Source organism: Amphiura filiformis, chromosome 20 (assembly GCF_039555335.1).
Source record: "Amphiura filiformis chromosome 20, Afil_fr2py, whole genome shotgun sequence".
NCBI classification, from domain to species: Eukaryota; Metazoa; Echinodermata; class Ophiuroidea; order Amphilepidida; family Amphiuridae; genus Amphiura; species Amphiura filiformis.
The window spans coordinates 41321016-41393104 of record NC_092647.1 but is presented as its reverse complement, the minus strand read 5'-3'; the positions used below and the strand labels follow the sequence as shown (position 1 = coordinate 41393104).

General features: G+C 37.4%; 1 protein-coding gene across 1 annotated transcript; it reads right to left on the bottom strand.

Annotated features, from left to right (window-relative positions):
- Nucleotides 1-13625: 13625 nt before the first annotated feature.
- On the bottom strand, nucleotides 13626-71453 carry LOC140143089 (macrophage mannose receptor 1-like). Its single transcript, XM_072165138.1, has 20 exons — nucleotides 71318-71453; nucleotides 52580-52887; nucleotides 48189-48337; nucleotides 45180-45292; nucleotides 35533-35672; nucleotides 33908-34125; nucleotides 32736-32833; nucleotides 30497-30606; nucleotides 29966-30095; nucleotides 28333-28415; nucleotides 27587-27706; nucleotides 25647-25718; nucleotides 25490-25522; nucleotides 23250-23411; nucleotides 22074-22161; nucleotides 20419-20566; nucleotides 18305-18346; nucleotides 16582-16767; nucleotides 15860-15976; nucleotides 13626-13715 (listed from the first exon to the last, which is right to left on the bottom strand). Exons 2-19 carry the CDS (start codon nucleotides 52620-52622, stop codon nucleotides 15881-15883), a joined length of 2031 nt encoding a protein of 676 aa, XP_072021239.1. The 5' UTR covers nucleotides 52623-52887; nucleotides 71318-71453; the 3' UTR covers nucleotides 13626-13715; nucleotides 15860-15880.
- Nucleotides 71454-72089: the final 636 nt, after the last annotated feature.

Below are 72089 nucleotides of genomic sequence, written 5' to 3'. Positions count from 1 at the left end.
GTAACTTTTTTTTAATCTTAAATATGGGCTACTTGGAGTCACGGCCTAGCAAGCTAATTCACCGTACCTTGACACCTAAAGTTTTGGCAACACTGGAATTCACTGGTAGCACAAATGTTACTCTCCCATTTATCTACAATGACACAAGATGCGGTCATTATACTTTTTCGATAACCCGCATATGTGACATGGTATATCGAAAGCAAACACTTTTGGGCAGGATCGTAAATGGAGAAATAGCAAAAAATCTGCCCAGGGGTGATTTTTTCACAATTTGGGATTGTTGCGAATTTGTGATGTTATTAATATTTAAAATATTGTCTGATAGTTTCAGACCGGAAAATAACTGGCATCTTGTATTTTTAGAGGCATTTTTCAAGGTAATTCCTATTCTCAACATTGTCAATAATATTTTTAAAGGCCGATATTCTCAATTTCCAATTTTATACTACCATAACTTACAAACTCAATATCTTCGCTTAGGAATGTCCAATTTCATTGGGGGAAATTGGCGTTGTGGAGCAAAATACCTCTATATTTAAGATATGTAAAAAGCTCAAAATTGATAACCTGCCCAAAAGTGTCTGTTTTTGACATGACACGTCACATATGCATCCGCGTATCTTTCAATTTATGATCTCTGATTGGATTTAACACATTTAGTATTTTCACAAGGTTATGGATTTCAACTAGAATAGCCCAGTAAATAATATTCTCAGAATCGTTAAGATTCAAAGCCAATGGCTGCCATGTCAATATCCAATGGCTGCCATGTGTTATAGTAAAAATTTCATTTGAATGAACACAGCTGCCAACAGCATGTTTGTGAATAAGTTACTCATCCTTTATTTAGGATTTTTTTAAATTATGAGATTTCTTTGTATTAAATCATCAATATTACTGTACTGACGCGAGTATAGTCCCACCTTCGAGTAAAGTCCCACCCCCAAATTTTCAAAAAATTTCAGAAATAAATTTTTTTTTTTTAAAGTTATTTATTTTTTCGGCTTTGGAGTGTCCCAGGACCTAGACCTAAATGCTAGGATCATTCATGGTTGACCTAAAAAAGAAAAAAATTCAAGATGTTTTGTATATTTAATATGAAAATTGATAATTTGTATTCATGTCATACTCTATTAATGATTTCAAAATGCATTCAAATTCAATGCATTTTGAAATTTTTTTATTTAGGTCAACCATGAATGAACCTAGCATTTAGGTCTAGGTCCAGGGACACTACAAATCCGAAAAAAAAATTGAGTATAGTCCCACCCCAATTTTGAAAAATGTTCACTCAAAACGGGTGGGACTATACTCAACGATCAGTCTGGTAATACAAAAAAAAGCAGGGATGGCATTGCTTTTTGCATCTGAACTCTTCGGTATTCATGTATAAACTTACTCTGCTTCATAACTGTCTCTGATGTATGTCTCCTCCTCTGGGCTATGGAAACTAGCCAGATCACCTCCCGCATCCATACAGAATGAACGAGCCGACTCCCATGTCCTTCTGTTGTTATCTCTATCTTCTTCATAAACCTTCAAATAAAAAAGTAGAACATATTTTTCGTTGCTAATTTTGTCTGTTCAAAAAAGGTTTGATCACCTCAAAGTTGAATTTATATTCCCTCGCTGAGCGACAAGCTAGTGGTTTTTAGCCAATGAGGTAGCACACTTTTTATAGCGTTGGGAAAAGCACACTACCTTATTGGTAAAATATCAATCGCTCGTCGCTTAGCGAAGGAGTATAAATTCAGCTCAAAGCTTAGAATAAATATATTCATGACTACTAAATAATGTTGCCATAAAGGGAGGATAAGAAAAGTACCATACTTCATTCTCAGCATCAAGTCATTGAATATTATGTGTATCATGTCTGCATTTGCACCCATCATGCTCAACACACATCATAATACCGGGTGTCCCAAAAGTCCCTTAACATTGTGAATTTGTCATAACTTGCGTTAGGTTAATAGTGTTGTTACAAAAATTGCACAGTATGTAGATAATTCTTTTAGAAATGTTATGATACCAAACATGCCTATGTGGTCATGACCTTTTGGCATGAAATTCATGGATATCTACCGTGCAGTAAAACCCACTTTTATAAGCGCAAAAATAAGTCTCGTCATTTGAGGCGTGAACACGATATTACGTGTTATCATTTTAAAATCTGTTTTTTTAATTTGGCTGTGTTTGTTTGATTGTTTGTTTGTTTGTTTTCAATGCGTAATCTTCATTTTCTCTTTTATCTGGGTTTTATATGGAATCTAATAAGATCTTTTCTGAGGATTCGATGAACAGTTGTACGCAGTACGTTGTTCTCCATTGAAAGTCGATGTACTGATCGCCTTGGGCTTTTCGCCACCGCTCTTCGTATGACATCAATGTTTGTAGGCGATCTTCCTGTTCTTCCACGCCCTGCCCGAAGTAGATCATGAACATATCCAGTTGAAAGGAATTTCAGCACTAGTTGCTGGGTTGTATTTCGGCTGGGTAGTGCATAATTTACATTAAACTGTTCCTTAAACATTGCTTCAGTGAGTTTGTCCGACTTTGTCTCGGCAAAGAACCATACGACCTGAATCCGTTGATCTATAGGAAATTCATCTTCACTTCAACTGTTTTAAAGTAAAGTTTAATATTGTCAATATATCCTAATTATAATCTTAAACAGCAGTCACGCTTACGCTAAGCCATGTAATCCATGAATGTTCATACCTAAATGTAGCATGCGCAGTGGTGAACCAACTCTATTGTTCAGGGAAGCACATCATCATTCATGTTCTTGAACAAAGAACACATGAGCTTGCTTTTGTGGGTTTGATACACACATATGTACAGTCGCACAGTAAGGTCAAAGGGTCATCAATAATGCTGTTTTGGGTATCAGAATAATTCTAAAAGATCAATCATATGAATATGTTCTCCATTTTGGTATGAAGTAGGAAATATTTGAGATATGGCCAATTCACAATGTTAAGTTACTTTTGGGACACGCTGTACTTGTAAAATAATTGATAATTTACAACAGAGTGCATTGTGGGTAATACCAAGGGTGGAAGATAAAGATCGTAGCTCAAAGAGTTTTCAATGGTGGTGAACTTGTGAACACTTTGTAAAAAATGCTTTGTTATTTTGTCTTACACATTTGTTTGGCCTCAAGGTTTGCATAGCACTTGCACATAACTTGCCAAGTATAGGGCGAGTCATGTTAGAATCACAATGGTATGTAAATTGCAAGTAAAATCACAGGAATTCCCAGCGAGTAACAGTTCATCACATGGCCCAAACATCCATAGTTGAGCCCTCTTTTTGCCCTATATGCTCTGGTCAGGGTGTAATTTCCCAAACCCAGGTTTTTGTCTGTTTGCCTTTTACTACACTTATTGGGCTATTCCATTTAAAATCCACACTACCCCTGTGGAAGATTTTGGAAATATCTGCCAAAGGGGGAGTATGAATTTCAAATGCAATGAGCACATTAGGCTGCTCCATTTGAATTTCATACACCCTCTGAGAAAGATTCAACCTGAACCTTCCCTTGTGTGAGAGTGAGTTTCAAATGGAGCTGCTAATGTGTTAATTTCATTTGAAATTCATACTCCCTCTGTGGAAGATATTTCCAAAATCTTCCACAGGGGAGTGTGGATTTTAAATGGAATAGCCCATTCAGTGGATGTGGTCTAGACTGCTGCTCTCATTCATCAACTGTCTAGGTTGACGACTGAGAAAACTATCTTGAAAACAATGACGGACATTTTTCAACCAGATTCTGGTTGCACTTGAACTTTGAACATGAACTGAAAACTCCAGAGCACGCTCACAGGCACCGCTATTCAGTCACACTATGGCGCACAACCAAAGTTGCGTGATAATATTTTCAAAAGTCTGATATGATATGAAGTGAAAGTTATTCAGTCATCACTACAAAGCATAACACAAGTACATGCGCAGTGTAGACGAGTAATGGAGTTAGTCTAGGCGTGGTCTAGCTTTCAAACACAAAATCCGATTGCACAACTGTATGATTTCAGGTGTCGGTAGATTTGAACAATCACATGATTATTGGGCTATTCCATTTAAAATCCACACTACCCCTGCGGAAGATTTAGCTAAAGTCTTCTACAGAGGGAGTATGAGTTTTGAATAGAATAGACAATTGGGTAACTTCCATTTGAAATACTCACTCCAGTTGTGGAAGATATAGGTAAAGCCACAATACAGGGGAGTATGGGTTTCAAAATGATTAACCCTGACCAATTACATTTGAAAAACATACTCCCCTGTGGAAGATATTTCCAAAATCTTCCACAGGGGTAGTCTGGATTTTAAATGGAATGGCCCATTGGAGTGGATAACAGCATACCCAAAATATTGGGCCTGCCTATCCTCTATCACACGTAAAAACAAAATTCCTGTGGTTTATTCTCTAAAATTAGGCTGGATAAACAAGCACACCTGAATAATTATTTAATATAATGATGTATATTCATACGTAGCGGTAAACGTAAATAGAAAGCAAATTTATACTTCTACGCTACTCAAATTTGGTACATCACTAGCAACAACAATCTTCAGAGCAATAACATCCGCTGAAGACGCCGGTTGACCCGGTGAAAGCGCTCCGGAGAGTATACCAAATTTGAGTAGCGTAGAAGTATAAATTTGCTTTCTAATTATTTAATAGTTTGACTGCTACAGATGAAGCTTTTGTAATGACATCTGTAAATCTCTAATATCTTAACTCTCTTCATGCGGGGGTCGACTGCAGACGATATGTACAAAATTTTTTTGAAAATTCAAAAATTTCAGAAATGTAAATTTTCATGACCATATTTGGAATCAGCATGAAAAAATGCATTAAAATGAGTACAAAAAGCCTAGTATTGGTTCAGTAGTTCAGATAGCTCTTGATATTTTGAGAAAATATTTCAAAACGAGAACTTTTTCCATTGAAGCGCATGGCTAGCACGCAGAGCATTAATCTAGGGTCATACACAAGTGATTTTTCTCATCAATTGTTCCTGTCATATTATAACATAAGTAACATGACCGCTCAAAATCATTGTCATACCAGGATCACTGATGTCATTTTCATGCTTTGATATAGTGCATGCAATCTTAAAGTGATAAAATTTGTCACTATGTGACTTTGACCTTACCCTGAAGCATTGACTTCCATAGCCAATCCACCCAGTAGCACATCCAATATTGGTAGGGTTAGTCTTGGAAGGAGGATTAGGTGATATGGTTGAATATCCATCACGTAATCTCTCGCATGTGTATTGGTTAACATCTTCACAATTAGAATCATACCAGTAGCCAGCATTAAGAACAGCAGATGAAGCTCCAACACACTTGCCCCTGGTGTCATCTGAAGGGATAAATAGTACAGTGTATTGTTAGTAGAGTGTAATCGATTTCAATCAGAGATTTGAGAATGCGGACTCTGCATTGTTTGCTTGTCACTCAGAGAGGGCAAAATTGTTAATTCAAGTGGCAAACTTGAAAAAATCACACAAATCAAATGTGTTGTTTAGGCAACGAAAAAAACACATCTTTTACGGGCCCGACCGACTCAGATGTTGCATTTTGGCAGAATTTTTTTTAGTTTTGCTCAAATCATGTAATATCAGCCATTTTTTTAAATAGAAATACAGCCCTGTGCAGTAAGAATTTGGTATGCTCAGGTTTCACAAAATGTTAAGATGATAATATGAGCCTGTATAGACAAACACACATCGGGTTCGACCTAGTGATCCCTATAAGCAGTGTTGGAAATAAGTAATAAGTCACAATTTAACCTTCTTGAATGAATATCTTACCTGGTTGTCCAACTCCCCAGTTTGTATACATCACAGGGGAGCCATCTACCCATTTATAAAATCCTGGTGTTTCAATATCACTTAGACCTATCCAATATCTTGGACCAGTAGTCTCCAGACCAAGCTGACCACTTACGAAAGCACTCTCATACCTAAACAAGGAATACAAAGGCAATGGTACATTTTCAATCCATAGTATTTATCCATTCAGAGATTTCGCAAGTATTCAGGTATTTTTTATAGCTGTAGTAAGTAGTAAAACATTGATTGTGTTATTATAACTTCCATGTATGTGTATATTTCTTTCTTTTTACCTATGGCCAAATATTGGGGTGGCGTACACCACCCTTGCCACTGACCCCGGGTTCCGCCACCCCTGTAATAGGTCAACATTGTTTGGCTTTATTCCGCACATACCTTAGTGGAGCTTGCATAATACGCTTTGTTGACTTACTTAGTAGGTCCCATGTCGCTAGTGAAAAATGGGAAATCGCCTAAAAAGTAAACTCACATGAAATCATCAAAATTGTGGTAAAACTGCCAAAAAATTCTAAACATCACCAATTTTTTTTTAGTTGTTACAAAAATTCTAAAATCGCCAAAAATTTGAAGAACTCAACCTCTTTTTAACATCACAGGAAATATTTCAAACTTTGCCAAAATATGACAAATTACAAAAATTAAAAATAAATTCATTTAATACAATGCAGAATTTATAAAAATTATAAAAAAAATATTTATATAACAAAAAAAAAAGTTTATGACTATTTCCCATTTTTTCCCAAGTGACATTGGGGCCTCTTGAGTTAAAAGGCCTATATAAAAGCAAGGGTGAACCTACAGTTTGATCAGCTCTTAATCGGCAGGAATTGTTAGGCTTTTATCTATGCCGAAAAGTAGACCCACATTAAAAGTGTCATAGCTGACCCGTCTAGTCTCTATTGTGCTTGTTAAAGAAAATAGACAATGTATCAGACTTGAATGCATAATTTGTGATGCTTCTGGCAAGATGTCACAAGACAATTCTCGAAATAAAATCATAGATATTAATCTGCCATGTTATAAGGCCCGCCAATTATGAGCTGATCAAAGTATATGTTATTATTTGTTAAGGACCTACTTGTCATTGATGACCACTAGATGTGCACCTATTGATGTACAATCTGCCTTAGCATCTGACCAAGTCTTCTCCACCTCACGTGAGAAAAAGTAACATGATGACATGTATGCCTTCCAACCCTAGAGGAAAAACAGAAACAAACATGCATTGTAGATGCTGCATGATTTGGTCTCAAAGGTATTTGAATGCATATTTGGAATATGTTAAAATCACAGCTGCATAGCCATGTGCATGACCATATACAAAGCCTTACATTTTTTTTTGCAATACGCATGCACAAGTCATCACAAGTGCGATTCTCATTATGTGCATATTCACAAGATGTAAAGGGGGGAGAGAGAAACTTAAATTGAACAATTTTGCGTATCTTCGTCTTCTTCTTCAATTTTTTACCAATCTAAAATATAAATCGAAATGAACACTAATTATGTGAAAAATAATTTAAAATAAAACAATCTAAGAGCAATACAAAATTTTTGTGATTTTGTGGTATTTTTGCCATAGTTATCCTGTAGTAACATTTTGGAAACACACCATATTTTGGCAATATTAGTGCATGGCCAACCCTAGCGGCAATTTGAACCACAATGATGTGACACTTTTGTTTGTTAGATATCACATTCTTTAAGTTGTCATTTCCTTTAATTTCTTTGGTTCTTGCCCGTGGTATATAAGCACAGCTGGGTGCATATTGATATGTACGGTTGTGTGTATTGTTTGCGCTGAGCATAACATGATATATGCGCAGTTATCTTGCGCATTGGTGCGGTGCAATAGTTTGCATCTGCGCGTGAAGGACTCCATGGATTGGCCAATGTTGTGGTGTAACTTGATTAAAGTTATGAGCAATTTATCAATGGCTGAAAACAATATAAAACAAAAGATTTTGAACACCGTTTTTGCCAATATCTCAAAAACAATATTAGCGACATATCATGTCACATTTACTTACTGCTTCACAGCCTAGTTCACTTGGAGGTTGCCCACTAGAATATCTCGTCCTCTTGCATATCGAGTTGTATTCATTGCCAGTACATGACAAATCATTCCATCTGCCCTGTAATGAGTTAAATAAATGGAGAAATTTATATCTTATTACGAGGTACATCCATAGTGTAGTCAAATAACATGTATCGTCGTTGGGCAGGATAAACCTCCAATGTGCTTAGGGCCCCTGAACATGTTTAAAACAAAATTGCCAACAGGTTACATATGAGGTTTTGCTTTAAACATGTTCAGGGGCCAATGACACATAGGTTTTTCCTGCCCAACAACGATGTGGTTTCCATGGTTACCAAAAACTTTTGATAACAACAACGGTTTTATGATTTTCATAAATGAGGTTAATGACTGATATTGATGTGCAAATGAAAAAAGTCAACACACTTGCCCTTGATTTTTTTCTATCACAATGCATGACCACGATGCACTCCCCATTTGAGGTCGCGCATTGTTCTGGTGAATGAAGTAAAGGGCGTCTGCATCTTACTCCCTACAACACTACTGTAGGCAACTTATAGCCTTTGATACCAGATACCAATGATACAGACACCATTGTGTGTCTTACTTCAAGTTACTTGTTTCCCCACATAAAGTTGGTGTATCTTGCTCTTTTCAGGTGCATGCATTGATTTTTGTCATTTGCACTACAACAAAATTATATTCAGTCATTAACCTCTAATCAATCTACAATAGGCTCGCTTATATTTTCGAGTTAGATACAGTACACTGTAAAACTGTGAGATGGCTCATTATTCATGTATGACTTACCAGTATTTAGTCAAATAAACGCCCCGGGCGTTACATTTTCCCAAGGGGGGGGGCGTTTATTCAAGGTCAATTTTAGAACGATAATTTCCGTTAAAATCATTAGGTAAAGTAAAAACACACGCTAAAATGACGAACTATGAACTAGAAACACTGACTTCTGGCTCATTTCCGGGTTTCTGATCCAGATTTTCGCCAATTATTGACACTATTATTGACCATGTGCGCAACTTGGTAAGCTTACTACACAATATAGCATGGAAATATCGGCATTTTTGAAACATCTTGGTTGAAAAAAGTGGTGGGGCGTGTATTTGAGGGGGGGGCGACTATTTGACGAAATACGGTAACTTATAATTATGTTACTTACATCACTCTGATACATTTCCACACAGTCCTCACCACCAGCATTATTAGGCTCATAATAAGCCCAGTTTGTAAATGTCACCATGGTATTATCTGTCCATTCATAGAAGCGCTCTGTGGTCAAATCATTCAGACCAATCCAAGCTCTGCTCACTTGTGGGGCAACTGGCAAGTGATCAAAAACAAAATTGTGTTACAAGTATAAAGTGGCAATTTTTTGATAAAAAATGATTAAGGTTTCAAGATAAAAAATAATAATAATACTGTATTTCCTCGAATAGTCGCCTTTGGGAGCGTTGCATTTTCCAAAAGGGGGCGTTCATTAGAGGTCATTTTTAGAACAATAATTCCCGTTAAAATCATTAGGTAAGCTTAAAACTCATGTTGAAATGATGAACTATGAACTTAGGAACAATGACTTCCGGTTCTCTCCAGGGTTTACAATCAGATTTTCGACGCAATTGCCAACAATGTGTGCACCTTGGTAAGCTTACTACACAAGATAGCATGGAAATATCAGCATTTTTTAAACATCTTGGTTGAAAAAAGTGGTGGGGGCGTTTAATTGAAGGGGGCAACTATTTGAGCAAATAGGGTAATAATAATGGTAAAAGTGGTAAGATTTTTTTAAATTTCAATTTTAACTTTTTTTCGCCAAGGCTCTGGACCTATTGCCAAGCATGTATACAATGAAAACTTATTATTATAATTATGGTATTCTCTGATCAGCTCGTAATAGGCGGGCCTCATAACATTGTGGATTGATATAGAATGCCGTACATGCAGCTGGGCACAGCACCTGCGCGAACTGCACTTTGATTTTTGCATGAATGACGCGTGCTTTTGTGAATTTACACATGCGTAAGTTGGAACTTTATTGACTCGCGCAGTAACAAAAAGCGAATAATTCCCGTCTATTAAGAGCTGATCATAGTATAGTGATCAAAGTTTTTATGTCTACTACAATGTCCAAAATGTGGGTTTAGAAAGACAAAAGGACAAAATGACCAACATTTCAAGAGTTTAAAAAATCCCTTTTACAAGGTGAAAAACAAAATGTAACTGAATACAACGTGTCACTGGAATGAGCAAAGAGTTATCATTTATCATTTATTTATTTATCATTTATGTATCATTTATTTTCCTTCTTGGCTGCATACACCTTTTGAATCTATCTAAAGTCTGCACAAAAAGTAACTCAGCTGTTATAAATACGCCTATAGATTCAGAACTAATAATTGTTTTCACAATATTTCAACATAAAAAGAAGGATGATTTATTTACGCGCATGTTGATACCCCATTTGTCCAATTTTGTTCAATATTGACAATACAGCAGTGTTTTGAAAGAAAAATATCCCAATTTAAAAGTTGCAGTTATTTGTATTGATTTGAAGTATGCGCGAAGACAATGGCGGGCTTTACGTGTTTACATACTAGTGCTGGCATTATAACTGTTGATCGCTGTAAACTGCAACTTTTAAATTCAGGTATTTTTCTGTAAAAGCACTACTGTGTTGTTAATATTGAACGACATTTGATGAATGGGGTATCAAAATGCGTGTAAATAAATCATCCTTCTCGCTATGTTGAAATATTGTGAAAACAATTATTAGTTCTGAATCTATAGGCGTATTTAGTGCAGACTTTAGATACAGCCAATGTATCCCTGATGGTCAGTTGGTACTGTATAACTATATGAGAGTGGCAAGAAAAAACTCTTTTGTATATTGACTTTTTCTCATATAAGATCTTCTAGCAGCCACACATTATCTTTATTCAATCAAGAATTTGAAAGTGTACCCATCCATATACCAATTTTCCAAGCAATTTCGACCTGTCGCTCTACCAAAAGTCCAAATTTAATGCAAATTGCCTAAATTAATTTTATGCAAATTTTAAAACTTTTAAAACAAAATACTATCCATATACCAAAGTGACCTTGAAAAAGGGGTAATTGATTTGCAAAATGGTCATAAATGAGTGTTTGAGTACATCCCTGTTGGTCCTTTGTACCAAGTACCCCCCTGGGTGATTACGGTACTACATCAGCTATAAATTCTGGTTTATGCATTTCATGTGAAGAATATACTTATTTCAGAAGATAGCAAAAGTCAAATTTGGTCTTTTACTTCTCTAGTCTACTGTTTCTTAAACCGTTCAGAGGCTAGCAACATAACCCATTTTCATTATTAACACAGTGGCGTAGCGTCATAGAGGGCATGGGGGCACATGCCCCCCCCCAATCGATTGCAAAATTTAGAAAATTGCCAAAAAACGGCTTGTACCCCCAATCAGACCCGGTGCCCCCAATCAAGGTCGGTGTCCCCCAATATGATGACCCACGCTACGCCACTGTATTAACATACACTAACTTACCCTCATGCACATATCCCAATAGGAAATTGTTTTCATTTAGGTCTCTGATGGAGGCTAGGTCGGCACTCTGCATGGTACACAGCGTTCTGGAGTCTGCATATTCAGCTGTACCCAGATTGACATAATAGCAATTCTGACCCCATGTTTTCCATCCTGATGGGCAGCCAAATGATGGGGCAACAGTTGTGACTGGGTTCAAAGGTGGAGCTGCCAGATCTGTAGAGAGAAAAGAGATATTTGATGGTAAAGCGATACTGTGCAATCCATGGTATTACAGTTCTCTGCAAGATCCTTTTGCTTGCTTGCCCAGTTTATCATGTGAAAAGGACTGGGCCGATCATGGCAGGTCACAAGGTACTACAAGCTATATCAAAATGATTGATACACATCAATTTTCATTGATAATGGACAAATCTGACACAGTGTCTTAGCTAGTCACCCATCTGGCAGCCATTTTAGACACCGAGTTTGCTCCTGTGACGGGCAAAATTAATGCCTTTGACAGATGCTGCATTATAATTGTAGGTATTGACAAAGGCTGTTGACCTTTTTTTTTAGTAGACCAGCTTTGCAAAACCAGGCCATAGGAAGACATAAATGAACTCTTTTGAACCCCAAATGGGCTGTCAAATTAGGACAAGCATTATTATTAAAATGACAAGCAAACCTTGATTTCTAGTCAAGACCCTGGTCTGACACATCAAAATTCAACACAAGATCCAAATATTTTGTATAATCATTGTATAACAAGTCATAAACTATACATTCTGGACATTTTAAGAGTATCCAATGCTGCATATGAAAGAGGCAGACTTTTCGATAAACATCAAAATTGACAGATGCCAATCATTTTGATACAGTCTGTATGCAGCTTTTATTCAGCAAATGAGGTGTTGATATTTCATGATGCGATTCAATTAGCCAATCAGGAGCCCACTTACATATTTCCATACACACGTGCTATATCTGCGCAAGGTATGCAATAGCTCAAATAAAGTACAAATGGGTTCCTAAATATCATGTACAAATAGAGAGCTCCCGTCTCTGAAAATCCCAACAAGAATTAAAGGTCTGTGCCCTTATTTGCTGCTGGGATTTTTTACAAGAAAGCACTTCTAGTTTGTGCTTAAAATTCCAGTTATAAAGCGTAGCTCATGGGTGGCTTATGGGAGCACCCCGGCATACATTAATGTACTGTGATTTTAAGCTATACCCAAACTGGAATCAGATAAATTTTGATCACCCACCCTGACATCCACTTTTTACTATAACACTTACCAGTTTCAAAATGGTCATATGGATAACCATCCGTTGCTGGAATCAAGCCAACAGTGTCGGATGACACATCACTTAACATGCATGCACGGAGTGTACGATCATAATCAAAGGAACGGCATTGGAAGGCTTGTTCTAACATGCATATTTCTGCACATTCTTTAGGCCATATGTCTGTTACTGTAAGCTTATAGTATTGGTCGCCTTCAAATCTTCGTAGGCGGTGCGGGACGAAGTAGTGATGTAAAATAGCTGTGGATTATTAAGATGTAGCATCAATATAGATTACAACATGGTTGGAGGGGAAAATGTGAAAACTTTTCGTCACTGTTGTTATTATTGTTGTCCATCTTACCAAATTCTCATTGTTGTGTTGTACTATGTCTAGTACATTAAATTGCTTAGCAACTACAGTAACCTGAGATTCAGTAGTTCGATCAGATCAATTTGATAATTTATTTTGCACACAATAAATCCCAATAATTATACTTCTTTAGGCGACAAAAAGAACAACCCTGTTTTATAGGCCCGACTGACCCATATTTTGCATTTTGGGAGAATTTTTTTTAATTCTGCTAAAATCATGTAAAATCAGCTCTTTTGGGGCCAAAATTTGTTGGTGTTGATTGAAAATTTTTGAAAACAATTCAAAACATTTTCAAAATATGTTTGCAAAAAATCATCAAATATTTGCCAGATTTTTCAAGCTTATTTTTCAATGTCATTTTAGCTTCCAGAATTAAAAAAAAAATCCCAACTGACCGACCACATTTGAAATGCCTGTCTGCTCTTAAAACAAGCTATTTTTTCATCCTCTCATGGAAAGAAATAGAAACACCTAACTGGTGGAGTTGATCAACTTACCACTTGCTTTGCAGATATATCCAATTTGCCTCTCACACCAGTTATCATTCCAGTATCCATTATTGGTATAAGCTTCTACACAATGCTCTCCTTCATCACCAACATTATTAGGCTCTCCTGTAACAAAGAAAACAAAGTTAACACTGACTGGTAAGAAATTGTTAATTCCAGTGTTTTAACACCAACTCATTTCAGTTTAAAGTTGATTGGAACGAGTTGGGTTGGGTGCTTGGATTTATTGGTGCCTATCGGTTATCTATTTTCAAATACCTTTATTTACCATATCATATTCAATATGGGAGGCAAGGCAGATCAATAAAATCAGGAAAGAGAGCCTCGTTTTAGATGCAGATGTAAACCAGAGAACCCAGAAATAAATCTATGAGAGAAAGTACAGACAGGAAACCAAATGCACATAAAGTCATCTGGGAATGGCAGGGGCTCGAACTCAGGACTACAGTGATGCAAAGCAAGGATTACATCTTCTCTGCAAGGACAGAAGCACTATTTTAACTCCCATGCGGGAGTAATGCAAGGCTTAGCAGAAAAAAGTTACCAGGATTTGAACCTGTGACCTCTCAGTTTCTAGGCAACTAACTTTTAATAATGCACTGAATCAGGGTTGTAGATATTAGGCAAAACCAAAAAAAATGTCAAACCTGGTAAAGATTTTAAAATATTATTAATGTGGAAAGCATGTTCTCCACCTTTTTAAAATTTCTTTACTACTCAACATTATCAAACTAAGCTAGAGATACTCTCATACACTATAAATACTTTTGACCACTTTTAAGTGGCAATCACAAAATTCTTCCAACAATTATTTAAAGTAGGGTTTTACCAATATTTTTGTATAAAAAATTTAAACTGGAAACTTTTTCTGAGACAATTACACATAAAAAAATGTGCGTAGCAGCTTTGACTTAAACAAATCTCTTGTTTTATCTACATCACATCATACATATCTCTTATTACCAAGTTATGAGAATGGTATTTGTCTATTATTATCTTTTACAAACAATAGATTTATAGCTTCTTGGATGAACTTTGTACTTGTTCAAAGTACACCTGTAATTTATAATTTACAAATCTGATATCATAAGTGTGTCTGACAACAAATCTGTATTACACAAAACACTCAAATGCATACAAGTTCTGTTAACTTGTTTTTTAGAATTTCCAATTTTATGAAGCCACAGAGAAATTTATTAGTTGTATGGCTAATTATTTGAAATCAAAACTCACATAACCTATTTTCATCCCTAGATGATTTAGACACATATGCTTCATCCTAGCAGGAAATGAAAATTCACACAAGGCTAAGGAAAAACAGACCGACTGACCTAAATTTTGCATTTTGGAAGATTTTTTAACAATCAGCTATTTTTGGCAGAATTTTTTTTATTTTGACTGGAAAGTTATTGGAAAAAAATCAAAACATTTTCAAAATATGTCTGCAGTTGTTTGCATATATATTTTGAAAATGTTTTGAGAAATCAAATTTTTGGCAGATTTTTAAAGGTTTTGGTGATATTTTAGGGTCATTTTAGCCTACACCAAAAAAAAAAAAAATCCTGACCGACCAATCCTACTTCATCCACCATCGTCGCCCCAAGGCATATTTTTTTCAATATATGTGATGTGATCAAGCAAAATCAGTCTGAAGTTAGGCATATTCACTTTTTAGTTTCTTATAATATTATAAACAGCATTTGCAAAGCTACATTGAGTTTGGACAACCACTTCAAAAGATATGATGAGTTTCCCAAACAATATAAAACAAAAGGAAATACCTTCTTGTTTGGTTGTATCTCAAAATCAATATTCCTGACTTCCGACTGATTTTGCTTGATCACATCACATACCGTAAAACCTTGTCTACAAGCATATATAGTGCCTCTAAACAAGGGTTTTTTCACGAAAGAGACGAAAGGCAGACACTGTCCACAAAAACAATATTTTATTTTGGAGTTTGAACAACTATATTACTGATATAAGCGTATGTACAAACGCCTATTATTGTAAGACCAATCTATTGAATGTGTTTGTGGGGGGTATTTGACTTTCGTCTATTTCGTTTAAAAAACCCTCGTTTAGAAGCATATATGCTTGTAGACGGAATTCTATGGTATGGGTTTGGCACTTCACTATGTTGCTTTTGCTTTGTTTGATTGTACATTATCATCGTGAATGGCTGAAATTATCTTTAAGTGTAGTGAATAATAGGTCCATTTATTTTTATTATATAAATTCGCACACACCTGCATTCCAGTTGATATATCTCATTGGTGCTCCATCAGACCATTCCCATCCACCCTCTGCTGACAAGTCACTAGCACCAATCCACAAAGCGCCCTCATAGGTTGCTTGCATACGACCTGTACAGGTGAGGAAAAAACATGTATTATAGTATGTTAGTTTATATCATGGTCATTACATAATGACCTCATATTGCTTGTTCATCACTGGCACACATATAACACAATCTTTCCTTTTCAACCATGTACCACCCAAGCTACATAAGGTTTAAATTAATAATTTACAAACTTTCATTGTTCACATCAAGATTAAAAATGTTCTGACTTTTATAATTAATACATTTCTGTAAAACAAGCATTTTTATCACTATTTTTGATGTAAAAGAGCTGTACACAAACCAGCGATGCCAGCTTATGATAGTGATCAACAAGTTGAAAGGCTAAAATCACCTTCACATAGCAAACACTTGCTTGATAAATGCCTACTTTACTGGCAATTTACACTAGCGTGTCATTCACTTTAAAGCCTGTATAACACCTTTCTACTCTGTGACACAATTCTGCATTTTATGCAAGATTTTCTAGCAGTCTCCATTTTTGTCCTGTGTCCATGCATTTAGTATGGCATTGATACATTGCAAAGTGACAGACAGACAGACAGACACACAGACAGAGAGATGGACAGACAGACAGAAAGATAGAAAGGTAGACATTTTTCAGCTTACCATTAAGGAAGTTTTGCTCATCATAGCCAGAAATACTGACAAGATCACCTCCTTCAGTACGACACTGATACACGGCATCATTCCACCTCTTGTAGTCAGAGAAAGCAAATCGATAACATCTGCCATCATACACACTTGATGCCCCATCATACTCCCAGTCTTGGCCACACTTGTCATGGTATATAGCTAGTTAAAAAATCAAAGGAAAATATGAATACAGAATATTTTCTGTATATGTTTGACTTAAGGGATCTAAAATGAGCGTTTATTATGCGTTTTCGATAGTTTTTTGTGGGACATGAGAGCACCTCAGACCTATCGAGTGCATTCTGAATACTGAAGCATGTCTTTCTGATATCAAATAATTTTCATTTTGTGAAAATCACAATATAATACAAATTTTATGACAAATTATAAAAATTTGATATTTTTCACATTTTTGATATATAACAGTCATCGGTAAATTATATAAATCTAATGATATATTCTTAAAGTGTATGTAGTAGAGGAAAAGCCGACGGTCAATTGAAAATTTTGACCTTTCATATTGAAAATATGGATTTTTTTCCCAAAAAGACCTCATTTTTTTTTTTTTTTTTTTTTAAAAAAATCCATATCTTCAATACTTAATGTTAAAATTTTCAATTGATCGTCGGTTTTCATCCCACCTACATACACTTTAAGTATAAATCATCAGATTTATAAAGTTTACTTCGAGTACTGTTAAATATCAAAAATATCAATTTTTAATGATTTGCCATAAAATGTGTATTAAATTGCGAATTTCAAAAAGCAAAATTATTTGATATCAGAATGACATTCTTCGTATTCAGAACGCATAATTCGATATGTCTGATGTGCTCTAATGTCCCAAAATAAATACTGTCCAAACGCTCATACCCCAGCCCTTAATTAGATATTAAAAAAAAAATTGGACTGATACAAGAGCACCCCAAATACAGAGGCAGCATGACTTCGGCTTTTTTCAGAAAAGGTTTGAGGAGGTATTACACCGTACCCTTGATAAATTTGTGACTATTTTTGCATTTTTCTCAAAAAATAATAATGCACTGGTAACAAAAGTTATGTATATTATAGGGGCAAGGAATCCAGTTACTACACTGGAATTTCAGTGACTCAAGACAAGCGGTATGTTATTTACGATAAGAAAAGAGGTACCGCTAGAATGTACCTAATTTCTTAACATACAAAGGTATATAATGAACCGTTTGTCTTGAATCACTGAAATTTCAGTGAAGTAATTGGATTCCTTGCCCTTATAATATACATTACTTTTGTTACCAGTGTGTAGTTATTTTTTGAGAAAAATGCAAAATTAGTCACAACATTTATCAGGGGGTGTAGTAGCAACTGAAAACAAACAAATAGGCCCTTATTAATGTTTAATCTTAATTTAGGTCTGGATATTTGATTGTCTATCAAAAATGAGCAGGGTCTAACTTTTTATAAAGATTTGGTTAAGCTTTCAAAATGTGTTGTATTTCAGAAACAGCAAGCTATTTTTGGATCTGCACTGAGATGTCTGACCTAGGGTGATCTAGTCATGAATTTATAGCGAAATCTTAATGGACTCCATGGTAATTCTCTGCAATTTAGTGTCTTCATCTGCAGAAAGTGTAAATCAAGTCAAGAAGATGATGTAAAGAGGGACCTTTTTTTATTTACAACTGCTCACTCCTACATGATGAAGTAGATGACTTACGTGTCGGAGGGGGTTCCTCTGTTGGAGGAGAACCACCAGGATCTGTCAGAAAGTAAACCAGACATACAATTATAATAACTCAAAATATACAGAGAGAAAATGGGCTATACCAGTTGAAATCCACACTCCCCCTGTGGAAGATTTTGGAAATGTCTTCCACAAGGGGAGTATGTTTTTTAGATATAATTGGTCAGAGTTAATCATTTTGAAACCCATACTCCCCCTATATTATGACTTTGCCTATATCTTCCAAAACTGGAGTGAGTATTTCAAATGGAAGTTACCCAACTGTCTATTCTATTTGAAAGTCATACTCCCTTTGTGGAAGACTTTAGCTAAATCTTCCACAGGGGTAATGTGGATTTTAAATGGAATAGCCAAATGCTACTATCAACCAGTGGTCGAACCAAGGTGGAGGTCACTTCTCCCAGTTGCTCCCCCTCCAGAACAAAAAATATCACAGAAAACCCACTATTTTGGGCAAACAGAGCTCCATATTCAGGCCTTGCCATTTGAGGCAAGTGTAAGCTCTCGCTCGCCATCGCTTCCCCCAAACTCAAATTTCTAGCAAGCGATTTTCCACTCACTATAGACACTACTCCCTATTCCAGAAAAATACAGAAGTAATTCTTTTGGATTAAAAAAGTATTATCCTGTTTTGCCAAATTAAACATAGCTAAATCCTAATCCTTTAGTTAGTTCTAAATGGCAATAAAAGTCAAATTTTCATATTTTTGCAATTTTAGGGAAAATGGTCCAAAAACATGCTATTTTGCATGTTTTCTTACAATTGTAGCCACAAAATTGTAAGACATTTCTAAGCATTCAAAAGCTTGAGTATAAGGTAAGAGCTAGTTCATAATTTTAATATTATATGTTATTTTTGTTAACTGATTATGAAAAAGATTGGAAAAAGTGTTTTCGAAAAATTAGAATTCATAACTTGAAATTAGTCTTTGTTCAAATCTTTGGGCTTGATTGTCACAGAATACGAACAAGGTCGAAAAATTCCTTAAAAATGCATGTGTTTGGCACTTATTTCCAAAAATTGACCAAATATTAAAATTTTATTTCCATTGCCAATTAGGACTAACTAAAGGATTAGGATTCAGCACTATTTCATTTGGCAAAACAAGACAATATTTTTTTAATCCAAAAAAATTAGTTCTGTATTTTTTCTGGAATGGGAGTAAATATCGCTTTCTGTGAATCAACCAAAATTGAATTACATTCAAGTTTCAGTGTTTTTGATTTTTCGTAATAATTAGACTTAATCACTGAAAACAAAAGAGAGGGTGTCAACATGTGCGTAAGAGTTTCATATTAGTATGAATGATCTTTCAGACCTAGAGAGTGATTAAACCTGCACTACATACTAGAGAGTGATTCAGCTCTGAGAGTGATTCGACCACTCGCCTAGCATTATGCTAGCGAGTGATTGACCACTCCCCTTTGAAACCAAGATGGCAAGGCCTGCATATTCTGATTTTTGCACCCTCCATATTTCACTTTCCACCAGAAAAAAGTACTATGGTGCTGAGCAGGCACTTGAGCAGTCAAGTTATAGCTCAGCCAGTAAAAATTTAGGTTTGGTCTTAACCCTGCAATTATGGAAAACATTTTGGGCTCATTTCTGCTAAATTGTTGGTCCGAAGTGTATAAAAGTATACATATTGGGCTATTCCAGTTGAAATCCACACTACCCCTGTGGAAGATTATGGAAATATCTTCCACAGGGGGAGTATGTTTTTCAAATGTAATTAGTCAGGGTTATTATTATTATTATTATTATTAATCATTTTGAAACCCATACTCCCTCTGTATTATGGCTTTACCTATATCTTCCACAATTGGAGTGAGTATTTCAAATGGAAGTTACCCAATTGTCTATCCTATTCAAAACTTATACTCCCTCTGAGGAAAACCTTAGCTAAATCCACAGAGGTAGTGTGAATTTTAAATGGAATAGCCCATTTAGAATAAAAATAATCTTGTGAATCCAATTGTGGTGTCAGATTTATGTAAAAATATTCAATTTAGGAGAAAATCATTAAAAAGCATGATCACTCAAGAAGTTTTAATTTTTCAAAAGAATCAAGGAAGTCCAGTCTTACACTTGTCTTTCTTGCATATATAGTAATAATCTTTATCACATTGATTGTCATTCCACATGCCGTAGTTATGAAGAGAATCCGTCGTATGAGCACAGTCTTCCCCGCCGGCATTGTTGGGTTCTCCTGGAGCCCAGTTGGTAAAGTCATACTGATGGAAGACAGAAATAAAGCAAATATTTTGTCAAAATTTACAGCGGAGTGCCTAGAGGGTGGATTTTAGGGCTCAAGACTCCTGGGCCCACTTCGGGAACAAAGCTGTATTTTAAGTTAACTCTCTCCATGCAGGTGTCAACTGCAGATGACAAGTTTCTAAAATATTTTTTTTTAATTCAAAAAGTTTAGAATTGTACGTTTTCATGACCATATTTGGAATCAGCTTGAAAAATGCATTAAAATGAGTACAGACAAGCCTAGAATTTGTTCAGCGGTTCTTACAATTGCTCTTGATATTTTGAGAAAATATCTCATAACTTGGACTTTTTATGTTGAAGCCTATGGCTAGCATGTATATAATATTTAATGACACAGCTAAGGCTATGCAACTTGAGTCAATTAATCCCTTAAGGTAGCCAATGAACACTTCCCCCATGGCTTTCCATATATTTTACGGTTTGAAATATAAAGTAAATCTGATGTGTTCATTTTGTCCATAAAAAAAGTCACTAATGTATCAAGACATACATTAAGGCCTTGATACATTAAGGCGGGTTGGAGGGGAGCATGACCTAGTGATTTTTACACTCAAATGTTGAGACAAATAAAGTAGACACACAAGAGTAATGGTATAGTTTCTATAAAGGAAATCCCCAAAAATGCAATGCTTCATATAAGGGGTGTCATTTCATGCCCATGTGCATGATTTTTCTCAGGAGGGGGAAAATACCAAAATATTTTGTTTGCTTTGATACATTATTGGTCTTAATTCAAGACCTAAGGAAATATAAATGCAATTATTGGCTTCCTTGACTTGACCCATATCCTATATGTGACGAGATCTAATCCAATCAGGCTAAAGTTGGCAATAATGATACTGAGATATAGGCAAAAAGAGAGGAGATAAATCAATAAAAAACATAAGAAAATGGTCATAAAAAAGGTTTATAACTTTGCAACCAAGTATTCAAGAGACTGGGGATTCAACATAACTAAGCAAGAAAGTAATGCTAGTAAATAACTCAATTTTCAAAATTTGCCATGATTGGAACAGATCGGATCACACATGATCAATGTATTAATATTAAGAAGTAATAGTTTGTTTAGTTAAATGGCTAAACTGGACAGATACCTTAAAAGCTCGATAGTTAGCATATGTTCTTACTATCGAGCGCTTTTAAAACATGCAAACATGAAGAGCCCCATCCATAAAAGTGTAAAGGGTTTTGAGCAAATCATCGATACACATAGTTATATACAAACAAGTAAACCTGCAAATTTGTATCTCAACCCCATTAGCTCAGTTGGTAAAGCGCCAGACTTTGGTACAATTTCATGTTTTCAAAAGTGCTCGATAGTAAGCACATATGCGAACTATCAATTTTTTACGGTATAGCCCCTGTCATCCCACTTGCCTTAGCAGTATAAAATATATACAAACAATTGAAATTGAAAAAAAAAATTTAATATGATTATGATTATTATTATCATCAGGTACATACGGGTGTTTCGTCAGACCAGATAAGTTGCCTTCACCCCCAGTATCATGTAAACCAAGCCACATGCGCTCCCTGATGGCATCACTTCTTGCTGTAAGGTAATAAATAACAACAATTGTTTTAAGACTGGAAGTCACAGTAGCAGCTCCAGAGTAGGGTGGGGGAATCGCTCAACTGTGGACATTAGGCGATGAAAAAAAAACCCCTCTTTTTACGAGTGCATGGACTTTCAAGTTGGAGGTCAGGATTTTTTTCTTGAGGCTAGAATGATCCAAAAAAATAAAAAATTTAATGATTTTTGTGCAAACATATTTTGAAAATGTTCTGAAAGCAAAAAAAAATTCTCCCAAAACACTCAATCTTGGATGATCGTTCCCATAAAACAGGGTTTTTTTCGTCGCCTTATACCCTTCACTTTCCACCTGTCGGAATGAGAAATCTGTGAAATCAGGCAAGAGCTCAGGTTGTTGCACCCCCTGAAATTCACTCCCCCCCCAAAAAAAATAAAGATATCACATGTCAACACTTGATGGCCTACCAGTGGGGTAGCCAAGGAGACATTTTTAAGGCTTTGTTTGCCCATCTTGAGAGTTGCTGTACCCCTCTCTGATGGGGGCCCCAACCGGCAAACTACAGATTATTATACCATCCCCTGTACCAGCTAGGAGAAGGTTGTTATGTAATACTTAAGGGCTCTGGTATGAGCATTTCGACAGTATTTTTTGTGGGACATGAGAGCACATCAGATATTTCGAATTGCATTCTGAATTCGAAGAATGTCCTTCTGATATCAAATAATTTTGATTTTTTTGAAATTCACGATATAATACAAATTTTATGACAAATTATTTTTAAATTTTTTTTAAATTTTAATATAAAACAGTCCTTGAAATAAACTTGATAAATCTAATGATCTGTACTTAAAGTGTATGTAGCTGGAAGGAAAAGCCAACGATCAATTTAAAATTTTGACCTTTCATATTGAAGATATATGTCCAAACGCTCGTACGCCATCCCTTAAAATCAATACATTTACAGAATAAACCACACACATAAGAATAAATAGTGCCGGTATGAGGTGAGGACTCATATTGTTGAAAGAATCTCAAATAATCATATTAACTACTTTCAATAGAGTCCTTGGATAAGAGACGGTATAAGAGGAAACCTTGTACTTACTTGATATAAATGACTGTTCTTCAGCTGTGTGTATACTAACAAGTCTAGAGCTCATGGCTTGGCAGGCAATGTCAGCATTACCCCATGATTGCTTATCATCAACGACAAAATTATAGCATGAGTCTCCAAATAGAGACCAACCATTGTCGCATGAACCCACATCTAAAATCAAGGTGAGAAATAATGGGAAATTATCACAAACAAGAAATTATCACATTCTCTGTATGAGAATATGAAACAAGCATGATATCAATTCACAACCTACCTACTAACATCCTAGAATTCATCCAAATGATCTATATGGTTGCAATTTTGGAACAAGAATATGATTATTATTATTATTATTATTATTAAAGCACATTTCTATAGCGTTCTACAATTAACACAGCGCTTTTGCTCCAAATCGAACATGACAAAATAAATAATGTGGAAAACAACAACAATAAATTACACATTAGGAAAAAGGTATGTCTTCAGAAGCCGCTTAAAAGCAGCCGCATGCTTCTCTAACATAAACACGGAGCTTGCTAGAGCTGGGGCCCGAAAATGGTGAAACAGCAATCCCCACCTCTTTTATTGGAGCAAACTGTAAAGAGCCTTGTTTTGTCAGATGATGAGCGAAGCCTGCGACTGTTTCTAGATGAATCTGGGTGATTATAAAGTGTGACAAGATCTTGTAAATAAGCCGGAGCAGTACCTGATATGCAGTTGTATTATGTGCAACATGATTTTGAAGTTAATTCTTCAGTTTCAGTTTATTTACCATTAGACAAAAAAAGCAAAAATAAAGAAGTATACAATGGTGGGTTGACCAAAAAAAGGCAATGCTCGAACAAAGTTTGGTGACCCTAAAATAAATTACATAGTTCTTTCTTTCACCGGGAGCCAATGGAGGGCATTCAACAATTCAGCAGAGCATCTGTCTCGTCCACATGCAAAGATCAGCCTGGCTGCCATATTTTGGAGACGCTGCAGCCGTTTTAGGTCCGTTTCACGGGCACCATACATGAGGGAGTTGGCATAAGCTATGCAAGACAAGACAGGTGCTCTGACAGCATGATGACACGCATCCTGGCTAAGAAAACGTTGCACAGCACGCCATAAGTTACGGATGTAAAAGTTGAGAGTTTTACAAAGATTGCTAATATGGGAAGACATATATTTAGAGCTCCATAAAAACAACACCTTAAATTCTTAACATTGGCAGATGGTTTGATAGAGTGGTTGCCCAAGTTCAACTCTGATTATAAACTAGGCCACCATGCAGAATGACAATATGCATCACATCTTCCACAAGTCAGTCTCTTACACAAGACATACTACCACACGCATTATTGCACATTGAGTATCCTTGGCAAAAGTACCTCTCTCATCCATAATTGACCGTCGCAAGTTCATCGTAGTGATGCTCTGATTATAAACTAGGCCACCATGCATATGCCACGGTAAGGCTGTCAAATTCATGCATGCCTAACAAATGAACACTAAACCAGGGATAGTTAGCTGTGGATCCAAGTTTGGAAAGGGAACCACTCATGAAAAAATGTGCCTGGTGCATCCTGGTGGAGTCCAAAGGAGGGTATACCCCCTCAGAGTAGAAAATGTGGCCACAAATTTTGTTAAATCACCTAAAAATCCCCCCTTTTTTAGAGGGGGACTGTACCCCACCCCCTGGATCCACCCTTTAAGCTACCAACAACAGGGAGTGTGAATTTCAAATGGGAGTACCTGTATGGTTAATTCTATTTGAAATCTACACTCTGTGTGAGAGATCTGTGTAACAAGGGCATGTTGGCTCAGCGGTACGGGCTCTGCCTTGTAATCGGTGGATTGCGAGTTTGAGTCCCAGCGGTGCCATCATGTTGTGCTCTTGGGCAAGGTGCTTTACCCTACTTGTCTCTCTCTACCCAGGGGTGAAATGGTGAGCTGTTATGAATATTGTCCATTGAGTGCTGCCCAAAGGAATGAGTATGCCTTGGGCATTGTATGGCAGCTAACATATTCTAACGACATATTTTTATTTATTTAGAGAAATTTACACCCTCCGTGTCATATCGTCCATGGAGGGTAAAAAAAAGGTAAAGGAAGCGCACCTGCATGTGATTTAATTTCTCAGCATTTTCCAACACAAGACTCCATAAATTGTTGTTGTTTTAAATATTTTCTTTTCATTTATTTGTCAACTGTTACCCTATTTTTATTATTCCATGATTTTTAAGACTTTGTTACAAAGAACTTACTTTGATCTGGTGGTATGTCAGTAACTGGTCTTCCTGTAAAATAATTAAGTGAAAAAATATTACATGATGGCTGTGAAAAACATGATGGCTGTGCTTGGTTATACAATTCTAAAAATCTTGGTTTAAGCTATTGGGTTAAATTAGAAAAAAATCTTACCGACTTGGATTTTACAGATGAAACCAGTTGGATTAAAGCAATTTGCAGTGTCCCACCTAGCAGAAAGGTCACCTGAAAAAACAAAATATGATGAAAGTCTCTCCAATTATTTGCATGATTATGTAGCAGATTGACTGACTGCCTTTTCTCCTCCGTCACCTCTATCTCTCTTTGACTGACTGACTGACTGACTGACTGACTCACTCATCACTCTACCTTCTGATCAGTTTATCAATAGACTATTTCAAATCAAGATGGGAAAAGTTCGGAAAACCGCGCTATTTATTCAGTAAGCTAGGGGGTCAAATAGTACCCAAATTGGCAGACAATAAATGTCATGAATCACGGTATCCTTTTGCGCAAAAATACAGCTTTATTAAGCCAATGTGAACATGGGATCATCGGTTTAAATATTTTCCTTGCATACTGAGCTAACATCTTAGCTACTTGGTTTTTCACAATAACATACTAATGGAAAGAAATGATTCAATGTTCATCATTTTTCGTCAATTTAATTTGTTTTGCAGAACGACAATAATATGCATCACATCTTCCACAAGTCAGTCTCTTACACAAGACCAACTACCAAACACATTGTTGCACATTGAGTATCCTCGGCAAAAGTACTTCTCTAATCGATAATTTACCGTCGCAAGATCATCATAGTTATGATGCCTATTACACAATGGAACTTCACACAGTACATGATGCAGAAGAGGTACTTTTTAATGCGCGGGCGATCGGGGAAATTAGTTCATGCTTCGGGTTTCATCGGAATGAGTCAGTTTGAATAGGTCTATTGATTGAGTAATCAAACAGTCATTAAACCAACCAAGTGACAAATCAATTATCCCACTCCTGCCAACCTTTGAGATCACAAAACTGTATTCTGAAACCCCAAAAGTTATATTTTTCATTAAAAAAAAAATTTTTTTCTTAAATATCCAATGTTATATGATCCACTGTAAGTGTGACTCGATGCTGAAAATCCACACTACAAATTATACATCATGCATGATTTTCTCCTTTTCGAGATGATCTGCTTCTGAATCCATCTTTGTCCCCTGTTCAATAAAATTACATTCTCTAGATGCCATATATTCCTTCCTTTTCCACATAAGCCATGTTCAGAAGAAGCATAATTCTCCATAGACACCGGATGACTTAGATTGTAAAGCGATTCAAATAGGTTGCCAATGTTGACAATCTAGCAATGGCTGCCATCAACATCATCCCCACGGCAACTTTCGGCTAACATAGACACACACACACGTGATGACTGCTATCATGTTTGTGTATCATATAGCCTCATATACACTTACAATGCATGCAACAGCAATTTAGTCTCTTTCATACATTTATACAACAATGCAGAGGGACACAACCATTTTGGAATATTTTTTGGAAAAAACGTAAGCCCGTATTTTTAACGAATTCCCATATGAAATACAGCAAAAATGTACTAGTTGGCAGGTCTGTTATCCATCTGCCTGTCTGACTTAACCAACCCGTCAATCAACAGATAAATCAATCAATGAAGCATGCAAGCAAATATTAGTAAGCAATTTGTATAGTCATTCCAATTTCTATAGATGAGTTGACTTCTGACGTCAATGCCTGGCAGTATGTGCACGCATCAACACAATTTCCATTGTTTTTTGCCTGGCAGTATGCGCGCGCATCATATTTTATTCAGGGCTCGTGTTTTTAAAACTCCTGCCAAATCACAATAAGGCTATTGAACAGTGTAGTGGTTACACAGGGTTCACTCAAGCATATCGATGTACAAGTCCCTTACCTTTGTTGATAAACATTGAGGTCAACTCATCTATAGTCTACACTAGCACCGTGTATCAATTGGAGGTTATCATCTAATTGTGTATCATGTATCACAACCCCCTCCCCCCGATTCACAACTGCACACACACTCTACCTATTACCTGTATAAATGACGCCACAGTCTGCTTGTCCTTTCATATCAGTAGGCTGGTGATCATTCCAATTTGTATAGCCAACACCAGCACCATGTACCCACTGGAAGTTACCATCTATCTGCGAATCTATCAAAAAGCAACAATTCAATTCAATTTCAATTCACAAAACAGTTTTTACACAAATTCAAAACAAAAGAATACCTTAACATTTTATTTGCATAACAATGGCTATTAATTGACTAATTGTGTAAATAAAACAGCAGAATCAACCAGAACCCATTTTACCATCTACTATTCATTCCAGTGTGTGCACAGGCCTTGCCATAAGGGGGGCAAGATAAGCTAAATGAAAAATAAATGTAAAAATTAATAAATAAATGTAGAAAATTGGAACACTAAAAACAAACTAACCAACATACGGTAAAAACTTGATAGTTAGCATATGTGCTAACTATCGAGCGCTTTTGAAACATGAAACTTGAAGAGCCCCATCCACAAAAGTGTAAAGGGTTTTGAGCAAATCATCAATACACATAGTTATATACGAACAAGTAAACATGCAAATTTGTGTCTCAACCCCATTAGACCCCAGAGTGTATGCGGTATTTATTAGAAAAATTAAATAAATCCAAGTAAGGTAAATCATCCACAGTAAAGTGCTCAACCAAGAAAGAGCTGGAATAATATAAGTCTTATGTTCTAATGAGTGTAGGTCAACAAGCAAGTTCATTTTAAATAGAAAAATTACCTACCTGACATGCCAATGTATATCTGTGTGTTACCAGCTCCTCGTAGTTCAGGCAACTGAACAGCAACAAACTGATTCTCAGCATCTCTGGAAATAAAATATCACCATAGCTTATTCATAAGATTCAGCATTCTAAAACGGCTTGTTGTATGTTAATAGCACACAGAGAGGGGCACTGTGAATTTTTGTGACATGATCAAACCCTTGTAAATGAGTACAATATTGTGTCGGGCCTGTGAGAAAAGGGTAACTGACAAACTAAGGGCTCAGATTTAAATACCCTACCACGTTTTCACACAGAAAGAAGGCAGGATTCCTTGCTAAGCGCGCGCCTCAGGAAAGCTCGGTCATAAAACGGATGGATTATATACATCAGTGATACACCCTGCCCAGGATTTTAACAAAAGAAGGCTAGCACAGGAAAGCTGCAGGATGGTGCACACATTCCTGTGTAAGGGAATTTCAATATGAGCCCTAAGTAAATATAAATGATCAACAAATTTACCAATTTATACCTTTTAATCACATTAGGCAAGTTGAAGGGGTACCTGAGCAAGTGGTGTTTGAGCTCAAATATTGATAAACCGTACCCAACACTCACAGGGAAAGGTATGGGTTAGTCTTATCCTAGGCCAACTAATGTCAATTGGTTATACCTGTGACAAGATGATGTTGACAGAGATTATTGATTTTACAGGTCAACTCAAACTCAACAACTTCTGGCAACACCATCCTGGGTTTCTCAACAATAGATACAGCTCAGGGGTTATAATGAAAGACAAAGATAAAGACAATTTATCGAGTCTGACGTCACCAGCTGTCAATCAAACTCGAGCACGGTTTATTTACAAAGTGTCGTGATGATGACTTGCTGAACGCGGATTTATAACCGGGCGCCGTATTGTTAATTTTGCACCTTTCGACATATGCAAACCATCTCAAAAGTTAGGTCTTTATAGTAGGAAACTTTCTTTGGTGAAGGCACCATGTCCACAATGCCTAGAAAAGCTGCTTTTTGCCTTGTAAAAGTACGAAATTTTTTCGCCATTTGCTGCTATTCCTTTTCTCCGATCAGCACCAGATAGATCGGTCTTCCTTTACTGCCGCTGATTAACCTGTGTAAACCAATCAAGGATCGTAATTGACAGTGACATCAGACGCGATAAATTGTTTTTATCTCTGTCTTTAATTATAATCCATCTCCTTTTTTATCGCAATATTCATATCGTATTGTGGGAAGGTACTTTATCAAATTGACTTCCGGAGGACAAACACAGGATCTGAGTATACCATAGCCACTCCAATAAAAGTGAGTCCAGTTGAAATTATTTCCAATTAATTTGAATAATTGAGTATAAAGTATATGGATAGAAAGACTTTCCTAACAAGAAGTTGCAGAATATAAACTATTTAACGCTGCTATAGTTAAGAGGCAGCAGGGCTTTATATGCAATATTTAGCACATATCATGTAGCAAATACGAATCAGTAGAAGCATTGAGTAAAATATTTGGGCAGAAGGATTTCCTGACCAAAGTTGCCAAATTCGTAATTCTCTCTACTCCATTTCTGGTAAAATATTAAATTTAGTCGGAAAAATTATTCTGAACGAAGTTGCCGGAAATTGGAATACTTTACCCCATGATAGTGATCAGGTATCCGGCCTGCGCCTCACAGTAATGTTTAGCATCTGTCCATGTCATTGGATTGTTTGCATTTATCTGATAACATTGCCCATTGAACTGCTTCCAACCATTAGCACATGTACCTGATTGGAGGAAAACACAAATTATTGTAAAAAAATTAATTGGTTTTGTTATAAATTTGATTCTACAAGGTGGCTTAGTGGCTATATGTTTAAAGAACACTTAAGTTCAAACAAAATTTCTGCTCAGTTAAGGAATTTCCAGTGGGGGGGGGGGGGCCTGTGAACTAAAATTATAGGCTCTGGAGCTAAAAAAAATCAATTTTTTTCACATTTGAGCTCAAATTTCATAGTTTGGGGCTTGATGAACTGGAGCATGATGATCTGCAGAAAGAGCAAAATGTAACACCACCCCACCCACTGGCGACATACCTCCCCACCCACTGTTGACATACCTCCCCACCCACTGTCGACATACCTCACCACCCACTGGCAACATACCTCCCCACCCACTGACGACATACCTGCTGATCTTTCACAGAAATGTCTCTTTGTCTTATCGCATCTATCAATTTTCCATAAGCCTGTGGCTGGGTCATCTACTGCAGCACAATCACCTGCTCCATTGAAGAAACTAATGAAGCAAAACAAAAAACAATGAATGAGTCTATTGTATCTATGCAACATTCTTAAATACTTGAGAATGTTCTTGCAATCTTATTGGTTCTTAGCCGTGTGATATGACACGATATGACACACACACCTGTGTGTGTTTGCCACCAACCGAGGACGTGTGTATTGCTATCTACCCAAGGACGAGTGTATCATGTTTTCATCGCCTAACCGCGGACTGAAATGGCGGATTTTGTTTTTGTGTATATACGAAACAGACTTTTATCCATCAACTGCTGACTGTAGTTTTTAAACGTATGGTCCTCGGTTTAAGGCAAATATAGCTATAATGCATTTGAGGTCTATTGCAGCAGTTTGAGACTGTCCTCAGTTGGATGTAAGTCCGCAGTTTAGAGTGAAAAATCTTGTGTGTGTCCTTGTTTGCCCGCAAACACGTATGCTTTATTGTGTGCGTGTCAACACGATACTCGTACGCACTATTTGAACCAATCGGAATTGCATAGCAACAGCAGGACTGATAGATTCTAAGCCATAGGTAAGTCCTTGTAAAATTTAATTTGATTAAAATTTGGTATACTTATGATTAATATATTCATTTGAATTGAAGAGTTTAAGAATGAGAATAAAGGTTTGTTTGTTTGTTTGTTTTATTTCTTCTTTTGCCTGGGTTACTCATTCAGTGGATGTTTTAAGGTATCCTCTGATCTTCCATGAGGCCCAGGGGTATTGCTGTCAGCTGCTGCTATGCATCTATCATCTCATAATAACACGCGACATCATTATTTTTGGTGTAGAACAATTAGGCAAACTAAAATAATGATGTTATCCGTGTTATATGAGAAGATAGATGCACAACAGCAGCTAAAAACAATACCTTTATTCTCTAATGTATCCAGGGGTTGAGTTTTGAAAATAACTGGCATGCTACAAATCGCCCTTCTGGAAATGTTAAGATGGGCTGTCAGATGTGCTATTAAAATGCACTTGGTAAGAAGTTTAGGAATTGAGGTGTGCTATAAATTGCACTTGGACAGGCGATTTTAAAGGTGTGCGATGGTGTGCAACTGCACTTCCGGGCCTTAAAACTCAATCCCTAAAGTATCACTACATTTGTGACAAAAAAATTAATGTATGCTGATACCCTGGAAAACAGAGGCTTCATTTTGGTGCTTAGACCAAGACTTTACAATGTTTTATGTCTGATTATACTGATATAGGAACTAAGAAATAATTTCTCACAGAGACTCAAACCATAAACATGAAATCACAGACACCAAAAAAAAGCGTAGTGATTTATAGTCTGCTATATACGACCATCCACCAAATAGGGATGGTACTACTGATTGAGCTCAATGTCCTGCATTGTCAGATGGTGTCATACTTTCCCTGCATTTTTAATTACAATTGACATATAGTGAAGTATTGTTAAAACATGGTGGCTTAGTGGTACAGGTTCTGACTCATAATCCAAAGGTTGCAGGTTCGAATCCTGATGGTAGTTGCGTTATCATGTTGTGCCCTTAGACAAGGCTGTTAACCCCTATTGTCTCTCTCCGCCCAGGTATATAAATAGGTACCGACTTATGCTGGGAAGGTAAACCGATTTGTTATGCGGGAGGGGTCTTGCCCCAAGGAGGGGTCTAGCCCCAAGTCGCTTCGACAGAAAATCCAAAGGGATAGGCATTCTGTCCTGTAAAGGGGCTATTCCATCTAAACTCCACATTACCACTGTGGAAGATTTTGGAGATATCTTCCACAGAGGGATTATGAATTTCAAATGGAATGAACATATTAGCAGCCCCATTTGAAACACATCCTCCCTCAGTGGAAGATTTCGGTTGAATCTTTCACAGAGGGTGTATGAAATTCAAATGGAGCTGCTAATATGTTCATTCCATTTGAAATTCATACTCCCCCTGTAGAAGATATATTTCTAAAATCTTGCACATGGGTAGTGTGGATTTTAAGTGGAATAGCCCAATACGGGCATAAACCTTGACCATGTTTGTTTGTTTGTTTAAATGGTCGCTCCGTGTGGAGACACGCTTGGGTCCTGATGGGACCAGGCTCAAACAAAATGCTCAAGCCAGGCTAAAAAGCCTATATAAGCATGTGGTATATGTGACTTACATGCTCTTAGGTTCATTAACATCCCAATTACTGTAATAACCATCCCCATACTGTGTGTTAGGATCTGTCCAGCTGTAATCACCTGCCTGGTTGCCATACTGTATAAAAATACAAAAAACAAATCAATTATCATATTCCGTTATTCAACAGTGCTAATATCAATTAAAGCCATAATTTATTTTATTCATTTATTTATTTATAACATTCGGCCGAAGCCAGGCTAATCCCAATAGTGCTCAGAGGCTACTAAATTTAAGGGACGCCATCCGGATATGATGGGACAAGGAATTACCTAGGGCTTAGAATCAATCAGTCCCGTTGTTGCTAAGCACCTACGACTGGTTCAAATAGCACGCACCAGTATAGTGTTGACACACGCACGGCAAAGTGTGTGATATCATGTCATAATACACGATTATGAACCAAAAAGATTTCAGGAACTTTCTTAAGTTACCCTATGTACATCTTCACTGTGGTGGCAATTTCTCATACACCAGCAATGCGAACAATGATATTTCTGAACGTTTCTTAAGTGTTTCAGATTATGCATTTAAAGCTTTGCAAAATTTTACTGCAGGACCATGTACAATGCATGGCACTAAATGGGCTATTCCATTAAAGATCCACACTACCCCTGTGGAAGATTAAGATAAAGTCTTCCACAGAGGGAGTATGAGTTTTGAATAAAGAGATAATTGGGTAATTTCCATTTGAAATACTCACTCCAATTATGAAAGATATAGGTAAAACCATAATACAGGGGGAGTATGGGTTTCACAATGATTAACCCTGACCAATTACATTTAAAAAACATCCTCCCTCTATGGAAGATATTTCCAAAATCTTCCACAGGGGCGGTGTGGATTTCAACTGAAATAGCCCAATCCAAGCCAGTATTCTACATCAATAGCCATCCCCCGCTAGGACTATCAGATATAGGCCTGGACAGATTAACCCCCTGAGCACTACCTTCCGATCTAACATTGCCTCTGATTGGCCAATTACATGATACCTTCACTTTAATCACCAATCAGAATGAAGCTTTGCAAATAATTCACCCCAATTTTTTGCGAGGTGAAATTATTCTAACAATGTTGCTGATTGGTCCAATTAATAATGAAAACTTCTTTTTGGCCAATCAGCAGGTAGTTCTCATGGGGTTAATATTTTACCTTATCACTTAGACCAAGCCAGTATGCTAAACTAATCGCCATCTGTGTTTGTGTTAAGAAGTCCTGCTCCGCCTGGCTCTCTACCGCTGGGAGGTGAGCATCTAGTAACGTACAATATGCTTCAGCGTCCTGCCATTTTCTTCTGGATGGGACCCATAAATAACATTTGTTGTTAAATTCTCTCCAGCCATCCTCTTCATCACATTTAATTGGAGTATCTGGATAAAACAAAACCAAATGAAGTAAATTAAGTTAAGCTTAATCATAAGGCGATACACTCTGGTGCATTGGTGTGTGGTGATCACAGAATTAAAACCAGAGAACCAGGACTCGACCGCCATCTTGATACAGGCATGGAGCAAAAATTGGGGGTATTCGGTTTCCCTCATCAGAATGTGCTTGAGGCATTTGTTGTCATGCAAGCGCGACATGGATGATGGGCGCATTTGAGAGACGTACTTCATGCGACCTGCACGCGAGTACCAAGACGCTTCTGATGAAACGCAGAATTGTTTTCGTTAGATCTCCGCGCAAGACTCGGCAAGGACCCGAATACCCCAATTTTCTCCCCATAGCTGACGGCGCGATTATACGTGGCGGTATAGGGAGTCCCGGTTCTCCTTCTCTAATTCTGTGGTGGTGATGCATTAGTGTGCATCTATGGAGTGCAAGCCTTGGTACAGTCTTTGTTTATTCCAATGATTAGGCTAACTTGAAACTAACTGCTTATTGTCTCAGTAACCCATATGAGACCTTGAGGGAGCTGATTCTGGTTGTGATGGCTTATTGTGGTTTGTATTGGATGTGCACTTCTTATCTGCAAACATTTAGAAATATTTCACACTGCTGTAGTACCAACACAAAGTACATTAAAAATGGTGAACTCAAATAAGCTGTGTGCATCTAGAGTATCACACACACAGGTTTTTGCTGTTGACTGACTGAAAAACGTATGTGTGCTTTTGTTTTAGACCCCTCCACCAAAAGATGGGGGAACTAGTTCATTGAAGTTGTTGTGTCCATAGTCTTGTAGTAGTGTCCCCACTCCAGCTCTTACCACACCACCACCCATACTTCCCATCCCCCAGTCCTACCATGACCATGACCACAGCCCTACCTCAACTTACACATATTACAGCATGTCCTTCTGTTACAATGCTAAATAAATACACAATTGGCACATCTGAAGATGCACTATATATACTTTGCAATAAAAAATTATGTGAGTATAATGCCTTGTGTCTGTCCCTTTTCAGAATGCCGGCGCTTATGATAAACATGCCGGAATCTGAACTCGTATCACTTTGAACGGCATGGATACACTTTTTGTGGTGTGTTATTTTCTATTGACTTATATTCTTTCGTTCACCTCAAGTTTGGTAGTGACATGAGGGTATTTCACTGGTCGCATTTTCGATTCGTGGGCATAAAGATCGCACAGAGCATACGATCGCGTATAAGGGCAGTTTGTCAGTACGCTTGCGGCACAACCGCAAACAAAGGCACTGACGTCACTACCGAGCTTGAAGCGAACCAATGTATAGGCCTATATATTATCCTTTGGTTCAGATGGTTTCTCAATTATATGATTCAGAAATCATATGCATATCACCATGGTTACTTACCAATATCTCTGGCACATATATAATATCTTGGTACAACACAGTTAAGATCATTCCAATTGTTTTCAGCGGTGTCTAATTCCACACAGTCCTCACCAAGCTGACTGAAATCATCTGGTTGATTTGGTCCCCAATTTGTAAAACTGTAAAGGAATGGTTTATAATTTTAAATACATATAGAGATGACTTGGTTTATCCCGATCCATGCTCACTCTCGCAGGTTTTCTCCGGGGTCTCCGGTTTCCTGCTGCTTTCAAAATCGGTGATTAGTTGTTTGGTTATCAAAAACTTCCTTCACCCAATGGAACTTGGGGAGCTGCAGAAAATGGGTGGATGTTACAATCTAAGTGCGGATAGGTTTGCGCGAGGTTCGGCTGCAACCAGCCTAGTTGATGCAATCTGATTGTGATGATTCACCATGTAGCGGCAATACAGCGCTTTGAATCCTCTGGAAAAATGTGCTATATACAATCAAAATTTTTTTTTTTATATGGTCGATCAGTCAGGATTTTTTAGGAAGAGGCTAAATGACCCTAAAATATCACAGAAACTTGAAAACTCTGAAAAAAAATCCGAAATTTTTGGAAAACATATTTGAAAAATTTTCTTCAAAAAATTGCAGTCCAAATCAATCCACTTCAGCCCCCCCCCCCAAAAAAAGCTGTTGCATACGGCTAAAAAATAAATCCAAAAAGACAAAATGTGGTTTGGTCAGGTCCGATTAACTGGGTTTTTTTTTCATCACTTTTTTGTACAGTATGGCTGTGTCATGCAAGGTCTGAACTAAACAAAGAGGAATTGCCTAATGTGAATAAAATTGACCTCCTAATTTGACCTTAATTATGACTTCTACAGCCTATACTTGCATGTGTGCATGATTCAGCCTTGTTTTGTAAACCTGATCTATTTTAAAGTTTCGACAGCTTTAATTATAATTTAACATCATGCTGTCAAACGCATTACTAATCTTGCCTGTCCCAGTAGCAAATTCCTCACTCAAAATGACTGTGCAGATGGGTGGCACACTACAACATTTGGGTCTTGTAAGTCTATAAAGCAAGTTTATTTAACAAAGGCCACACACATTTCTTTCCCTTTTTATTTATTTTTATCACATTTTAGTTTTATATTTGAGAAATCCATGCAGAAAAAATATATTTTCAAGCAATAAATGATGACTGTCTTCTATACAGTGCACTTAATTTGACATGCAATATAAAAACATGAAAATCAATCTATGACTTTCATACTGTCATAAAACTTTGATAAGAATTTTAAGGATGTGTCTTCCATAGAGAGTGTGTGGATTTCAACTGGAGTAGCCCATTGTTGGCAGATGTATTATAAATTCATTTTTAGCCCAGGGTATAAATGACCGTATCACAGTGTTGACAGCGTCTAAATAAATACTTTTTCCCTGAAATGAATCACGTCCTAATCAGGGTCTTAGCTAGAAATTGGAGGTTGCCCGTCATTTGAATAAAATTGCCTGTCCTAATTTGACCTTTAAAACATTTGTCTATAGCCCATTGGGGGTTCAAAGAGTTCAAATATGTGCTGATATGGCCTTGTTCTACAAATTGGGATTATTTAAAAGGTCAATTAGCTTCTCAAAACATACAATTTATAATATAGCATCTGTCAAAGGCATTAATTTTGCCCGTCCCAGGAGCAAACTCCCCGTCTCCCCGGGTGGCTAGCTAAGACCCTGGTCCTAATACTCCGTTGGTGAGCGACGGGCGATTGGTATTTCACTAATAAGAGACCTCGCTTTTCCGAACGCAAGAAAAGGAGTCCTATCTGATTGGCTAGAAACTGATCGCTAGATCGCTCAGTGACGAGTGTACAAACTCATGTTTTCAATTCCATTTAAATCAATATTCTATTATTGATGCAGATAAAGAGAGTTTTATAGCTATTCATTGTGCTGTATAGTATTATAGATTTGTGATTTAATATTCTATAGCCAGTGTACAGCATCGTGGTCTTAGCTGAATGGGCTTTCATTTCGTTCTTTTCATAAATAATATTCTCAAACAGTTTAATATATCACAATTTTGATGCACGCTTTAAAATCTTTATGGTGAAAATGCAGCAAAATATATCCACACCAAACAGCAATCCCCGCTTATTAGTGTATTGCATTTCCAGTTAGTGTATTGGAAACAAATCCTGCGTTTTACCTGACAACAAATCAAATTTTCTTGTAATGGCAACACCATGGGGTACTGAGCATGCACAGATTGCATAAACGTGTATGAATGGAAACGCTACGGTATCTCATATCGTGTAATTAATATGCTTAGCCTGAGTCACTCGGCCTATCTCGAACAAAATCGCCATGCATAGTTTTTGAAGAAAGAGTGGACTCGCCGTACTATCACGGCAATTTTTAACACGAAGATATAGGATGATGACGCTGTGCGTATGGAATGTGCCGCAAAAACAGGTATCATTTTCAGCCATTTGGTATCTCATTGACCCCTTATTCTTACCCAATTTGGAATATGCATAAGTCATTTTTCAAAAAGGGGTTTTTTTTATTGTCCAATTTTACCTCAGTGTAGCCAAAATGTAGCAAAAACTTGATAAATTGGGGTCAAAATTTTGGATGGGTCCAAATTTCTCAGAAAATTGGTATTCACCAGCAAAAGTGGTTACATAACTCCCTGGTAACTGGGTAACACATCTTTTAGAATGATGGTACATGCTATAAACTTTGTGTTGCGATCATTTTGATCATGGTTCAGGACTCAAAAGCATGACATAGTGATAATCGGATTACATGTAGCACTTCGCTGGTGAATAGTGATGTGGCCACTTTCAGATTCTCAGTGGCACCTCTAACACAAACCAAACAGGATATTAGTAGAACAGTATGTTATAGATGAATCCAACAAGCCAAGTCATGGTCAGGATTTGGTCGGCCATTATTGGGTCCCTGCAGCGCCAAACTGGTGTTAAAATTTGATGTTAGATTCTGTTGTTTTGTGAACTGTCATCATTCTTTTGTCTACGTGTAACACGGGTGATAGAATGCAGTTTAAAATACCCTCCATTTCACATTTTAGGTGAGATGGAGCCGACGGGGACCCAGCTATGGCTGCCATTGAAGTGTAGGAATGTGTGAAATTGGATTTGTCTGTATTTTTCTGAGTACTCCTCAGTATAGAGGGTATGCAATGCGACGTCACTCATAACAGAGTCATCCTCATTTAAATAAAATTCTGTCCTCCAGAAGGTACCACGGGAAAATTTGCATGATAATACAATAAAACGTCTGATAGGTATGAAAGGTTGTGGAATCGATCTAGAGACCTGTCCCTCTGTCATCTTAAGTTATCTTAGAACTGTGCTCCAGCATGGCTGCCATTTCAATTGTTATACCGTTCCAGTTGGTTTATTGCATACACTCTATACTTGTGATTTATTTAGTATACTCACCTTGCACTATAGCATAGGGGCAAAACACCATTCAAATGGAAATAACATACTGTATTCTCTTTACATAATGCCAGCTAATGTTGCATTTTCCAAAGAAGGGTTGTTAATGAGGTCTTTTTTACAATGGTAATTCACATTAAAACATTGTTATATACTGGAAGACAGAGATAAAAGGACTAGTTTATGTCTGACGTCATCTGTCAATCAAACTCAAGCACGGTTTGTTTACAAATGTTGTGATGATATGAGTTGCTGAATGCAGCGGTAAATCCGGGCACCTTATTGTTAATTTTGCACCTTCAAACATACAAACCGTCTCAAAAGTTAGGTCTTTATAGTAGGCAACTTTCTTTTGCGAAGGCACCATGTCAACAATGCCTAGAAAAGTTGCTTTTTGCCTTGTAAAAGTATGTAATTTTTCGCCATGTTCTGCTATTCCTTTTCTCCAATCGGCACCAGATAAATTGACCTTCCTTTTACGCGCTGTTAACCAATCAAGGATCGTAGGGAATTTGATTGACAGTGACGTCAGATGCAAACTAGTCTTTTTATCTCTGTCTTCCAGTATAGAAGTACCGTCTGGCAGTGCATTGGTGCTCCATAAACAATAAGGAATTTCCACAAATACTGTAAACACTGTTGATAGCACACACCGTCATCATCCCTATATCTTCGTGTTAAAAATTGCCGTGGTAGTACGATAAATCCTCACGTTTTTCAACAACTACGCATGGTGATTTTGAGCTATTTTGTTCGAGATAGGCCGTATGCGACTCAGGCTATGCATACAATTTGAGATTTTGAGAGCCGGCCACACTGTTTCTATTCTATGTTTTACGATTTTCGCATGATCAGTATATGGCTGGCCGTAATCGCCTTAACGTGGAGCTGCTACGGCAGTAGCTTACTTTTTAAACATGGAGCTAAATTGACCAATCATGTTAGATCTTTTCATTACGCTGAGCCAGTGTTGTAGTCAAGACCTCTATGTCCGAGACCGAGACCAAGACCTGCCCGTCCGAGACCAAGACCACCCCTTCCGAGACCTTGGTTTAATCCCCTGGGATACTCAAGTTTGGTTTGGGTAGGGGTGTGCCGCTGAGAATTTGAAAGGGAACTCATAATTGTAGGCCTACCAACTGTTTTTTGGACCTGCAGTTAACACTTTTTGTCTTAATTTTTTTTCCAAATTTTGGGAAAATTTCAAAAATGTTGGCGATAGTGGAGGCAAAATTAGGCCAGTGTGTGCAGGGTCAGAAACACCAGTGCGCGAAGCGCACAAAATTGAGCGATTTTACCATATTTGGGCACAAAACACACTTGTTTTCGTGCTGAAAAGAAGATGCACACTGCACAGGGCAACTATTTCTATTTGTTCATCTATTTTGCTTTTGTGGAGAATGTTCCCCTTGCAAAAGTTAAGTGGGATCCTCGCTTCCACCACCTGCCCACCTATGTTTAATCATGAACTGAAATTGGAAGCTCACATCCGAACAAGCTCACTTATGATTCATTTATACTTTTTATAACTTTATAAAATGATTTTTATATCTTTATTCTTAACAATTTCTTCAACATTCATTGAAATTTAGGGTAAGGAATAAATAATGAACAACAACAGAAAATCATATCTTTTTCTTCAGGTCTCGACAGGTCTCGGAACAAAAAAAACGTTCGAGACCGAGACTTTTGAGGCCCGAGACCGAGATCTTTTGAGTTCCGAGACCGAGACCTTGATATCCGAGACCGAGACACTACAAAAAAGGTCTTGAGATGGTCTCGAGACCGAGACCTGGTCTCGAGACCTACAACACTGCGCGGAGCCAGTTGATGCATCATCGTTCCAGAGAGAGAAAACTCTTGCCAAAATTAATGTTTACTATGTGGATTTTAAATGAATCGAATGTAAATAAACCACAAACAGTTGTACAGGATCAATACCATTGTTTGATTAGTGTATAGTAGGGTGGGCCAAAAAACACTTTTTTTCTCGGATCGACTTGGAACTCTCGGAGAATTTTACTGGGGTATATACTAGTATTGTGCTGAAATATCAGTAATATCGGAGCATGTTTCGCCCAGGCAGTAGATTTTCACAAAATCCCTACTTTTTTGCTATTTCTTACTGTATAACTCTATATAGAGAAATCAGTAGACACAATCTGGAAAAAGTAGGCATTCAGATGCCATCCTAACCAATATTAAACACTTTGGGTAGTTTGTTTGGACCCTCTAGAACATCACCAAAGCTATTAAACCAAGATAACACTCAATGAAAACAGCTCAACTATGTTACATCAGATCTTCTGGTTAAATACACACTGCACTTGTGTCTGTTTTACCTGTGCAATGAACAATGAGCTGGTATTATAGTTTGAGTTGGGTGAATGATTATAAAGCTAACGCAAAGGTAACAATACTGTCTGGGCTTTTGTTTACGAAATGAGACAATAGTCTGCTTATTGTTAACCAGCGTTCTTGAAAATGAGAAGCATAATGGTTTGCAGACTTAACACGGTTTAGAAATAATTTGTTCATATTTTTTGGTGTTATCTGTCGTTTACATATCCTTCCTAAAACACAAAAGTACCAATATTTCCAAACACCTAAATTAGCTAAAAATTTAGGAAATGTTACAAAACTATATTTTCTAGAATTTCAGAGAATACTTTAAATATTGACTGGTTATTTTTTACACAGTGACGTCATATAGGCAATGGCATAATACTTCTAACATACACTAGGTCACGCGTCAATGGTGAGCGCACTGAGTATTGTGTATAGGAAAACGGGCAGTACCGTAACTACAGTATGTATGGCCTACTACTAGTATATAAAGTAAATCCGAACTGGTTTGCTGAAGGTCGAATTCCGCAGGCCACGCCACAAAGATGTACAAATCAGCTCCCAAGCGTACACTGCAGATCGCAGAATTGTGTGCATGGTTTACCACCACTCTGCCTAGCTATATAGTTGTGTACAATACTGTATGAGTTTCTTGTGAGTGCATGTCCATCTTAATAATAAGTCGGTTCGTACTTTTCATAAATTACTTGTAAATATCTTGCAACTACGTGAAGCTCGTCTGGCAAATTCTTAATGACTAAATTCGCTTCACGTAATGAGTAAGTCGTACTTGAATGATTGGTCAGTTTTACCTCCGAGTAATGAAAAACTCTAACATGATTGGTCAATTTGGCTCCACGGAACAAAAAGTCAGCTACGCGTAGCAGCTCCACGTTGTGGCGGTTGCGGCCTACCATATCAGTATCCCATATGATATTTCTATTGTAAGAAAATTTTATTTGTTGTCACGTAAATCACAGGTTTCGTTTAAATGTACTAACTGGAAATTAAATGTACTAATTAGTGAGGACCGGTATTTTGCTGTGGATATGTTTAACTGCAATTTGCGGGTAAAAATTTGAAATCCTGGGTAAAAATTGTGATCATATTCAACTCTTTGAGAAATAATAATATAAAGGAATGTATGTAAAATCCAGCTGCAATACAATGTACATTATTGACACACTATCACGCTCTTTATCTTCGTCAATAGTAGAATAATCGATTTCAATCGAATTGAATACATGAGTTTGTAGTTGACTACTGAGCGACCTAAGCGATTGATTGCTAGCCAATCAGATAGAACTCCTTTTCTTGCGTTCAGTGAAATACCACTCGCCTGTCGCTCACTACCACTCGCCCGTCGCTCACCAACGGAGTATTAAATTTATATTTATCGTATAGGACGTCGACGGTGTGAGCAGCTCACATGGATATTGTGAAATTAATGATCCATCATCGAAAATGCAGGTGCTGTATGTTATTTTGACAGCATTCATGGAACAGTTTGGTTGAAAAGAAGTGAGATTATTAGAGGGGGCTTAAATTAAAGAGAATATGGACAAGGTTTTCCCTTGGAATCCCACAATTTCATAAAATAAAATATTCTACAACATTGGTGAACATTCCAATTAACCCCCTGAGAACTACCTGCTGATCTAACATTGCCAATCTATCATTGCCTCAAGCGCACCAAAAGTTTTCTGTTTCTGTTATGTTATGCCTCTGATTGGTCAATTACATGATATCTTCACTTTAAGGGGTTGTTTGGAATGACAGGTGAGTCAGGGGTCAAAAACAAAATTTTTACCTTTTTGACCTCAGCACATGTGTATGTATGATCTGCCATACAAAAATTAAAAAACAATACCTCAAAGTATCATTTTAATGTTTTTGTCATAATCACGCTTTTCTACAAATTTCATCTGTTTGTACCGGGCGTGTCTGTTGCCAGGTAGGCCTACATGACAGCATAGACACACGTTACAACCTTGAATAATAATACAGAATTGTGACGTTATATTCTTCTTAACCTATCTTAGAACTGCCTATTATTTCAATTGTTATACTGTTCTGGTTGGTTTATTGCATATACTGTATAGAAATTATGCAATATGACGTCCGAGCATGACAGAGTCATCTTCATTCAAATAAAATTCAGGTACCCGTAAGGTACCACGGAGCAATTCGCATGATAATACAATAAAACAGATGAAAGGTATGAATGGTTGTGGAATCGAATTGCAGACCTGTCCCTCTGTCACCTTAGAACTGCATCTCGTAGGCAATGGTAGGTAATAAACCAGCCGGAACGGTATAACAATTGAAATAACAGCATGTCTTGGTCTCAATTCAAGATGTGCAATTTGGACACACCTACTGCTTGGCTGATTTATACTTCAACAGTTCCTCAAAGCAATATCAGAAAAGCCACTATCTCATTGTTCATTGGCCCGCAGTATGATCCGCCTGGGCACTCAACTTTAGAATTGATGGGTATATGTGCCTACAAGCGGCGCGAAGTAGGCGCATATCAGTACAAAACGCTGGGTTTTTTTTAATAAAAAAAAGGGTCATTATGTACAATCAAAATGAAAAAGGGGTCATTGGGTATAATATTTTGAAAACTGAAGGTGCCTGGTCATCGGGTATAGTCGGCTTCAAAAGAGAGGCATATATTGACAGGCACATACCGTCACCTCTAAAGTTGATGCCCCCGGTGCTCGCATTATATTTTGTTCATGGCTCGGCTTTTAAAACTCCCACACATCACAATAAGGCTATTGAAAAGTGTATAGAATAGCTAATGATAGACCGGTCCCTGCGATTAGTCGCGGACCCGAGCGACAATATAGTAAACACATCGAGTTTATAACACAAGTGACAGTAGTCTTGAATTATGGAGGGTTTCATTGAACTTCTACCAGCAAAATATGGAATAATACTAACACAAGACACCAATCGAGATGATGATACCAGCCATAATGGAAGGCTTGTATTTGACCTTCTTATGAATCCAATTTCGTGGCGAGAAGTTAAAAAGGTAATGTATATTTCAAGAAATTTGGGTTCAAAAATTCCGTATCAGCGCGGATCATCAATTCCGTAAATATGGCGTATAGAGGCACAACTTGACAATAAACTGAACTATTTAAACGTAAAGGACGCACTGGATACACATAAATTTGTGTTTCCTTGCTGGCGGAATAGTTGCAAAACTCTTTTTGTCAAAAAAGTTGGACAATTTATGAATTATGATTGGCAAAATAGCGAAAGGAAATAGACTTTTCCAACCATGTAAAACTACACTGGGTTGTTGACATGGTCGACATACATTAAGGCATACGCATGTTCCTAAAGTAGGAGGTAAGTACTATAATTAATTGTTTAAAGTGCTCAACATACCAGCAAAAATTCATAGGGTCATCAGAGTACAGGGACTTTGTGAAATACTGGGTTCAAAATAAAAGTCGCGCCAGCCGATATGCAACATCAAATATAAAAGCCGATTTACATAATTTCCCATGACCTTACAGAAGTGATCGTGCTCAAATATAAAACTATAGAGTTTGGTCCTTGATATGCACCATCAATTGTGTACTTGTGATCAATATTGCTAGGCAAACAATCACAGCAAACATGCCAAAATCCTCCCATTTCTCCTCCATTAACACACATATAAACCCATCCCTTAATCACCAATCAGAATGGAGCTTTGCAAATAATTCACCCCAATTTTTGAGTGTGGTGAAATTATTCTAACAATGTTGCTGATTGGTCCAATTGATAATTATAAATTCTTTTTGGCCAATCGGCAGGTAGTTCTCATGGGGTTAAGCATGTTCCAAATCATGACTTACCCTGAGCCAAATAGTGAGCCATCTACCCATTCAAACATCCCTTCATTAGTTGTATCATGACCTCCGACCCAGTAACTATATTCTGTATCTGATAGCATGTCATATAAAAATTGCTGCAGAAAAATGTGGAGAACAAAACATTTTATGGAACATTTTTAAATGTTCAGATAATTATACTTAAGGGGGTACTACACCCCTGTGGTAAATGTGTGACTATTTTTGCATTTTTCTCAAAAAATAATAACACATTGGTAACAAAACTTATGTATATTATTGGGGCAAGGAATCCAATTACTACACTGAAATTTCAGTGACTCAAGACAAGCGGTTCAGTATATATGATAGGCAAGGCGGTACATCCTAGCGGTACCTTGTTTCTTATCATAAATAACGAACCGCTTGTCTTGGGTCACTGAAATTACAGTGTAGTAATTGGATTCCTTGCCCCTATAATATACATAACTTTTGTTACAACTGTGTTATTAGTTTTTGAGAAAAATACAAAAATATACACAAATTTATCGAGGGGTGTAGTACCCCCTTAACATGCTAAATAAAAACAACTTGGTCAGGGGTGAAAGATGAATAAATGATAATCAGCATCCTGAAGTTGCTGTTTCTGAAGAGGAAAAAGAAGAGGTGGCTTAAAGGTGAACAAAAAACAAAGTCTAGGGGGTAAGAGACAGGGTTCCCGCACCATGAAACCTTTAAAATTCAAGGACTTTTCAAGGACTTTCAAGGTCCAAAAGCATGATTTTCAAGGACTTACCACAACACAAAAATCATGATGCAGCTCTCCATGCGTCACATATTAACTAAAGTGACAACTCCTCTCCACTCCCCAAATTTAGTCAGAATTATACTTTAGGTGAAATTCCAATTTTCAAGGACTTTCAAGGACCTTGTGCTAATTTCCAGGACTTTCTAAGCCTTGAAAAGGTGTTTTCAAATTCAAGGACTTTCAAGGACCGTGAGAAGAGGAGCAGCAAGTAGGCATAGAAACAACAATCTGGAATAAACTTGAGAAGAGGCAAAGAAACAAAAATGAGGGATAGTGAGAATTAAATGAGTCCCGTTAAACTGGCTTTCAGCAAAGAACACAACATTCTCTTGGTCTGATCAACATGAGAGCCCCTGTTAATGACTGACATACATGTATGTGGAGATTCAAGTTTCCTTTGTGAGCACTGCTCTGCACTGACCAATGCTTTGATGCGTAATTGGCCAATCAAATTACTGGATTGTTGTTACGATTGTGAGACATTTGAATGAGCAAATCAGAACCACACTTCTGTGTGTACGCTGTGTACGCTCTCAAAATGTAAACAAGCAAGTGTAGTAAATGATACCCCTTCTTAAACTGTATTTTTGTTAATTAAATATTCATGAATTTAGCATTATAATAGATTCCATATCATCCTAATGGACCTCAACCGTTGTCCAAAATTGGGAACATAATCACATTAAGGGGGTACTACACCCCTGGCCAATTTTGTGCCTATTTCTGCATTTTTCTCAAAAATTATAGCGCATTGGTGACAAGTAAGATATGTATATTATTGGGGCAAGGACTACAACTACTGAACTGAAAACTCAGCAACTCAAGGCAAGTAGTTATTAATTTATTGATCAGATATTGGTTTTCCCTCATTTTTGACTGTAACTCCACAACTGTTGTCGGTGCTGAAATAAAATTTCCAGTGCAGTAGTTGTAGTCCTTGCCCCTATAATATACATATCTTACTTGTCACCAATGTGCTATAATTTTTGAGAAAAATGCAAAAAAAATGCACAAAATTGGGCAGGGATGTAGTACCCCCTTAAGTATCTATTCCTAACTCTGCAATAAAATAACAGCATAGTGCGGATTCAATGAGCCCCAAATTGATAATGTGTACAAAAATACAGGTTATTCTAAATGAAACAGGTTGTATTTTGAGCATAATTATAGTGGCATCAACATTTTTACCAATAGGGGTCCATTTTAAGGCATGTCAACATTTAATAAGGTCTCTTTTTTACCATTGATAATCAAAATATGAGGTTAGGCCATTTAGAGGCAAATGGTTACATGATTTTAGGTATATGTTAACAGTTTCATCATTTACGGTAGCAAATTTGCACCATCAGTTACACCATTTGGGTCTGTTTTGAGAGTTGACTGACCCTACCCCTCATGGAGCAATTTGATCTGTTAGAATTTCAGCAAAATATATGGTTTTACTACCATACATTTTGCAGTTTTGCTCACAAAAAATGAAATGACCGCCTCGATAGGTAATGTAAACTGAATGCTCAGTTTAATGTGAAGCTTATCTATTATCTCAGGATGTTGTTAAAACGCTGTATAAATCCCAGCAAAATAAATCCAGGTCAACTTGTTGAGCCCTGGTTATGGCTATTTGGCTGTGCATCCACCACCTATGGATCCAGGCCTAAAGCCAGAATATTTTTGTCGGGGTGTGAATTGTCCAAATGCAGATCTTTTCAAGAGAAATCTTCATTCTGGCCAAAAGTAGACCTTTATCCCTTATGCAATTGATTTTTGGATCCTATTTTTTAACAAATTTCATAAAAAGTTCATGATTTGAGGTATATTTATCAACAATTTTGACATTTTTGCCCTAATTTTGCTATTTTTTATGGACAAAGCAGACCGCTTGCAGATTTTGGGAGGTGCATCCCCCTCCCCTGTTGCACCCCCTGGCTATGGGCCTGTATGGATCTATATGTCACATGATCAAAGGGAATGAGTTGCGTGTCAACCCTGGTTGAAAATGAGTTTTACATATGTTTCTAAAAGACTAAGCTTTCAGAAACTGAAAACCCCATGTTGACTTTTCTTTAGTTATGTTAAGTTAAGTTATGTTGATTTATCAATCGCTGAAAAACAATATAAAACAAAAGAATTTTAACACTTTCTTTGCCAGCATCTCAAAATCAACATTTGCGACATCTGACTCATTTCCCTTGATCGTGTCACATATTTTGAGTCCACTATATACTTACATTAGTTCCAGAATCTTTAACTACAGCTAAATCACCGCTATACGTTTGGCAATCTTTTCTGGCTTCACCCCATACATTAACTCTAGTTCTAACAAGGTAACATGTGTCTGCATATCTTTTCCATGTGCCACCGCAGTCCTGGCAAGAAACTGTAAATCAAATCAAATCAAATCAAATCAAATCAAATTAAATCAAATGTAAAAATGAAATCAAATAAATCATGTTATATCAAATCAAATCAAATCAAATCAAATTACATCAAATCAAATTCATTTCTAACAATGTAATAACACATGTTTGCATATCTTTTCCACATGCCACCACTGTCTTGGCAAGAAACTTTAAAAAGAAATAAACTCAAATAAAATTAAATCAGATCAGATCCAACTAAACTAAATCAAATCAAATTTTAGTTCTAATTTAGAAAGATGTGAAGAGTTCAAATGAAAAAGCCAATAAATACCATTTTAAAACTTTTTGAGTTAAAGCCACCAACACCTGCCCTATTGACATGTTACTTAAAAAGCAAAGTTTTGAAGCTATGATCAAAAGTACAGTAGCACATATGTTCTTATTATTTTCTTTATATTTGCTCAAATAAAAAAGGAGCAGAAATATATTTAAATGTAGTGAATTTAATATTTACATCATCATTCAATACAGAACTGTTTCGTATAGGTGTTGTCACACCTACACTTTAATTAGCTCAATGCTGTGTTTTTGGCCCACCCAGCCAGGTCATGGCCAGGTATATTTTGCTTGTGCTCTCATTCAACTGAGGAGTGTAGGTGTGACAACACCTATACGAAACAGTTCTGTATTGAATGATGATGTAAATATTAAATTCACTACATTTAAATATATTTGACCATATATATCTCAAATTGAGAAAAAAAATGGATGTATTGTTTTTGCATCTTCATATGTTTTCCATGTGCCACCAGTCCTGGCAAGAAACTGTAAAATCAGATAAAAATAAGATCTATATATCAAATCAAGTATACTAATGTTATATTGTGAAGTCTTTATTTTTTGCAAAATGTTACTGATAACAAGGAAAAACAGTGGCATGATCGAGTCGATTGACAGGAATTCCATATAATAAACATAAATTATTTTTATTATGAAATACTGATTTTATCTAATTTATTCTAATGCAGCCTATAGCTGAAGAATCACTCTGTTACAATAACAAATATAAGTCAATCATTATAAGCCTAGCACTATAAAATACTCTTCTGCCCATTGACTTTACAGTATTGGTTATTCTTAAACTTGTTCATTCAGACTTTATAGTAATGTCTTCATTCAACTTGGTGTCTTCATTCAAAATCTCCCCATTACCCAGTGGTGTAGCCAGTGCCAATGAAACAAGCAAGGTGACTTGTAGGGGACAAAATTTGACAAAAACAGTCACAAATGATCAAAAAGGCCTGAAAATCTAAACAAATATGGTGGTCAGCATCCTACAGGAAGCTTGGGTAAGATGTTTCACAGTCCCCCCTGCGCCACTGCATTACCATCCCAACCACTTTTGAAGTTAATGAAAGCTCTAATGCAAATGCAGATGCACATCCTGTTGGTATGAGTACCTTTTCATTGCTTTTCTATCCAGATATTCTATCAACCAGATTTGCTAGTGATTTCACCTGTACAAGGTCCAGATTCATTGTGGATATAGATATGAAAGATAAATACTATGTACAAATATATATCTTAACAAAGTGCAATATTATACCGGTATCACACAAATTTTCATCTTCTTATAGGTTTGAGTGCAGAAAATATATCATACAACAAACTTTTAAATAGAAAGCAAAATCAAACTTCTACGCTACTCAAATTTGGTACACTCACCGGAGTGCTCCAGTGAGTGTACCAAATTTGAGTAGCAAAGAAGTTTAATTTTGCTTTCAATTTACATTTACCACTATGTATGAATATACATCAATCTAACAAACTTTGGCTTTAAATTAAATACTTTCAAATCGTAAGTACTAATTAAAGGTAGGCAGTCCAATTTTTCATACATGGTGTTCTCTCATAAAGGACTACCACCCAAACCAAATTGAAACCATATGATTCCAAGTTTTGCTCCAACAGTTGGATATTAGAAGTAAAACATGTGGTTAAGAGTATGGGGATAAAGCTGCCACTTATTTTCATACCATCTATAAAGAGAATGTTACACCATCTATTTACAAAATAATTACTTTTCTAGCCTTATACAATCTACGATACTACCGCAAAGTTTAGAAGATATTAACAAGATTCAAAATTAAAGGTGTATGACCTGATTGAAAGCTTCACCCCTCCAACACCCCCCCCCCCCCACACACACACACACACAACCCCACTGACGTAGGCAGGAAAACGAGGACCTCCTTTTTCACTTGATTTAAAACATACTAACCGAGGGCTCACACATCCGTTCTTAATCGCCATACCGTGGACCTCACTCACACACACCAGACAACGTACTATCCAACCGAGGCCCGTCCTATACCACCCATAGGTGGACCCGTTTTAAATGCATTTTTATGTTATTTGCGATGTCCTGGATATATTTAAAAGACCGAGGACGTCCATGGTCACTGGGTGTCCTCATTTGTCATGTGTGTATCCTTGTGTGTGTCCTCGTTTGACTGGCTACGTAAATGCACACACACCCCTCCCATCAAAATGCAGATTTTGGTATCAGATGAAAGCTTTGTCATAACCCCAGGGAAATTTGAGGCATGCAATGTGATGTGGTATAACTAAACACATGCACACATGGCAGTTTGGTGCTACCAACTGTTCTATGGTCAACCATGGCACATATTCTTGCTTTGAAAAAATACAAGTCACTTGAGCAATTTAACTCGAAATTTGAAATGAGAATGTTTGGGTGATGGTTCTCACGGGGGGGGGGGGGGGCACTCCAATATGAAATGGATATAGGTGTAGGGCTGGCACTTTTGCGGTAAGGGACATTCTGTGAGAGCCAAATGTAAAAAATATGGTGTCATTGGGTAAGAGCATGATTTTTGGCATTCGGTGAGAGCAAAATGTAAACAATATGGGGTCACTGGGTGAGAACATAACCTTTTTTTAAATGGAACCTTTGGGTGAGAGCCGAAACAGTGCCACAAAAACCTAGAACATTGAATTTCTAGTTCTAAATGGCTTCAAATTTCTTTGTTTTTTCAAAATAAGTGATAAATGAAAGTTGCTGTTCAAATTGAAAAACAAGGGTCTTTGGGTGACAGATCAAATGGAAAAAAATAGGGGGTCTTCGGGTATGTGTTCGAAACAAAATATAGGATCTTTGGGTGACAGCGACGCTAAAAATGGGGATCTTAACAGCCCTACATACGTGTCACCTCCAAAGTGGGAGTGTCCCCCTGGGGGCTCTCAATGTGAAGTAGAAAACACCATGTGTTTCAAATGGATCATCCACTTTTAAATCTAGACACCTGGAGAAGTATATTCCTATAGATGAGTTGACTTCTGCCTGGCAGTATGCGCACGCCCGGGGGGTTCTTCGAAAAATTTTGGACGGGGGTGTGCCACGCAGACTTTCGGATGCTGACTTTCTTTATACCTACCTTTTGCTGTTTTTGCTACCCATCAGTATACCAATTTTCAAGAAAAAGCACCCAAAAAGCACCCAAATTTGCCATAATTGGGCGCTTTAAGGGCACCTTTGCCAGAATGCACCCAATTGGGCGCATTGGTCTCCACTGAAAACCCACCCATCCGGGTGCGCACGCATCATCACAATTTCCATTGTTTTTTTCCTGGCAGTATGCGCGCGCATCATATTTTGTTCAGGGCTCGTGTGTTTAAAACTCCCGCCACATCACAATAAGGCTATTGAACAGTGTAGTGTTTGCTTGGGATTCACTCAAGCATATCGATATACCAGTCCCTTGCCGTTGTTGATAAACATTGAGGTCAACTCATCTATACCATTTTTCACCCTGATGTGGCAGTGACGCTACTCCGCATTTCACTGGGTGCAGCTTCAAATGGCCAATGTTTATCCAAAATGGCCGCTATGAGACAGGATTTGCCTAAAACCTAGAGTTTAGTCAAGATGAATGCAGAAATTATAAAATCATCAAAAAGTTTTGAGCTAAGTATAAAATGTGATGTGAATAAATCAATTCAAATTGTACAGTGTAACAAAAGTTTATCCTCTAGTCTGTATCCAAATCTTCATGAAAGTTTATCTTTTACCAAAACAAATAATCAAGAGAGAACTTAACCTAAAGTCTTTGACTAAGTCTAATCCGAAGTAAAATACCCATAAATATTCTACAGAGTATAATCAACAAATTAGTTTATTTCACCCAAAACTTGCTCAAATTAAGAAATTCTAAACAAAAATCTGAAAGAAACCTTACCTGCTACCAGCAGAGCAGCAAATATTATTATCCTGAGAATCATGCTGTCTGTATTTTAATGTCGTCTCTGTTTTTTTAACAGACTACGACATCAAAGCATGGAAAATTAGTGAAGTGATGCATGGACTGTGTCAACCAGGTACAAGGGGCGGCTCCTCCTGCCTGGCTCGACTCCTATCAGTGCATTGATCTATTTTGATACACAATTCTGTAGCACACATTTGGACTTTTTGGTGTCTATTGACCTGATCTTTGGTCTGTGATTCCATGATGAGTATTGCCTGTTGGTGATTACAAAGATGGGTTATCTGTGGTATAAGGTAGAAATGGGAACAAAATCAAACAATATCATCAATTGAAAAATATTTAGTTCTCTGAATTTTAATCTTTTACCAGAGCAGCCAGCGCACATAAACATTGAAAACGTTCTACTGGCCGGATTCGAACCGGCGACCTTATTACTAGCATGACGCTCTTGAGCCACAGAGATACACTGGAGAAGAGCGGAAGATTTTAATCTATAGATGTTCGTCGCATTCCTAGCGGAAGGCATCAGAACTGCAATATCTTATATTTTTCATCATCTTCATTACCATTACATTTTCATCATTACCAATGTCATCATCATCATCATCCATGTCATCATCACATTCATCATCATCACCACTGCCAACATTACCATATTTTTCATCATCTTCATCACCATCATCCACCATTACATTTTTCATCATTACCATTGTCATCATTATCTTCACCACCATCAGCATTGTCAAATTTAACATTGTCAGTGTTGTCATCATCATCACCCCCATCCATCATCATCACTGTCCATAATGTTGTCATCTTTTTTCTCTGCTCTTTCTTTTCTTTTCTCTTTTCTTTCATTTCATTTCCTTCAATTTCTTTCATTTCATTTCAATTTCTTTCTTTTCTTTTTTCTTTTCTTTCATTTCATTTCCTTTCAATATCTTTCTTTCCTGTTCTCTTTTCTTTCATTTCCATTCCTTTCAATTTTTTTTCTTTCTTTTCTTCATTCTTTCTCTGCAGCAATTTTTGGTGACGACCTTTTGCATGTCCTGCCCTCTTTTGCCTCGCACCAGGCATTGCACTTTACATTTTCTTGCACGATTCCTTGGGTTTCATGCCATTCATTGTTTTTCGGCATGCAAAAGGTCTCAATAAAATTTGTGTTATTTTTACATGCAATAAAATTATGTGGTTTGACACCAAATACTTTGCGTGGACTATTTTCTTTAAAATACTATCAAATATACAATAGCTAACGACATAAGACAAAACTCACTAATGACCTCGACTTCTGTTTCAATATTTTGCACTCAATTTTAATTTTGTGGGATTATAAAAGGACAACTCTGAGTGTATCATTATAATAAACTATTTATATCACAAGGCAAGTACACCTTGATACATGCCAGTAGTGTCAGTGTAAGTCTGGTACATACAAGCTTATCTTTACCAAAACAAATTTTGCTTAAACTTTGTCCTCAGTCAAATGCAAGTCACCGAATGCCGCATGTGCAGTGTTGCTCAACTTTGTCAATCACAAACTTTTTCTCTTGGATTTTTTCCCTTTACCATTGGTTTCTATAGATTAAGCGAATGGTTGGTTATCAAAAACTTCCTTCACCCAATGGAATTTGGGAAGCTGCACAGATAATTGGTGGATGTTACAATCTAAATCAAGCGTGGATAGGTTTGTGTTGGGTTCGGCTGCAACCGGCCTAGTTGATACAATCTAATTGTGATGGATCACCAGTTGCAGCGAAATCAAGGCGCTTTGAATCCTCTGGAAATATGTGCTATTAAATTCAAAGTTTAATTTTTATTTTATTTATTTATTTCTATCTATTTTAATGCATTTTTCATGCTGATACCAAATATTTGACAATTTGATGTCCTATAATCGAAAGTCCTTTTGGTAGGGGGAGGGTGACAAAAAGTTGTAATTTTCAATATTTCACACTAAATTACAGAGAGGGAGGGAATAAGTTTCCTAATAAATACAAGCACTTTCGTTTATTAGGACATCATCGAACATTAGGGTTGTTCCCTTAAGAACATTTATTGAAAAATTCCCAAAGCATCTGGACAAAAAGCAATAGCAAACTAAATAAAAATAAGCTAGTATTTGAACTATTTTATTGCTATTTTCTAGATAGGTAAGGTCTGTGTTTCTGCAGCAAGTTTTGTCAATTCAATTCAAACAGGAACCAGTATAGGGAGAGTGAGTTGGCACAGCGGTTGTTCCCAGGTTCAAGCCCTGGCCGTGCCCAAGGACTGTATACATGTGCACTTGGTTTATCCCAATCCATGCTCGCTCTCACAGTTTTCTCCAGGATCTCAAGTTTCCTCCTGCTTTCAAAATCACTTCCTCCACCCAATGGAATTTAGGAAGCTGCACAGATACTTGGTGGATGTTACTCTCTAAGTGCGGATAGGTTTGTGCTGGGTTCGACTGCAATCTAATTGTGATGGTTCACCAGTTGCAGCGAAATTAAGGCGCTTTGAATCCTCTGAAAAAATGCGCTATTAAATTCAAAGTTTAATTTTTATTTTATTTATTTATTTTTATTTATTTTAATGCATTATTTTTTTTTGGTCATTATATTTTTTATTAGAAAAAGCAAACATAAGTATAAATGTAATCACAGAGAATCACAACTACAGCTGGAATTTTAATGCATTATTAATGCCGATACCAAATATGGTCATGAAAATATACAATTCTGAAATTTTAGAATTCAAATTGAAACTTGTCATCTGCAGTCGACCCATGTGGATAGGAGAAACGTAATCAACATATTTTAACCTATTCCATGCTTGCGTATTTTATGGGGGCTTTGGGGCGCCAGCTGGGAAAAAAAGGGCGAAAAAGAAAAAAAAAAAAAAAAGGGAAAGAAAGAAAAAAAAAAGAAAGAAAGAAAAAGAAAAGAAAGAAAGAGGAAAGAAAGAAAGAAAGAGGAAAGAAAGAAAGAAAAAGAAAGAAAGAAAGAAAAAAGAAAGAAAAAGAAAGAGAAAAAGAAGAAAGAAAGAGAAAAGAAAGAAAAAGAGGAAAGAAAGAAAGAGAAAAGAAAGAAAGAAAGAAAAAAGAAAGAAAGAAAGAAAGAAAGAAAGAAAGAAAGAAATAAAGAAAGAAAGAAGGAAAGAAAAAGAACAAAAAAAAAAAGCGGCCTGAGTTATGGGTGGGCGGCACATACAAGGAGGCTCCTTGTAATCAGCACTGAGAAGAAAAGATGAGGGATAGGGGCGGCTTGTAGGGCGGCACATTTCAAGTACGAGATGTAACCAGTCAGGAGAAAAGGGGAGATAGAGCGGCTTGTAGCCAACCAACCATGATGGAGAGATAAAGGGGTGGCACATAGGCCTACCAGGAATGCAGAGAGAGGGCGGCTTGTAGCCAACCAACCATGATAGAGAGATAGAGGGGCGGTACATACTAGGAATGCAGATAGAGGACGGCTTGTAGCCAACCAACCATGATGGAGAGATAGAGGGGCGGCACATATACCAGGAATGCAGAGAGAGGCGGCTTGTAGCCAACCAACCATGATAGAGAGATAGAGGGGCGGCACATACCAGGAATGCAGATAGAGGCGTGCTTGTAGCCAACTAACCATGATAGAGAGATAGAGGGCGGTACATACCAGGAATGCAGATAGAGGGCGGCTTGTAGCCAACTTAACATGATAGAGAGATAGAGGGGCGGCACGTACATACCAGGAATGCAGACAGAGGGCGGCTTGTAGCCAATCAACCATGATAGAGAGATAAAGGGGCGGCACATACCAGGAATGCAGACAGAGGGCGGCTTGTAGCCAATCAACCATGATAGAGAGATAGAGGCGGCACATACCAGGAATGCAGACAGAGGGCGGCTTTTAGCCAACTAACCATGATAGAGAGATAGAGGGGCGGCACATACCAGGAATGCAGATAGAGGGCGGCTTGTAGCCAACCAACCATGATAGAGAGATAGAGGGGCGGCACATACCAGGAATGCAGATAGAGGGCGGCTTGTAGCCAACCAACCATGATAGAGAGATAGAGGTGGCATATACAAGAAGGGCGCCATGGGGCGACATATACAAGGAGAGCGATGGCTTGTGAAAAAAAACGTGTGTCAGTCACCCATAAAGGGCGGCACATGGACAACTTGTAACCAAGATAAAAGAGGGGGTGGAAATGTACAACAAGTCTAATAATATGCCCACAGGGCACACCGACATCGCCTGGCTAATAATTATTTGGTGCAGCAGAGACACTAAAATGAATACACGGGATCGATACACGTGAATTGCTATGCACGATTTTGATATCAGACGAAAATCTTCGGATACTGGGTTAGAAAATGATGAATATCTCCCGCAATTGATTTTTTCTCAAGAAAGCAGATGTGGTACGTGTTGAACAGATATGATAGTCGTTAGCGTGCGCTTTGACAATTGGCCGTGCGCTTTGAACTCAAAATCTGACCAAAACTCTAATGTTATATTGCGTTGGTCCTGTATGTACTACAGCGCGCAGCAGGCTAGCTGCACTCACTACTCAGTGGAGGCAGTATAACCATTGACCGCAATGTCGTATACAGCTTACTCACACAGCGAGAAATCAATTACCCCGGTTATTGTCAGTAGCCTTAGTCAGGTCACTTCGCTAATTATGCATCTCATAAGGTCCGAATAAAATGGCCATGGGTGGCTGTGGATTCAACCTACCATGGCGATTTCTACCATGAAGATATCGGGACGATGTCACTGTGCAGGGTGACCTCACAAGGAGGGCGGCTTGTGACGGGCGGCACATGCAAGGAAGGCGATTTGTAACCAGGACAAAAGTAGAGGGAGGGGGGGGAAAGAAAAACACTTGTTGGTCATCTATAGGGCGGCACATCGTGACATGTAACCAGGGGAAAAGAGGTGGTGAAAAGGTAGATCACACTTTTTGACTATATGGGCCTACACTACAGAAGTATGGGGGATTTTTTGGGGACGGCGCATATACAAGGAAGGCGGCTTGTAACAAGGAAAAAAGTAAACTGGAGAGAAAAATGCTTATCAGCTACCTATTTGTAGGACCGCACATGTTGGCTTGTAACCAAGAGAAAGAGGGGGGGGTGCGGCGGAAACGTACAACAGGCGTTATAAATATAGGTGAAGGAGGCGGCTTGTGAGGTGACACACACAAGGAGGGCGACTTGTAACCAGGACAAAAGAACAGGGAGGGGGGGGAGAAAAACGCTTGTCAGTCACATATAAATGGCGGCACGTCGTGATTCTTAGTGGAAAAGCGGTATATCACGCTGTTTAACTATGGGCCTGCACTGTGACACATAGAAGGAGGGTGGCTTGTGGGCAGCACTACATAAAAGTAAGGTGGCTTATGGGGCGGCACATACAAGGAAGATGGCTTATAACCAGGAATAAAGCAGATGAAGGAGAGAAACCGCATATATATGGTGGCTTTCAAGAGTGGTGTAACGACGGGGCAGAGGGGGGCACATTCCTGGGCGCCACCCTTAGGGGCGCCGAATTGACCAATTCAACATCGATTCTGCGCTCCTCCTGGCGATAAAAGTCAAAATTTTTGCCGCTTCACAAGCATTTGAACACAAATTCATTTGAAAGATATTCAACTTCATTATAACCAAAATTAATGAGTGATAGGTCCTATTTGTGCACATTTTTGCGCGCTCCGCGGGCATTTGTTTCAAGGATTGGGGAGGGCTCCATTGTGTATCCTTAGCCCTAGGCGCCAAAACCCCTAGCTATGCCACTGGCTTTCAACTAGCACTGAAAGAAGAGGGGAGAAGAGAAAAATCAACGCCATGCATGATCATTCCTTAACTAAGGGAGACAACAGGGAACTTGCCGCCCTGCGTTGGGTTCAGCGCCTCTTTAATTGATTTTGAGCCCGCGTCCAAGCAGTGAAAATCTAAAACTAATCATTATGAAAGATTGTTTTACGGCCGGCAAAATTCAGGAAGGGTCAGAAAAAAACGGAATAAACGCATGATCAGATACAGTGCCCCCTCGATGGATTTTGATCCCCTTCCAAGCAGTAAAATCTAATTTTTAAAAGCGCTTGCCGAATTTGAACAAAACTAATTATTTTGCTTTGATCATTAAAACTAAGAGAGTAAAAAAGGAACGTGCAACCGGTGTTGAAAATAGTACCCCTCGGTGGATTTTGAGCACCTCCCATGATGCAAGCGGCAAAAATGTTTCCACACCTCTTGCGAATTTAAAACTATTAGTATGAAAGATAGTTTTTCAAAGCCAAAATTTTCAGAGAGTAAGAAAAATCATATAGCCACGTGCCATTAGCGTTGCATGGAAGTCAATTATATTTTGTCATATAAACCTAAAAAGTGCCAATTATTCCACTTCTGTTTAGCTTCAATTATGGTAAATTTTCTGGCGCTTCTAGCGCATTTGTACCATAAACTAATTTTGTCACTGAAAGGCTCTGGATTCACTGTACTTAAAGAAATTTTCCAACCCACCCATGTTAAAAAGAAATCTACGCCACTGTCCATAGGGCAGGGTGGCAAGTCAGTACCCTCCCTGTTCATTCGAGAGAAATGTTGTGACAATTTACGATTTGCATCTTCCTTTTGGTCTATTTTAGACCCAAACTTAAGCCAAACATTTTGGAACATTTAGTATTAAAATGCCAGATTGGATCGCGCATTTATCTCGGCAAACCCATTCTGTGAGTAGATCTGTGAGACGCCCCATTGGAAATTCTTTTTTTTTCATCTCAAACTTGAACACAATCACGAATCTCAAAAAGGAGAGTCATAATTCCATCCTTTCTATTATGTAAATCATTAATATGTGTGCTATAGGCAGCTCCTCTGATGCCTGGAATAAGCATAAAACTCATAAACTGGATCAAAACACCGGGACTAAATTAACCAAATGTTGTAAAACGCCTATACATCTTCCTTTGGCACAATTGTCCTCAATTGTGTTCATTTTAGCATTGAAACTGCAATTTTTTCGCAAGGCGCAAGCACTTGTCCCGTAATGTTCTCTTAGTAGGCCTAGTAAATCAGTGGGACGATTTAGGAATTTCGGCCCTGGCTTGGTGACTCCGATCATGCCGATACATCCCTTTTGAATTTTTAGCATTGAGATGGCAAATTTCTGCCGCTACGCATGCACTTTTTCAAAATTTCCGGTAAAGGAATTATGGGGACAGCTTGGAAAAAACTTGGGTTACAGATGTGGGGAGGGGTGTCTTCTATTTGATGAGCCAGAGGTGGCACTCATGTTGCGCAGGGGCCAGCAAAAGGACATCACTCCTCAGACAACCAACCCCCTGTGAATGAATAAACAAGTGAAAAGCAAAATTTTCCAACTTCGGAGGGAGAACATCCACCCTCAGACTTGTCAGACACCCATGCATATGGTTAAACAAGTGAAAAATGATGCACCAGATGGCTCCAATTTGGACCTTTATTAATTTTGGCAAAATTTTACAATTTCGGAGGGAGGACATACACGCTCAGACACCCCTTCCCCTGCGTATGGTTAAACAAGTAAAAACGATGCACCAAACGGGTTCAATTTGGACCTTCATTTAGCAAAATTTTCCAACTTGGCAGGGGGAACATCCCCCTCAGACACCTTCCCCCCTGGTTCAACAAGTGAAACATTATACCCCAGATGGCTTCAATTTGGAACTTCATTTGGCAACATTGTCCAACTTCGGAGGGGGGAATCTTCCTCAGACACTCCCCTGCTATTGGGTAAACAACTTTAAAATTATACATCAAATGACTTTAATTTGGACCTTTAATTGGCAAATTTTTCAACTTCGGAGGAGGGGAAATACGTCCCTCAGAGACCCCTCCAGCTTAGGCGACGAAAAAAACCCAACCCTGTTCTACGGGCGGACGGACCTTTCAAGTAGGGTCGGTCGGTCGAATTTTTTTTTTTTTTTTTTTTTTGAAATGACCCAAAAATCACCATAATCGGTAAGTAATTTGCAATTTTAGAAAATACGAAAAATAAATTTTGTTTGTACAGGAAAATTTTTTCCCCAATTTGTTCAAAATCTGGGTCGGTCGGGCCCGTAGAACAAGGTTTCCTTTTTTTGTCGCCTTATGGATAAACAAGTAAAAAGTGATGGACCAAACGGTTTCAATTTGGACCTTCATTTGCAACATTTTATGAGGGGGGAACATCTCTCAGACACCCTTGCCTATGGATAAACAAGTGAAAAATGATGGACAAAATGGCTTCAATTTGGACCATCATTTACCAAAACTTTCCAACTTCTGAGCAGACAACCTCCTACGTATAGATAAACAAGTGGCCGTTTTCTCTTCTCTTTAGAACACAAATGGTCCACGAATTGCTTCATTTGGGCCTTCATTTTCACTTTTTCTAAGTATAATTTTACAATATAAAAGTGTCAAAATCGTCCACCAAATGTTTTTTTTTTTCAAATTCTTAGGAGGTAACATTCCCCTCAGACTTCCCAAATAATCGTGTGTGTGTGTGTGGGGGGGGTGTCGGGGGGGGATAGGGCGGCATCCTGTATCTTTTCTCCAGGGCGGCACAAACCATCTCAGCCCCCGGGTAAGGGCCTTCTAGATACGCCACTGTATTCCCTAACAAAACTAGTTTCATTTGTTGATCTTTTGGTCTGCTCCCTACATGAAAATGAACACAAAAAATCCAATTCAATTCTGACAACATCACTTCATCCTACCAGCCAACCAAATAAATTTGGAAAGACTTTATCAATGGCCAACTTTGAGTTCAAACCACCCGAAAATTTCCTGAACTAAAAATGCTGGTGATATTAAAGGGGCATTTCGTGATCCACAGCCTCATCCCCCACTTTTCTCAAAAAAAGTTGAGATTTTTATATCACTGGAAACCTCTGGCTACATAATGTTTATGTACAAAATATTTCTTGCAGATTAATTCGTTTAGCAAAGATATCGTGAAATTTGAATTTCGTTCTGGTGCACCAGAACGAAATTACAACGCATTGTCTATGGAGCAGTGTAATACACATAATCATGCATAACTCATGAACATAAAATCGGAATCAACTGAAATTTTGGGAATAGGTTTTTTCGTGGATATCTAATGAAAAATGACATAAATAGAGGATGCTAGGATCACGAAATACTCCTTTAAGTTGCTATTCAGTATAGCAAACAGCATATTTAAATAAAACTTCCTATTTCACAAAGTACAATACAAAGGTTGAAGATATCTTGCAAAGTCAATAAAACTATTATCGGTTAGACCCATGTCAATAACATATGATTGATGTCGTACAACAAAAGAGGGCCTAAAACAGCTTCTAATTATGGTCTCTTTATCAGTGGTGGCACCAGGAATTTTTTTTCTGGGGTGCAAAGTGAATTTCAGGGGGGGCAAAATCAACAAATTTAGGCGCAAATTTACCGCAAAAAAAGTGGACATTTTCGTAATTTTGGGTTTTTTCTAGGGGGCAATAGGGGGAGCATTTGGCGGAGTTTCTAGGCGGACTTGGCCAGTGGACTAGTGACTTTTATAAAAATTTGAGGCCTTATGGTTTAGAGTCACAATTTGTTTGAAGTTAACTTTGAGTTGTAGTTCTCCAAACTTGTTTTGGTTATCACCTATTAGATTTTCAAAACCAATAACATAAAACCTGCAAACAGAGCCTCTCTGTACATTATATTTAACAAAAAAGACAGTCATAAAAACAAGAAGGACAGGAGTCAGCAGTGAAAAAGTTAATATTACTTTTTAAATTGTATTCCTTGCAACAAGTTACAAAAAGATACAGCAAGTATGAGAAGCTTCTTGCCAAATGATCATCAAAAACATTATGAACACATGTGATTTGATCAAGTTAAATGAGTTTAATTTGAAAAGCTTATTTAAAATGAGTCAAAAAGCATCCCACGCTCTTATTACTTTCCTTATTTTTTCTGTCTAATCTATATCTTGAAAAGCACTTGCCCCCCCTTGATGTGCTGCATCACAAATATTAAAAACTATTAATTTTCAATTTTCACAAAATAAGTAAAAAAACATTTTATTGGGCATGTGCATATGCAAAATTCTTGAAAGTATGGAAAATCTGAGATGCATCCACAGCAAAAATTCTGAAGAAAAAACAATATGGGTAAACAGAAGTATATTTTACACATATTCTACATAAGGTGACAAAATCTGATCCACTCAGACCAAAGTAAGAAATATTGACAACTGCATTATTATCATAACTAACTTTGTTTAGTACCTAAATAAGCTTACTGTAAAAGGACTTCTCTAGGGAAAAATTAAGTCAATATTATTGTAAAAATTTGATCGTTAGCATATATGCTTATCGAGCATTTTGAAAACATGAAATTGTACCAAAATTTGGTGCTTTACCCACTGAGCTAATGGGGTTGAGACACACATTTGCAGGTTTACTTGTTTGTAGATAACTACATGTATCGATGATTTGCTCAAAACCCTTTACACTTTTGCGGATGGGGCTCTTCATGTTTGCATGTTTCAAAAATCGCTCGATAGTAAGCACATAGGCTAACTATCGAGCTTTTATGGTATATAAGCTACTGTTGTTGAAATCCCCAAGTCCCTGGTGTACTTTTGCAAACAATTATACAATGTATGTCCATACTTGTTTTCATTGGTTTTTAATCCTTAATTTTTTTTTTCGACAGCCATGGTGTTACTGCCTCTGGTTTATTGAAAATACATTATACAACAAAAATAAACATGGCTGATTTTTTCGATTTTAAGAAAAACAAACAAACAAACAAACAAACAAACAAACAAACAAACACACATACCCACAAAATTACAGTTGCAGCAAACAAATGGAGTTTTCAGTTGTCAAGAAACTGAACCATAGCCAAAAACAAATGAATTATGTGCACACATTGTATAGATACATATACAAGTACGTTGCATGCAAAAACGATACAATTATTTAATCCTTATTTTTGCCTATTATCTTAAAATCATTATTGCTGACTTTGGTCTGATTGGATTAGATCATATCACAAAGAGAATTTACATACATTTTACATATAGTGCATATTTAAATATTTAAGTTACAACTTCTGTACAAACGTTATGAGAATGGTTACAGTACTTACTTTTTACACTTAGTGAAAATAAGGTGTTTTTTTATTAAAATATCAATAATGCTATCATAATTATTTAATATTTCAGCTGCCATAAAGATATTTTGAATTCAAACAAAAATAGCACATGAAATGAACATAATACATTATATTGTTTTTTATTTTATATCCTGGTGGGCAGTCTTGGATTTTGATTGGGTTCGCATGCGACTAATTAAAAATAGCAACATTTGGAAACAAAGGGACTATAAGATAAAAAATAAAAAATTATAGTTCATATCTGACGATTCTGTCAAACTCCAGCATGCACAGGTCATGATTTGGTTAGTATCGTGTAACTAGGGTGGCGTTAGGTTGGTGCTTTCCCTAGTTATATGGTACTAACCAATCATGGGCCGTGGGGAAGTTTGATTGACAGGATTGTACAATGTACAATTTTCTTTATTTCTGGCTCTTATTATACCATTATTAACTATCAAAATCAAAACTTTTTCATTAACACTAAAATGACTAGAAAAACACAGCCCTGTTTTACGGACCTGTCTGACAAAGATTTTGCGTTTTGGGAGATTTTTTTTTGATTTAGCTAAAATCATGTAAAATCAGCCATTTTTTGACCAAGATTGATTGATTTAGACTTAAATTTTGGTAGGGGTGTGTGTGGCGCGAAGTGACGAGCTTCAGGAACTTTGAACTGATTTTAAATAGGGGCTTGATAACTGATATGTCAACATTTTTGGGAGGGCAGATCTAGTGAACTAAAAATTGGGCCAAAAATAATAAGCTGCGGAGCTAAACATTCCAAATTTTCCACATTTGAACTAAAGAGCTACAATTGTCAGGAGTTGAGGCTCAAAGAACTGGGCCTGAAAAAGGGACTCTTGACTGCCTCACATATACATTCAACCTTTACATGTGAGTGTCCCCCGCGGTGTAAACATATCCTGTTGCATTTGTTTACTGTACGTGATATTTCCCATGCACAATGGATATATGGGAGTATTAGTTTACCAATATCCCAATGACATATATTATGTAAACTCTTCAGATCCATCATCCAGTACAATTGAATACCTGAACACAAAACCCACCAAAGTCCATACTTTGGCCAAATTGAATTCAGCATGGGAAATTGTTGCTTATACATAGGCCTATCATATGTATAAAAGAACAACTCAAATCCACCCTCTATTGTGTCTATTGGGACTTGAGACTAGTAACCCATTCATTGAAATCCAGTATGTATGACAAGAACAACCCAAGTCCAGGACTTTCCATGAACTTGGTGAGTTTTGTATTCAGGTATTCAATTATCCTTACATTAAATCATGGTCTAATGGGAGACCAAAGAGCAGTGATGACACCAAGAATGTTTTTCCAGGGGGAGGGGGACAAAGTGAGAACTCCAACTTACTGTATTGTCTGTAATAAATGCACCGGGGGCGTTGCATTTTTTCAAAGGGGGGGGCATTTATTAGAAGTGAATTGTCAGTGAGAAAAACTTCAAAATTGGGTTTAAATTTCCAATGGTGCTCCTGTAGAAAGAAGGAATTTACGCCTATACTAATACTTCCGTTTGTTTCCGGGTTAAAATCCAAGATGGCGTCTCGTATCATATACGAAATACTATGAAATTACATCTGTAAGTGCATATTAAGCAAGAATATGATTTACTTAGTGAAATTCTACCATAATTAGGCAATGAACTGGATGGAAGTTCATAATAGGTTTTGTCCAAGCAATTTAGCGATCGTCACTGACATGACTGATGCATGTTTTAAGCTTACTCATATGATATGGCATGGAAATGTTTGTATTTTTGTCAATTTTTCATTGAAAAATTAGGGGGGATGTTTATTAGAGGGGGAGTATTTATTACAGACAATACGGTATTTCCACAAAACAGCATATATATATTTAATATTTCAAAAACACATTGATAACTGATTATTGCAAACATTAACAATCCTCATCAAAGTCCAAAGTTCCTTCTGTATAAATTGGTGTCTCATCATCCACATAGTCAAAGGCTAGGTTCCTAAATCCCATTGTTTTGGGTGTTCTATAACTAGGCCTCTGCTGTGTTGAGATCATGAAAGCGGCACATATGATAGCAACTGCTGCAAAAGCACCCCCTATGCAGATTCCTATGACTGCTCCCGTACTGAGCCCACCTGTATGGGGGAAAAGAAACCATATGATTAGGCGACAAAAAACACACCAGGTGAAAAGACTTGCTAGTAGTAGTAGGGTCAGACTGGATTTTTTGGTATTTTCAAATGTTTATTTTTTTCTGGAAGAGGTTTATAATGACTCATAAAAAATCACTGAAAAATCTGACAGGTAAACCCCATTTGAAATACACACTCCCTGTGTAGGAGATTAATGTCATGTCTTCCATAGGGGGTATATGGATTTAAACTGGAGTAGCTGATCACTTCTCAAATAATGATATTATTACCCCAGCTTACAACCCTAATTGGTTCAAAAGCTGCTTTTCTTCAAGATGAATTTATACTCGATTGCTTTTGCAGAAAAACAGATTCTCACCCTTGCTCTGAGTTTACCTCCATTTTCAGAGCAGCGAGCCGATTGATCAAAACCTATCGCTTTTGCAAAAATGACATCCCGTTTGCGAGGTTCAACTCCCAAGCAATGTCGCTTGACATATGAAAGGAAAGGATCAACCAAACATAGGCGTAGATCCAGGGGGGGGTAAATCACCCCCAATATTTGTACCATAAATTTATTATGTCGCCAAAAGGTGCCGGATTCACTATACTTCATAATTTTTCCAACCCCATCCCCCAATGTCAAAAATCCAATCATTGCCTGCCAAATGGATTTAGTATTTTTAATATTAATATAAGTACTGAACGGCAATGGATGTTCTAACAATGTATTTTGTGGCATTTTGAATATATTAATTGTCATCTGCATTATTGCTATCGCTGTGTTTAGTATAAATGTAAAAGTGATGAGTGATGCATCCCAACTTCTGTGATTGCCCATTGCTTTTCGAAAGCGATGAATCGCAATCACTCAGCAATCGAGTATAAATTCAGTTTAAGAGTGCAAAGTTCAGTTAGTTAACCTCTAGCAATGAAAACAGTAAAGAAGGAGACATTATTTCTTCAGAAATCTTACATGAAATGAGATAAATGAATCTACAACTTACCTTAATGCAATGTAAATAATGATTCTGATAGCTAGCGCCATATGCCATGATGACTGCGAATTATGTGGTGTATAACGATCATGATTGAATCTGATGATGAGTTTGATTATGCCGATGAATTCCATGGAATGTACCCAAGTATGGAGCAAAAAACGCTGGTTGCCAGACCATCTTTTAAATATGTACATATCTCAAACAGGACACTGGACTGGAAGCATCTGACATGGGAACTGCAACGTAATCACTGAGGATACGGAGAGCTGTTGTGGTTTGTGAAAACTACCCAAAATAAGCATGTAAGCACCGGCCCATACGGGGTAGGGTGGAGTATACAATTTGGAAAAGTACACAAAAAGTCTCAAAATGTCAGAATTTGCGAGCGTAGCGATAAAAGAACCCAGTCTTTTACGCTTTTTTGGACAAAAAAGGTCCAAATTTTGTCCACTTTTCACAAAATCGCCCCTCTGGAAAAAAAAGTCCACTTTTTCAAAATCAGCACCCCCAAAAGAAATCCTGTGCACGGGCCTGTGTAAGCACTGTCTTATAATTTTAAGCTGTTACGTGAGTGGGATTCATTTATTATACAAATCATATACTTCAACTAAAATAATTCTCATGTTCATATCAGTTTCATTGCTTCCATTTATGTTCAGAGTTATGACCAGAGATAAAACAAATTGGGATACGACAGGTTACTATAAAAGTAATAAAGTATGGAAGCCGCCATTACCCTGTCATCGCGTAGGCCTGGAACACTACCGAGATTTCTTCCGGCTATATCGCGTCCGTGCTCCGCATTCAAGTCATGAAAATTATCCGTAAAATCGCGGCTTGCTGCATCCACGGTTAGACTTTTTCAAGCCTGCTATAGTGCATTTTCTTTCAAATGTTGAACAGCTTTTTTAATACTTTTAATTACATTTTTAGCACATCCATGAACTTAATTTATCAAATACATTAAATCAACCAACAATCCCGCTATCCGGGCCAAGATTTATACAAGAAAAATACTGTTTCAATCACGAAATTAACCTAAATTTTGCGCCTACATGTAAGACTTGGTGATACAATGTAAGTCTATTCAGATATCGTTGTCAAGCTCGAGGTGATCAGTCAACCGGCCGGTCACAGATATAGGCCTTGGTTTCTTTTTTCTGAGTGCATCTGACTTGGTCTATCCTCTGTGAAATTGTAGAAATTAAGTGGAGATAACCTTGTATTTATTTAATTTTGCAATGCTATTAATTTTCGAATGACAAATAATAAAGGTTTTCTGGTTGTAAAGGGTCCAATCTATCATTACCAGATTTCACTTTAGCGAAAATGAGTGAAGAAATGTGATTTTTGGAACAAAACAGATTGCTCAATTTTTGGGTACAAAGTCGGGTAGTTTTTTTGTCTTAAAGAATACCTCCAGCAGACAGATACTTCTGTTTTATTCAGTGTACAAACTTTACATCATTCCCTTCCAAAAGCCATGAAAATTATATCATATCAACGCTGCAAACGGTCAAATCCACGAAAATAGTCCAAAAAACGCATATAAAATATTTTGTCAAAATTGCCTGTGTGGAAGCCACGGAATCAATCAATATTGCTTTTGTAGTAGACAAGGACATAGAACCAATCGTGCGTGGAGTTTATACAGGCGCGTGAATTCAACCGATCGGATTGACTCGTGGTATTCGGAAAACTGTGTAATATCAGACCTGCTGCAACAAAACATGCATAAAGTCGCAATGGCTTTATCAGACAAAAATCCAGTGTGATACTGCCCGACTTTGTCATGTTTATGAGGGTGCAGATTCCATAATATTCTATGGCGTAAAAAGCCGATCTAGTCGTAATTTTATATACTTTTACTTCCATTTTTTTTTTAATGAAAACCGTTGAACACTTCTGATTTTGTTATTAACTGACAGATCAATGTTTTATGAGCAATTTACCTATGGTTATTTTCTAGGGAAGGTTGTAAACGGTCAGGTCCACGGTTTATTTGGGCACAGTTCATGAAACCTTCAAATTTATCATATTATCTTAACGCAATTATTTTCCAGAAATATTTTATGAATACCAGTTTTTTGCATGATAAGACAAGGACAAACCTACAAACATAATTTTGAGGCTTTTAAAACAACTGATGACTACTCCATAACTTTCTGAAAATTGTTTTAAGATGGGCCTTTACTTCGGCAAACTTCGGAAAAATCAGTGCGGTGACTGGGTTGAGAAATTGCGAGCATAGAAACTGTGACCTCGTAATGCATAGATCGTGACCTGCCGTCTGACTGGTGATTGACAGTTGGGAACGCGTACTGGTACGCCATGGTAGCCGGGTGCTAAAAGCCCAAATGGCGGCCTCCATGCGTGTACCTGGGATGCTAAACTGGAACCAAAACAACAGCGGGAATCATTTGTTAATTCGACATAGAAAAGAACAGGAGGGATCAGCGAAATTTACTGTCAACCCTCTGTTATGACCACCTAATGAAGAGAGTACTTTCTATTTGGATGTGTTTATTATATCATATGTCTTATGTGTATTTCCCCTTGATTTGACTCAACTCAAATTTAAAAACTCAGGTTGATCGACTCAACTTGAGCAGATTTGACTCAACTTAAATAAAAAAAAACCTCAAGTTGACTCAACTTGACCACCAGTTAGGGATCAAAATACACCAGTGTCAAGGGAGATTCTGATTTACCCCTTGATTTCCCAAAATAGACCCGTGAAATCCCCCAGATATTTTGATAAGAGGGGATGGTCCATACAATCATACCCCTAATGTTGATGCCTGTATGGGGTTAACCTCATATTTGGCCATTGTAGACTAAAAAGCTTTGTGTTCTTCGTGCAAATTTGTGCCACTTTTGCACCATATTTCACTGTATATTTCACCATTTTCAATATGGTCAAATTTTTCCAACCCCGCCCCTCCAATGTCAAAAAGAAATCTAAGCCACTGAAACTCTGTACACACTAAGGTGTAATATCTGTTTAAAATTATCCTTGTAATTTAAGAAGTATTTTGAGCCCTGCCAGCAGTTGACTCAACTTGTTAGAATTATGGTGCCCATAGCACTTGACACCGGGGCCACTGTAATGGTGAAGGGGGGGTATCAGGCGTCCGTCAAATTCACGTAAAAGGGTATTTTTTCAGACTAGGGTAATGCGTTACGTGCGTAACGTGAATAGGGTATCAAATTCATGTAAAATTGGTGTGAAAGGGTATGTTTTTGGAGCTCTTACGTACTTAGGGTAGTTTTGCCAAGTTTGGGATTTTGTGCTTTCTCCTTCATTCATGAAAAGTGAAAGGAAAGTGTCTTGTTCCTACACCCCAAAAGCAGTCAAAAGCCATCTTTTAGCTGTCAGAGATGACAGATCCCTATACTGGCCCAGCTAGCATACTAAACACGAGGTCCCCGGACGAGGTCACAACTTGTTCAGAATATACAACCAATCAGCATGCTTTTTCTTAACTGTGGAGTCAATAAATTATGAGGAAAAATATAAGAGGATTTCCGATTGGCGAACCTCTAGACTCATTAATATTCATAGTCTTGGTGGCTTCCAGCCCAGAAAATTTGGTTGATCGGTACTTGGTCTAAAGGAGCAACAAAGCAACCACGAACTTCTAGGTTTGTAAACAAGCTGTGTCAATGAACTTTTGACATGTGTGAAATTTTACCGGGGTATTTACAAACACAACGATTGAATAATTTGGAACTATTTTGGCTTTCTTAAAATATAAATCAATGAGTTTCAGGATTTTGGTTGGGTTTACCACTAAATCCCGTATGATAATTAATGCTCTAGGATGTTTTAAATCGAGACGAAATTAGGAAATAAACCAAGCTAAACTGGCCGTGTTTGCCGCCTTCTTCCAACTTCAATGTGTGGTTTGCAATCGCCATGGTCGTAATTTGCATTGGACTTGCAGTTCAAAATTCTCTTGGATATGTGGAGAAATGGGTACATCCCAATCCCAAAGAATAAATTCTACAATATTTCAATAAAAAGGGTTGGACCTGTGATCCAAAAAAGGGAAATTATTGGCCCAAAAATCTTGAAAATATTGGACATACTGCATGAACTTTGAGGTAAGCTTTAGCACCATGTAAACTTGTACGGCTCAAAATTCAGGTGGCTTGCCACATATTGCTGGTCCTATCATGCCACTCGCACGCCTGGGTTGTGTGTTTACTTGTTTAGGGGTAATAATTACTCAATTACTTGTTTAGGGTTGGGGAAAAGACAACTACTTGTTTAGGGTAGCAAATCGTGCAACTTATACTTGTTTAGGGGGGAAAATTTCAGTCTCGGAAATACTTGTTTAGGGTGCTTTTTGAGAGTCCTCGGACGCGCCTGATACCCCCTCTTGACACTATAGTGGCCCCCCCGGACTTGACACAGCCTAAGGCTCACCTGAATCTGGTTGTCCGACGTCATCAGTAGTAGTCCCTTGTTCAGTTGGTTCCCCATTTTCAGTTGACTTGTTTGTTATTAGTTTAGTTGTAACTTCAGGATTTGACTTAGATGTACTTGATGGCTCATACGTTGTTACTTCAGTCGTTGGATTGGAAGATGTTTCTTTACTTGTAGCTTCAGTAGATTCAGGCTTATCAGTTGTAACTTCAGGCATTGGCTTAGTTGTAACTGAAGAATCACCGGTTGTAACTTCAGGTGGTGGCTTAGTGGTAGGTGTAGTTGTAGGCACTTTCTTAGTTGAAGGCTGAGTTGAAGTTATAGGTTCATCAGTTTCAATTAGAGTAACAGTAACTATTTCAGTAATTAAGACATCATCTGTAGAGTAAATAAATACATTATTTTATAAAACAAGGCTTTTTGTGCTATTAGGGTAGAATTTTGGCAATAATATGTTAATAGATTCTTGCCAAGATTCTTCATATGGATTTGTGTGAATCAATAAGTAATACATTACGTTTTGTTACCTGGAGAGATTTGATCATGTCTCACCTCCTTTTTCAACCAAATCGACGGTAATAACTCTTGTAGTGAGGGATCAACATTTAACCACAAATTGCCTCAGGCAAACTCACTTCCTGGGAACCAAATACCACACAAGGTCATTTTTATGTAACTCATTGACCCATTTTTGTTATATATTGCCTCTAGCTATACATTCTTGTGATCTAGTCAACTCATCGACAGATACGAACCCTTGGAGGGAATTCAA

Bases quoted from the DNA above. Each gene is read 5' to 3' on its own strand.
- LOC140143089 (XM_072165138.1), bottom strand. From the start codon at position 52,622: ATGATTCTCAGGATAATAATATTTGCTGCTCTGCTGGTAGCAG. The intron at 30,096-30,496 runs GTATGTCGTCAG...TCCTCCAATCAG, and splicing joins TTTCTGTGAAAGATCAGCAG to GTACATGTGCTAATGGTTGG. The intron at 18,347-20,418 runs GTAAGACTGGAC...ACTTTCTGACAG, and splicing joins TATATGCAAGAAAGACAAGT to ATCCTGGTGGTTCTCCTCCA.